We start from the raw sequence: 72,089 nt of genomic DNA on the forward strand, positions 1-72,089 counted from the left end.
CTGACCACCTGTTCAAATATCTCTGTATCTATCTGGTGTGGGTGCATTTCTCTCTTTGTGTCCCTGTGTGTATGACCAGCTGTTTGCCTCTCTCTGTGTGTTTGTGTGTTTATGTCTCTCTCTCAATCTTTGTGCCTGTGTGTCTGACCATCTGTTTACCTGTCTCTTTCTCTCTCTCTCTCTGTGCCTATGTGTCGGACAGTATATTTGCCAGTCTCAATGTCTGTTTCTGCGTGTTTGTGTGTGTGTTTCTGTTTCTCTCTCTCGATGCTAGTGTGTCTAACCGTCTGTTTGCTTGTCTCTCTGTATGTGTCTTCTCTCGATGTGCCTGTGTGTTTGATCATTTATTTCTATGTCTCCTTGTCTGTTTTTATCTCTTTATCCGTGTGTCTGACTGTATGTTTGCCTGTCTCTTTGTCTTTCTCTGTGTTTTTGCGTATAGCTCTCTCTCTCTCTCTCTCTCTCTCTCTCTCTCTCTCTCTCTCTCTCTCTCTCTCTCTCTCTCTCTCTCTCTCTGTAACTGTGTGTCTGATTGGCTGTTTACTTGTCTGTGTCTGTGTGTTTGTGTCTATGTTTCTGTCTCTCTCTGTCTGGGCCCATGTGTCTGACCATCTGTTTACATGTCTCTGTTAATTTGTACGTGCGTTTCCGTCTCTTTCTGTACCTATGTGTCTTACTATCTGGTATATCTCATGAAAGAATTTTCTACAGAAAAATGGATGACATATACTTCGATGAGACCATCAAGAGCTATCGACTGCAGTCGAAAAAAAATCTATCTGTCTTAGTTAAAAAGTTGACATTTTTTGCTGTAGGCCAAGTTACTAACCTCATCACTTAGAAAGGGTAAACTCTAATTTCTTTAGCAATGGGAGAACTTTTAAAGTATAAGAGGCATATTTGATACCATTTCTGTATCGGCCTATTTTTGGTTTTAGTGTGTACCTTACTATTGAAGTTGTACACCCATTTAAACTTTCAAACTGGTACATCTCATGAAGGAATTTTTCTACCAAAAAATGAATGACATATACTTTGATCAAGACCTATTGTCAAGAGCTATCGACTTCAAAAGTTCAAAAGTTGACTTTTTTGCCGTATGCCAAGTTTCTAACGTCGTCACTTAAAAAGAAGTAAAGGATGAACTCTAATTTCTTTAGCAATGAGAGAACTTTTTAAAGTTTAAGAGGTACATCTGATACCAATTCTCTACCGCAATCCCAAGTGTGAAAAACCGAGTGATAAACTCAGCTGAAATCACGAACAGAAATGGGTAGAAGCAATAGTTGGCAGCGCTTTCGGTCCCCACTTTTTTATTTTTGTAGTTTTTTTTTCTATGTATCACTCAAAGAAGATATTTTGGCTGTGGGGCCGGGTAACTGTCGCATATATTTAACACTTATAGATTTTAGTCCATCGCGGGTGCCTGCCTGCTTGCCTGCTAGAACGGAGCTTTCCACTTGAAAGCAGAAACATGGTTTGATGAAACAAAAGCTTGACTGCATAACTTCAGATACTTCTCTCTCACATAGGCTATATAACTCCAAGTCGCTTCACACACTATAGGCTCTGGCTCAAGGACAAGCAAAAACCATCCCCTTTGGCCCCAGGCAAGAGCTCTACGAAGCTTTCTAAAATGCAAAGCCATATTCATCCATCCGGTCTAAGGTCCGAACTTTCTGTAAAAACCGCAGAGGTTAGACCCTTACCACTTTCTAGAAATAGGCTGAAATCGGGGTGCTAGAAAAAAAAAGACAAAAAAAAAACGACAAAGCCAAAGAGTTGCTCTCGCAACACAATGAGGTGCAATGTGCCTAAATTTGCGAAAGGAAGGGGAAGGCTGCAATGGGCCCTTCTTCGTGCCTTGCAGTGAGCTATTTGGAATTGTACAAATTTGTAACACACTTTAATAATTTTCTATCCTTCTCTCTGGGGCTAGTGGGGCTACACCCATCACGCCGTTCCTAGAAGTATGTTTTTACGATATTTTTGGTTGACCAAATTTGGATTTCAGTGTATGATTTTATTGAAAATATTTAACCATTTAAGGGCATAGACTAAAGACATTATATTCATAAATGAATGCTATGAACCTAACCTCCATTATGTTAATATACGTTATTTTCGTGAATTATTAATACACCTTGGTGAAATTTATCTCTTGGTAATATAAATTTCACGAAGAGCAAAATAAATTAATGAAAAGAGAAACAACTGATGGCAGCTTAGGTTAAAAAATAAATATATATCCTCAAGAGGCATAACCTTTATTATATTCGACAAGCATTAAAAAAGAGGTATTCTATGAACGACTGAAAGAAGTTGTTAAAAGTTACGGTAACTTACCATCCCTCAAATTCTCCAGAAGCCAATTGCTCTTTACCAAAAACTTAACAATATAGTATAAGAAAAAAGATTTCTGAAAGCTTGAGCAATATTTAATTTGCTAATGATACAATGAAAAAGAATAATTATTGTATGCTTTCATTCAAGCGTAAATATCACTTAGACATTTTTGTGGGGGAGGCATGAACGGGGGCAGCCCCTACCTTATATGTAAAACTTTTGTTCGCTTTAAGTCTGGTTTCATTGTTCACTATAATTTCTGTTCGTTCAAGTTTTCATTTCAACAGAATTTCTAGTTGTTCCAGCTTTGGTATATAACAAGAGCTAATTTCTGCTCGTTTATAGTTTAAAATTCATTCTGTACTTTCCATAAAATGATTTTGTTTCTTTTTATTTACTAAATCTCTGTTTGTTTTCCATTAGCAACATTTTATAATCATGATGTAGTTATGATAAAGAGTAGTCACGCCGTGATTTCGGATTTCTAGACCTATATTGTAGAATATACATTGGCTCTGTCACTAACCTCAAACTTCTTAAATGCCATGAATCAAATACCGACTGTAATCCTAACTATGCTTAATGATAAATATTTCATCAGTTAGGACCATTCCCTAGAAAATCCCGGAGCGGTCATGAGCCGAAAAAGATACTATACGTCTATAAAATAAAAGTTAGGATTGGGAGAGGTGGTGTAAGAGGAAAGGGCACAAATCCCCTTGCAATCATGAGTCGAAAGAGATACAATACGTCTATAAAACATAAGTTAGGATTCGGACAGGTGGTGTAACAGGGGAAGGAAGTGGGACCACCACTGATCATTCAATAACTAAGATTTTAATCCTTGCAAGACTCAGATTTTCAACAAGGGTGCAACAATCCATTATTAGTGAAAACTGTTCGGAATTTTTAAATTCATTTTATAACATTAGTCTCACATTTGTAATCAACTAGATAATAAAACCCTTCAATGTCGTTACTGGTAAAAATAAAAAGGAGAGCAGAACTAGAGAAGGGGTGTTTGAAGCGGCAAAAGACCAAGAGCTTCATTGATCAAAAACCCAAGAACCTTTCAATCATATATTCGAAAATATTTTTATAGCTCTGAATTCAGCAAGGTGTAAGGTGTTCACCATTCTTTTAAATAGCCTGCATCTATTCTCATAAAATATTTGTATAAGTTTGGAGCCTTGGCCCAAGGGCTGAACTTATCATGCGGGCCCAGAGGCTTATTTTGTATTTTTCTACTGTTCTGATTAAAATAACTGTCTTGAAACTTCTTTTCCATGCCATTTGAAAGTGAGGGGACATTTAGTGTTGAAGCGAGGTACGACAGGCTACCCTTTCATCGTTCAACCTTTAAAAGGACACTAAACCTCAGAATTTTCAACAGAAAGTGCCCCTCTCCAACTTTGCACAATCATCCATTTTAAAGGACTTCCCGAGAGAACAAAAAAAAAAAACGCTAACAAAACAAATCTTGGACAGTTTCCAGGTTAATTTTTCCTAAGCCATACGTGTTACTAACAAAGAACTTGGTTAATCAGCCCTAAAGAGAACTGTTATAATGATTTAATAAATTGCACCAAGTGTACCCTATGCCTATAGGCAAGCTATTTTTTTTACTAACGAACCAAAAGCTAACTTATAAAATAAAGCCTACACGTAAGGGAGGAGGGACATGAAAACGCAACAGAATAAACAAAGTGTAACAACGACTTACCTAAGATTTCAGAATAAATCCTGGCACCTCTTTTTCTTGCATGTTCTGCTTCTTCTAGGACTATAATTCCTGCACCTTCTCCCATCACAAATCCATCTCTTTTTGAATCAAAGGGTCTAGAAGCCTTCCAGGGACAGTCATTGAATTTAGTTGCCAATGCCCGAGCTTTAGAAAACCCGGCTAAGGAAAGTGGATAAATGCAGGCTTCAGCACTGCCACAAATCATTGCATCTGCATCCCCATATTTTATAATCCTAAATGCATCCCCAACAGAATGTAACCCCGTTGCGCACGCGGTTGATACTGAATGGTTTGGTCCATTTGCACCATATTTTATACTTATAAGTCCAGCTGCCATATTGGTAAGGATTCTGGGTATAAAAAACGGACTAACTCTACTCGGCCCTTTAGTTTCAAGAATTTTTCCAGTCTCATAAATGTAATCCATTTCAGTCATCCCCATGCCAACAGTGACACCTACCCTCGATTTAATGTCACTATTTTCTAATTCAAGTTTAGAATCTTTGACAGCTTCATGTGCTGCATGCAAAGCATAGACAGTTCCTTTGTTGACATGTCTTAACTCATGTGGCTTGAATATATGTTCAGAAGATAATGTTTTAGGTACAAGACCAGCTACTTTGCAAGGCAACTTTTCAAACTGCTCACCCTCTAATTTCGATATGCCACAAACACTGTTAATCAAATTATTCCAAGTTTCAAGCTTCGAAGTGCCAAGAGGGGTGACTAGGCCGATTCCCGTTACAACAACAGATCTATTCATTTTGTTCAGGATTTACCTAGAAAAAGGAAAACAGATAAACTTTCATCTGTGCGATTTCATCCAAAAGGATACCAAGTAAGTATTAGTATTTAATTAAACTGGAGGAATGGCCACGATTCTATCTATTGCAAAGGGCAGATATACATTTGAAAACAGGCAATGTATGAGGAAATGTATGTAAGTGGTAAAGGGGACGAATAAAAAGGACACATTTTAAGAAAAATATAGGAGGTACAGAAACAAATTTTAAGATGTAAATTTTTAGGGGGGGGGCTTCATCTCTGACTACACACCTGGTACTGAATATGTTTATGTGTTATTTTACTTTTGAAAGTAAGAACCTTCATGACATTTCAAGATATCAGGCAGAGAGCAGAATAAGAAGCCTGTAAGGTGGTTGGACTGCTCCACTATTTCAGACATAAGGTAAAAAACATGATGAGAGAGATTACACTTAATGTGGGGAAACTGTTGAGGTACAATAAATTATGCTGCTACTTTAAATGTATGCTGCTATAAATGATGCTGCTACTTCAGAAAAGTTCATTTCCCTGAAGTAATGAAAGCGTTATGACGAATACTTCAGTTGAACTGAATTTCAACCAGTCCTGGTTGAACTTCCCTGAAGTAACGATGCTAGGATTGTTTTGAAGAGATTTTAGTTTTAAATATTTTATGCGAGTTTCTTTTATATTTTCTTTTTTTATTTGTTTTATTGAGGAAAGTCTGTGGTTATAGGGTCGAAACATTCATTTAAAGTTTTTGTACCACTGTCTTGTAAAAAACAAAAAAAAATGAAATGTCCATCTTGTAAAAAAAAAAAAAATGTTGTTTACGATGGAAAGGCAGTGTTTGTTGCTATCAGTTAGCAATGATACAGAGGATCATTGTGAGCATTGCCATCCCTAGCCATTTTCCAACAGCGGTACCTCTTATTTAAGTGAAATTTTTTCAAGTAAGTTCCTTGGCAAAAATAATAAAACTTTAGTTTATAATTCAACAGGAAATCCTAATCAAGTAAACAATGCCATAATATAATTGAATAAAAAAACTTTAATATCAAAGAAACCAGCACATATTAATCAATGAAGTCATTCAATGCCCATTTTATCCCCCCTTCCAACCTGTAAGTCCACCCAGCTATTCCATCCAATCAGACCATTTATTCCAGAAATTCGAACTCTCTTACGGGCTCGGTGGAAGTGCCAGGAATGTTGATGGGGTTTCTATTCCTTTTCCTGCCACTCTAATGTCTTTGACACAACTTCCTCCCGTATCACGATAGCATATCCTTCCTCGAGTCCCTCTGCATTCCCCTCTGTCTCACCCAAACCTTCATACTATTCAACAAGTTGTACGACAAATAGTCCTCCACTAATTACATCTACCCCTTTACCCATTTCCCTCATCAAGATCAAAGTAAAGATTCCATTTAAAATGATTTTTCCAAATACAAAAAAAAAATACAATGCTAAACTTAACTTTCTATTTTTTTGTATTCTAATACCCAGAGTTTCAACATTGATGAAGTTCTTGAACTAAAGAACCTAGCCAGGGTCTCCCATAATTCCATAATTGATCTGAGTGACGTTTGAGAGCAAAATGATGAACACTTGAAGATGATAGATAACATTTTTGTGAAGTTGCAGCTGTCCAATTATCCTCGGGAAAGAGAGAAGGATAAGACAGAAACTAAGATTACCAAATGGGATGACAATATGATTATATTCAACTTTTATTCGGCTCATGGCCAATTTTCTCAAGAACAGTAATTCCTTTAGACAAGTTCAAGTTGAGCATTGATTTTAAATCTGGACAAGACCTTAATTATAATTGCACTATAATGAGGGTCACAAATGAGTTAAGAATTATTGAACTTAAAAATTTTTTAATTCTAAACAAACTGTATAAAATCTGACAACCACACAGCTTGATGGTAATCTTTACAGATATTTCTGAATTTTATTAAGAGCCCACAAGACATGCCCCCTCCCCTTGGGGATTTACAACTTCACTTTAGATTTATCAACAAAAGAAAAAGTAATCAAGCAAACAACCACAGCAATTACGCCCAGACTAATTACAACCAATTAAATTTTAATTTTGAATAATTGCTAGCGTCAGAATTTTGGTCTGACTTGCTGCTAAAGAAGTGTCTTAGGAAACAAAATTACTTTAAGAAAAATTTTTAAATAAAAAAAAAAATAAAGGATATGGTTGCAAAAAGAGACTTCTTAAAGAAGGTAGATACAGGGAACACGAAGGATTAAAAAAAAAAAAAAATTGGGTTGGATACTTGATAAGTGACTATAAATTAGCATAACCCAAATTACCAAAAAGGTATCCATTACCAAAAAGAATATCTCTGATAAAATCTGATACAATAGATATCTTCACTTTAATTCAAATCACCCCCCACAAGTTAAAAGAGCAGTTGTAACTTCCCTCATTGATCGTGCCCTAACTATTTGCTCCCATTCATATATAAATGCAGAAATAAATTTTATCAGAGATATTCTTTTTGGTAATGGATACCCCATTCCTTTTGTAAATAAAATAATTAGCCGTAGAATAAAAAGACATTCTTGTAAAATCGAAGAAGATACTTCACAACGTGAGGCTACTGATAAGCCCTCAAATATTGTCTATCTTCCGTATATCCCAAAGATTACAACAAAATTAAAAAATATTTGCACAAAAAATAATCTGTACGTAGTTTTTACTAATAATTTTAAAATCATCAATTTCTTAAATTCGGGTAAAGATAAGACCCCAGTTACTCGCCAAAGAGGGGTCTATCAAATACCCTGTGATTGCGGAAAATACTATGTCGGCAGGACCCATCAGAATCTAGACAAAAGGTTACAACAGCATAAAAAAGACATAGACAAGGCCTTAATTTCAAATAATTCCAACAACTCCTTTGATTCTGCTCTAGGTTGGCATATATTTAATAATCCGTCCCACATGATACTTTTTGAAAACTCTTCACTCATTAGTAATGATTTGGGAATAAAACAGGTGGTTCGAGAATCAATTGAAATTAATCTCAAAATAAATAAAAATATTTCTTTGAACAGGGACTTGGGGGAATACTCACTAAATTCTTTATACTCAAATTTAATTAAAAATGATCTAACAAAATATTTTACTAAACCAATTTATAATAGTACTGAACCAACTACGAAAAGGCCTTTGAGACAGGCTGCTAAACAAGCAAGATTAGCTTTAAGAAATTGCATCTAATCATTTTGTTCTCTTTAGTTTGAATGAGTTTATACTTCTTCGTTTCATTCTTTTCGCCAGTCCTGGTTGAACTTCGCTGAAGTAAGGATGCTAGGGCTATATTTTTAAAAAAAATGTTTTAATAAGTGTTTTTAACTAATCAGTTTTAATTCTCACAATTTGATGTAAGTTCTTTTATATATATATATATATATATATATAGTTTCTCTCTTATTCTTGTATTGTACTGAAGACGGCCCTTGGACATAGGGCCGAAATATCTACATAAATAATTTCCATTTTCTTGAAAAATTTTTCCCTATTGTCTCTACATTGTATTTGTTTGTTATGGAAAGGCAGTGTGGTCTTCGTCGCTATTTTATATATATATATATATATATATATATATATATATATATATATATATATATATATATATATATATATATATATATATATATATATATATATATATATATATATATATATATATATATATATATATATATATATTCACAGGTGGGACATAGGGACACAACTACAATGGCGCGTAACTAATATGGCGCGTAACGACTTACGCGCGCGGGGGGCTTGGGGGTGCTGCGAAGCGCCACCCCAACACCTAGTTGGTGGGGGCGCTTGGCACCCCCCAAGCCCCCCCCCCCGCGCAATTCGTTACGCGCCATTGTAGTTGTGTCCCTGTGTCCCACCTGTGAAAATAGATATATATATATATACTAGCTGTTGGGGTGGCGCTTCGCGCCACCCCAACACCTAGTTGGTGGGGGCGCTTCGCGCCCCCCCAAGCCCCCCCGCGCGCGTAAGTCGTTACGCGCCATATTAGTTACGCGCCATTGTAGTTGTGTCCCTATGTCCCACCTGTAAATATAGATATATATATATATATATATATATATATATATATATATATATATATATATATATATATATATATATATATATATATATATATATATATATATATATATATATATATATATATATATATATATATATATATATATATATATATATATATATATATATATATATATATATATATATATATATATATATATATATATATATATATATATATATATATATATATATATATATATATATATATATATATATATATATATATATATATATATATATATATATATATATATATATATATATATGGTTTTAACTACGTAAAACTTGCGATATACAACATTCTTTGCTGTCCCATTGTCTTTGCATATAAATAGATTGTCAGGTTTACCGACTCTTGAACATGCAACATATAATGGTCCATGGGAAAACGATCTGTATTCAGATCTATACCTCATGATTCTAATGATTGCCCTTGAGCTTTGTTGATGGTGATTGCTAATCGACCATTCCCTGTCCCGGTGTCCCGGTCGTCATTTATATCCCCCTGTGCCCCCCGGTGTCCCCGTTGTAGTTGTGTCCCTGTGTCCCGGTCGTCATTTATATTCCCTGTGTAACGGTCGTCATTTGTATCCCGGTGTCCCGGTCTGTATATACATTCGTTTTTTAGTTTTGTTTTTCTCCTTTATTTTTTTCCTTTTTTTTTCTTTTTTAGTTTATTTAGATTTTTAGATTTTTTAGTTTTTTTTATTAGTTTTTAGTTTTTTTTTCTTTTTAGTTTTTTTGTAGTTTTTACCTTCTTTTTAGTTTTGTTAGTTTTTTCTTTACTTATGTCCTGGTCGTCATTTATACTCCCTGTGTCCCGGTGCTTTGTTGATTGCTAATCGAACATTCCTTTTGTCCTGGTCGCTTTCTCTTTGAGTGTCGTCATTTATTTTTTTCTTTTTTAGTTCTTTTAGTTTTTACCTTTTTTAGTTTTTTTTTAGTTTTTTAGATGAAAATGATTTTTAGATTTTTTGGTTTTTTTATTAGTTTTTAGTTTTTTTTTCTTTTTAGTTTTTTTGTAGTTTTTACCTTCTTTTTAGTTTTGTTAGTTTTTTTTTTACTTATGTCCTGGTCGTCATTTATACTCCCTGTGTCCCGGTGCTTTGTTGATTGCTAATCGAACATTCCTTTTGTCCTGGTCGCTTTCTCTTTGAGTGTCGTCATTTATTTTTTTCTTTTTTAGTTCTTTTAGTTTTTACCTTTTTTAGTTTTTTTTTAGTTGTTTAGATGAAAATTTTTTTAGTTTTTTTTAGTTTTTTAGATGAAAATTTTTTTTAGTTTTTTCCTTTTTTTCTTTTTAGTTTTTTATTGGTTTTTACCTTTATTTTAGCTTATTTTTCAGTTTTTTCCTTTTTTTTAGTTTTTTTTTTAGTTTTTAGTTTTTTTAGTTTTTTAGCTTTTTTTAGTTTTTTTAGTTTTTTTAGTTTTTTAGCTTTTTTATTTTTTTTTTAGTTTTTATTGGTTTTTACCTTTATTTTAGCTTATTTTTCAGTTTTTTCTTTTTTTAGTTTTTAGTTTTTTTAGTTTTTTACCTTTTTTTAGTTTTTTTAGTTTTTTTAGTTTTTTAGTTATTTTATTTTTTTTATTAGTTTTTAGTTTTTTTTGTAGTTTTTGCCTTATTTAGTTTTTTCAGTTTTTTTTTTAGTTTTTTATTGGTTTTTACCTTTATTTTAGCTTATTTTTCAGTTTTTTCCTTTTTTTTAGTTTTTTTTTAGTTTTTATTTTTTTTAGTTTTTTACCTTTTTTTAGTTTTTTTAGTTTTTTAGCTTTTTTATTTTTTTTATTAGTTTTTAGTTTTTTTTGTAGTTTTTGCCTTTTTTTAGTTTTTTCAGTTTTTTTTAGTTTTTTATTGGTTTTTACCTTTATTTTAGCTTATTTTTCAGTTTTTTCCTTTTTTTTAGTTTTTTTTTAGTTTTTAGTTTTTTTAGTTTTTTACCTTTTTTTAGTTTTTTTAGTTTTTTTTAGTTTTTTAGCTTTTTTATTTTTTTTATTAGTTTTTAGTTTTTTTGTAGTTTTTGCCTTTTTTTAGTTTTTTTAGTTTTTTAGCTTTTTTTATTTCACCTGATCCACAGATCCACAGATCCACAGAATACTTATTTTTATATATATTAGTTTTTTTAGTTTTTTAGCTTTTTTATTTTTTTTATTAGTTTTTAGTTTTTTTTGTAGTTTTTGCCTTTTTTTAGTTTTTTCAGTTTTTTTTTAGTTTTTTATTGGTTTTTACCTTTATTTTAGCTTATTTTTCAGTTTTTTCCTTTTTTTTAGTTTTTTTTTAGTTTTTAGTTTTTTTAGTTTTTTACCTTTTTTTAGTTTTTTTAGTTTTTTTAGTTTTTTAGCTTTTTTATTTTTTTTATTAGTTTTTAGTTTTTTTGTAGTTTTTGCCTTTTTTTAGTTTTTTTAGTTTTTTAGCTTTTTTATTTCACCTGACCCACAGATCCACAGATCCACAGACAACTTATTTTTATATATATATATATATATATATATATATATATATATATATATATATATATATATACTACGTAAAACTTGCGAATGTACAATATTCTTGGCTGCCCCATTGTCTGTGCATATAAATAGATTGTCAGGTTTACCGACTCTTGAACATGCAACATATAATTGTCCATGGAAAAAACAATCTGTATTCAGATCTATACCTCATTATTCTAATGATTGCCCTTGAGCTTTGTTGATGGTGATTGCTAATCGAACATTCCCTGTGTCCCTGTCGTCATTTATATATCCCCCTGTGCCCCTCGGCGTCCCCGTTGTTGTTGTTTCCCTGTGTCCCGGTCGTCATTTGTGTCCCGGTGTCCCAGTCTGTAATTTCTCTTTGAGTGTCGCGGTCGTCATTCATATTCCCTGTGTCGCGGTGTCCCGGTCGTCATTTATATTCCCTGTGTCCCGGCCGTGATTTATGTCCGGGTGTCCCAGTCTGTAATTTCTCTTTGAGGTTCCCGGTCGTCATTTATATTCCCTGTGTCCCCCGGTCGTCATTTGCGTCCCGGGATGTAATTTCATCAGTTGACAAACATGACGTCAGTCGACAAACAACTTCATGACACATACAGCTCAATCCTTATAATGACGTCAGTCGACAAACGTGACGTCAGTCGACACACAAACATGACGTCACTCGACACACACACACACAGACAACAGACAATATATATATATATATATATATATATATATATATATATATATATATCCATATATATATGTTTGTAACTACGTAAAACTTGCAAATATACAACATTCTTCGCTGTCCCATTGTCAGTGCATATAAAAAGATTGTCAGGTTTACCAACTCTTGAACATGTAACATATAATTGTCTATGGGAAAAACAATCCGTATTCAAATCTATACCGCATTTTTCTAATGATTGCCCTTCAGCTTTGTTGATGGTGATTGCTAATCGAATATTCCCTGTCCCCATCGTCATTTATATATCCCCCCTGTGCCCCCCCCCGGCGTCCCCGTTGTAATTGTGTCCCTGTGTCCCGGTCACCATTTATATTCCCTGTGTCCCGGTCGCCATTTATATTCCCTGTGTCCCGGTCGTCATTTGTGTTCCGGTGTCCCGGGCTGTAATTTACCTTTGAGCGTCCCGGTCGTCATTTACATTCCCTGTTTTCCGGTCGTCATTTTTGTCCCGGTCTGTAATTTCTCTTTGAGTGTCCCGGTCGTCATTTATATTCCCTGTGTCTCGGTCGTCATTTGTGTCCCGGTCTGTAACGTTATCTTATAATGACGTCATATACAAAGCCTGATATACTTATAATGACGTCAGTTGTCAAACATTCAAAAATACATATAACTTATTTATATATAATGAAAAGAGAAATCACCAATGCAACAGCACAAACACATTAAAAAAAAGGAAGACAGAAGGAGAAAAGGAAGACTGTTTTCCTACATTAGTGATTAATATAGATCAGCACTTGAATGAGGCCTTAAACCTACTCATCCATACAATCACATAGGTCAAACAGCATAGCCATACACAATCAACCATAAAGAATAATCCATGGACAGACAGTCGTGTCGTCAATAAGTATAAGTCGTCATTTACCAAATCATAAAAACAGTAAAGACAAATAATTCAGAGGCAACACCCCAACACAAGGGCTCATCAGGAGAATACACACTTGCCTATAGGGTTTCGGCACTTTAAATTCTCTACCCAGGCAAGTGGCGTGACTACCATAAATTACATATAGTATCCCCGCGTTAGGTATCACCCCCAAACTATATGCCTATGAAATAACAAGCAAATGTAGAACAACCAAGTAATACCAAAATAAGCTTATCCTACCTTAGTTCTGGCTCTCATGTATTTAAGTTACAAATTCAGAATCTATATTAAAATTAAACAATTATTCAAAGTTTTTCACTGTGTCAAAATTTCTCAATTAATGTAAATAAGACCAACTGAAACGACAATATATGCAACATCCTCCGGAAATCCACTCAAAAATTAGGGACACACCAAACTTAGTAACAAGGAAAATCAAAATTAACCAAAGATTTCTCTAAGTATTTCCAGATAATTCTTTTGGTATTTATTTAAAAGTTCGTTATAATGAAAACTAAATTTTTTAAATTGTCAAGTTAATTTATTTGCAGAAAAACGTCTTAAAATCAATTTTTGGCTTAAGATTTTACATCTATTTTTAAAATCAATATAATTACTACTAATCCTTGCATATCTAAGTAACTGTGAGAAAAATACCGAATATGTGATATTTGAGTGTATATTACTTTCAGGGAATGGGAAATTAATCACTTCAAAATCGAAATCATCCCTTTTATTATCCATTTTAAAACTTAATTTATTATTATCAGAAATATTAATATTTAAATCTAAGAAATGATCTTCTAGACCAACGCCGTGACTAGGTTCAAGAGTAAGCTCTGATGGATATATATTTTTAGAAGTAACAATGAATTCGTTACAATTTAAAACCAAAATATCATCTAAATATCTTTTATTATTTGACAAAACATGTTTTAAATTATTTGGATTATTCTTATCCATCATATAATTATATTCGAGTTGACTTATAAACAAGTCAGCTATAAACGGGCTGGCATTCCCCCCCCCGCCCATGGGAATTCCCACGATTTGCTTGCACTAATTACCATTAAATCTTATATAAGTATTATACAAAACAAATTCTAATAAATCAAAAATCATATCTAAGCTGTAACATCTCAAGTTAACTGTAGTCTTAAAGCAGTTTGTCCATATAGCTTTTTTATTATAAGTGTCTATTTTTAAGAGCCTCTTACTAGATAAGAGGAAAGATTTCTTGATAACCGTTTTTAAATTATCTAACACTACATTAAGTGATAAATTAGTATACATTGTCGCAAAATCGAAAGACTCAATTCTTTTAGCTGAAATCATTGTTAAAGAATCTATCACCTGCAGTGAATTATTAACACTCCAATATGGATTAAAATCCGAAAATTTTTAATACCAGAACAATAGGTTTTAAGTTTATTTATAATTTCCTTTAAAATTAAAGAGAGGTCAATAGCAGCAATGCGGGTTGGACATTTAGCTCCTCCAGCAATAAACCGTGGTCTAGGGGGATTCTTATGAAATTTTACAGTCCAATATAGGAAAGGGAACTTTTTATCATTGTCATTAATTTTAATATTAAATTTTTTAAAGAGTATTTCTTCAGTTTTTTTTCAATTAAATTCTCATCCTCTAAATTTACCTTTTCGTAAACATTAGTTGTGCATAACTCCCTTTTTAAGACATCACAATACAGCTTCTGACAAATTATGGCAAAATTGTTATTAGCTTTATCTACCAGCACAATTACAAATTCATTCTGCAGATTAGCAATTACTTGTTTTATCTTAGCAGTATAAAATAATGATTTACTGTTACTATTTTTTAAGTTAGAATATATTTTATTTCGTATTCTACTAATAATTAAATTCTTCCAACTGTGAAAACTCTCTTTATTTTTATTGTCTTTCTTACACCACTTATCAATAAATAAATCAAAATCATTTTCCAAGCTATCAAAAATACTCGATGGTTTCAAATGATGAGAAAGACGGAAATTAGCTTATTGACAAGTCCCCTGTTATAACATATTTGTAAATGGGATTTACAAATGGGCCAAGTTACTTACAATTACAAACAGGTTTCCAATTTATATCACTATCCAATCTTTTAAGTATTAAATTATAATTAAAAATCATTTGTATACATTACTATACATGTATACATTAGTATAAAAATCAAATGAATCATCTCCCAAAAGCCAATCCCAAGACGTGACTAAGAACTTACCACGACTTGGTGCAAATGACATATTATACTAATGTAAGTGATATTAGTCTTACACCATCTAATCTTGTCTCTCCACTACCTAGTAGTGTTCGTAATAAGGTTTCTTTGTCTGATGCTGACCTTTCTATTGCTTCTATTTCTAGTGTTTCTCCTGCGACAACTTGCTAAACTACTGTTTCTTCCTTGTCATTTCACAATATGGTATCCAATAATATTCCTAGTTCTTTGGTTCCTGCTTATACTAGTCCTGCATCCTCTCAGATTCATACCTTCCAAGAAATGATAAAACTGATGATTCCCAAGCAATAACAAATTTCTTTAGTTAACAATCAGCCGCTGTCTTCACACATGTTGACAGTGTTCCATTCGAAGATCCCTCAAAGTATAAAATCATAAGTTTAATGTCACCAATTACTATCAGTAGAGTTGACCTTGAAATCTGTCTTTAAAATCTGAACCCAAACAAATAAGTTCATCCAGACAGCATTTGCCCTCAACTTCTATTAAGAAGCATATGCTGAACTGTCTCTCCCTTATACCAAGCTTTTCCAGAAGTCTCTAGATTTAAAGTGTATGCCTTCAGAATAGAAGTTAGAATATATTACCACAGTGCACAAAGATGGGAATAAGAATGAAGTAGTTAACTACAGACCAATCAGTATCATCTCTGCTGTGGGAAAAATACCTGAAACCACAGTCAACTCTGCAGTCATTCAACATCTGACTCGAAATAAGCTGCTGTCCCTGTGCCAGAATGGTTTCTGTTCTGCTAGATCAGTTAAGATAAACCTTATTGATGAATATGAATATGCCAACAATCTCATAGACAAGGGTTTCCCAGTTTACATGATTTTGCTGGACTTTGCAAAAGTATTAGATAAGGTGTGTCAGAGGAGACTCTGTATTAAGCTAAAAGCTATTGATATTAATACAGAACCTATTGACTGAGGGATGCCTTTCCTTAGCAATAGAAAACAAGCAGTTCAAGTGTTTGGGGAAAATGGGCAATCATTTCTCTCTGATATTGGAAACAAGAAGTTGGGTCCCTCAAGGCACAGTCCAGGGTCCAACCTTATTTAATATTTTTGGCAATAATTTATCTTCAAACATCAAAAATAAAATAAGCCTTTATGCAGATGATTCAAAAGTAATTGGTTCAGTTGAAAGTCCAGAAAAAATAGAAACCATTCAAGCAGACTTGGAATCATTTACACACTGGGGAGGGACTTGGAAGCTGAAGTTCAATGTCAATGAAGTTCAAGTTATCCACTTTGGTAATAAAAACCAATACTCAGATGAAACCGGTAATAGTGTGGACGGTAATAGCAGTAATAATGTATGAGTATTAGCAGTATCAGTAGTAGCAACAGCAGTAGTAACAGGTACATTTCACCTTTTGTTCAACTGAACATTTCACTGACGATGCCCTGGAAGTTTCCTCTTGATACAATAATCTGCTCCAAAAACATTGCTCATACACCCATATGAGTCATCTGTATGTACATAGTATGTTTTTGATTTAGTTCAGTTTTCCCCTAACCGTTTCCGAATATATTTTTCTAAATATCCTTAGCCTTAGTAGTACTCGCAAAAGAAGTAGAAGTTTTAGTTATAGTACTGGTAGCAGTAGAAGCAGCAGTAGTTGTAGTAGTAATAGCGTGCAAATATTGCCTTTTTGGTCAATTGAATATATCTCTTGTCATTTCCTTATTATTCCCTGAGAGACTCATCTTAATGCCCTTTTTATTTTGGGAAAGTAGAAGTCAAACATGCATACCTTTTCTCAATAACATATGATATATATAAACAATGAACAAATTGCATAACTTGCAGCCCTTGCCCCTTGACCTCGGGGGGGAATGACATCCCCAAAAGCAAAATTACTGAACTGGGTAGGGGGCGTAGGGGGGGGGGTTTCTCAAATTACTTTTTCTTAAAAATGGCAGTAGAACTTCTAATTTAAAATCAGATGAGACACATCTGAATTTAATACGACAAAAAATTCCGTAAAAAACTTATATGCCTCAAAGGCATAACTTAAAGCCCTTGCCTCAGGACTCTGGGGAATATACCAACCCTGGAGGCATTGTTATATGTTCTTTCGACTATTTTAAACAAAGATACCGTCGCACAATTTCAATCAGATAAATTTGGTGAAAATAGGGGTAATTAGGGCGAGGGCTAGATGACCTCCATCACTATTGACTCTTAAAAGGGAACTAGAACTTACAGTTTCAACCAAATGATTCACCTCTAAAGTTTATAAAACCATCACTCCGATAAGAACCTTAAATGCTTTGAGGTCATAACTTAAAATCCTCCCCCTCAGGCTCTGGTGGCTTGTATGAACTTCAAAAGCCTTGTTATAGGACCTTTGAACTATTTTGGGTAAAAAGAATGTCTCAAATATCTATTGGATGCATCTTGTGAAAACACAACGTGTTTTTGTATGGGGCAAGGGTTACCTGAACTCTAATTCCTTTTAATCTTAAAAAGGGCACTATAACTTCTGATTACTGATTCAATGAGTCCTCTCCAAAGTATATACGGCCACCATTTCTATAAGAACCTCAAAAGCCCCCAGTACATAATTTACAACCATTGCCCTGAGATTAGTAGGGGGGTGTACTCCTCACTGACATGATTTCAGGACCCTTCAACTACGATAAACAAAATGGTGTCTCAAAATTTTGATTGAAAAAGTTAATGGAAATGATGAGCTCGGAGGGGGAGGGGGAGACTAGTTACACTCAAATCACTTTGACTCTTAAAAAGGGCACTATAACTCCCAAGTTCAAATTAAGTAAGCCCGACTTGAACGTTATACGACCGATCGTCCCATAAGAACCTTACATATCCTCATGGTATAACTTATAACTCTATCTCCAGGGCGGTGAGGGGTTGTGTCAACCCTAGACGCGTTATTTTATGTTCTTAGACTTTTTTTAAACAAAATTGCTATCTAATAATTTCAAACAGATACATTTAATAAAACGGGTTGTCGGAAATTAGGGTGGTGCTAAATGCCTCCCGTCACTTTTGACGATCAAAAAGAAACTAGAACTTCCAATTATCAGCCAAATGAGCATCTTCTAAAGTTAGACAGCCTTGCCTTCCATAAAAAACCTTTAACACCCTGCAGCATAACTTACAACCCAAGTTCTGGTGGTTTGTATCAACCCAAAAGCCTTGACATATGAACTTAGGACTATTTTGAATATAATCACTGTCTGGAAAAATTTTATTCGATGAATTTCGGGAAAGCAGGAAGTGATAGGGGGTGGGGGTAGCAGCTCTCTGATCTCTTTTACTCTTAAAAAGAACGATAAAAATTCACATTACCAATCCAATGATTCCCCTCTGAAGCACGTGCTACCACCCTTTTCTATAAGAACTTTAAATGCCCCCGGGGCAAAACTTAAAATCCCTACCCTAAAAGCTGTGGGGCGGGAGTGTCTTCCTCAAAGATATAATTTTCAGGCTCTTCAACTATAATAAATAAAATTGCTATCTCTAAATTTTGATTGAATGTCTTTAGCGAAATGACGAGCATCGGGGGGGGGGACTGGTTGCTCCCGAATCATTTTTAACTTTCAAAAAGGGGCACTATACCTCCCAATTCCAAATCCAATAAGCCCTATCTAAAGTTTATACGACCACACATTCCATAAAAACCTTATATTCCCCCCAGACCATGACTTACAATCCTATCCCCAGGGCACTGGCGGGTTGTGTAAACCCTAAGGGCATTGTTATATGTTCTTTGGACTATTTTTTAGCAAAATCGCTATCTCACGATTCTCATCGCATCGTTTGTTAAAAGTTGTAGTCGGGAGGGGAAACTAGCTGCATCCAATCATTTTTGACTTTTAAAAGGCAGCTAAAATTTCCAATTTTCAAGCAAATGAGCCTCTTTAAAGTGTATACAACCATCCCTTCCATAAAAGCCTTAAATGCCCTCCGGGCATAATTTACAACCCTTGCCCCCAGGCTTTGGGGGTTTGTTTCAACCCCAAAAGTCTTGTTATATGTTAGTTAGACCATTCTGAATAAAATTACAATCTCAAAAATTCTATTAGACGCATTTCGGGACAATACGGCGTGTGTGGGGTGGGGGTGGGGGGAGGAGCTGCCCTCTGATCCTTTTGACTCTTAAAAAGGGCACAAGAGCTTCAATCTAATGAGCTCCTTCCGAAGTTTATATGACCAGGCTTTCCGTAAAACCTTACATGGTCCCACGGGATAACATACAACCCTTGCCCTGAGGGCTGGGAGGAATTGTCATCCTCAAAGATATAATTTACGGACCATTCAACAACGTCGACCGAAATGGCTATCTCAAAATTTGAAGTCTCAAAATGGCTGTCTTAATATCAAAATCTAAAAAATGGCTATCTTAAAATATTGATTGGAAGTGTTTTGAAAAAAGGATGGGCCGGGTAGGAGGGGGGAGCATTTGCCCTTCGATAACTTTGAACTAATAAAAAGGGCAATAGTCCTCTTAATTTCCAACTGATTAATCCCTTTTTGAAGTTTTTACGGCAAAACTTTGTGTAAAAACCTTATATGCCCCAAGGGCAAAACTTACAACCCTTCTCCTTAGGACTATGGGGGGGGGGTGTTATTTTCAAAGGCCCAATATCGTGACCTTTCAAAAACATTGAACAAGTGACTATATTAAAATTTTGATCGTGAATTTTTGGGGAATGATGGGCGTGGGGGGGGGATTCGCCCTCCGATTTCTGTTGCCTATAAAAAAATACACTAGCCCTCTCAATTTCTAACTGAATGAGCCATTTTTGAAGTTATTATGACAGCACTTTCTATAAAAAAAACCTCATATGCCCCCAGGGCTTAATTAACAGCCTTTGTCCTGAGGGCTGAGGGGGTTTGTCATCCTCAACGACATAATTTCCAGACCTTTCAACTACGTTGAACAAAGGGCTATTTCCAAATTTTGATTGGATGTGCTTAGGGATGGAGTGCGTGTGCTTACGGATTTGATTGGATGTGTGTGGGATGGAGGTCAGTTGCCCTCCAATCACCTTCGACTATTAAAAAGGGCACTAGTCGTTTTAATTTCCAATCGAATGAACCCTTTTTGAAGTTTCCACGACAACTCCTTCGATGCGAAGCGCCCTGATCAAAGACAAACAAACAAACAAACAAAAAAAATATTGTGCCAACATCGTTTTACTTCGCGCTATCGCGCTGCTTATAATTAAGTAAAAAAATATATTTTTTTTTAAATTGAAAGTAAGGAGCAGCATCAAAACTCAGAATGAACAGAAATTACTAATTATCTGAGGGGGCTACCGCCTTCTAAATACCTTGCTCTGTACGCTAAAGTTTGTCTGATCTATTACTAAAAGCTAATTATTCTATTTAACGAAAATCTTGGAGAATCGGGACAAAAAGTTCAAATTTTCAAATTCCCTTTAAGTTACTTCCATGTAAAATCCCGACCCCTTACCAGGAAAATTCCTCCTGGAAAATTCCATTCTAGCTGAAAATCCCCCGCAAAAAATTTCTTTTAGGTGGTTGCTGGTGAAGAATTTCAATTAGCAAACTTTCAGTTGGAAAATACTTTCATTTGAAAAGATTTTTTAATCTTTCCAAAAATCCTCTCCTCCGTGGACAAGTTTTCCTGCAACCGTGGAATACCCTCATATGGCAAATTTGTATTAAGGCGAAATCCTCCTCCTACGGAAATATACTCTAGAAAACTCCGACCTGGTAAAAATCCCCCTCCCCCGAAAATTCCCTATAACACCTCCATATGTAAAATTGAGGCGGCAAAAATAAAGTAAGACTAATGAAAAGAAATTTGTATAGAAATTCTGGCGAATTCCCTCAGTGCAAAAAAAAACCGGAAACATCCTTAACCCATGAAATACTCTCTCCGTGGAAAACCCCCCAATAAAAAATTCACCTTCCTCTCTCCACTCGAAAAATGTACATGCTCTCCAATAACAAATACAACACGTTAACAATGGGCAAATCTTATAACTTAAAGACCTTTCTCCAGGGGCGGCGGGGGTCATGTTATTTCTAAAGACATTGTTACTTGACGTTTCAACTAAGCTTTACAAAATAATCTCTTAAAATATTGATCGGAAGACTCTGATATAAAAATAAAAGTGGGAGGGGGTCTATTTGCCATTCATTTATTTTTATCATTTAAAAAGGGCAATATAACTTTTAATCTCCGTTCTATTGAGCCGTTCCCACGTGTTAAGTTCATTTAAGATCTCTTATGAACTTTAAGATCTCTTACAGATCTTAAGATCTTCATTTAAGATCTCTTATGAACTTGTAAGATCTCTTAAAGATCTTAAGATCTTCATTTAAGATCTCTTATGAATTTCTGTGACATAAGTCACATAAATTAAGGAGAAAAAAAAAAAAAAACATAATATAAAAACAGCTTTCAAATCAGGACAAAATATACACTCTTGGCTAAATAATGGAAAAGATAAAGTTCCAAGAAATATACAACAGGGGATATAGAAAATTCCATGCTCTTGTGGTAAATTTTATGTAGGTAGAACACAGCAGAATTTACAAAATAGGCTACAGCAACACAAAAATGCGATAGATTGCTCGCTAAGACAGAATAAAAAACCTGAAACTTTTGAATCAGCTATAGCGGAACACGTGTTTAATTTTCCTCACCACAGTATTTTATTTGATCAGACAAAAATTGTTGATGAGTCAGAAGGACTTTTACAAAGTTTCAGAGAAATTATAGAAATAAAAAAGATTATCTATGGGGGGTATTAGTATCAATAGAGATAAAGGGGATTTTACAATATATTCAATTTATAATAGTTTAATTAAAGACCAGTCAAAAACTTCAACGAGCATTGATTTGCATAATTGTCACGAAACAAGTAATAACCTTGTGAACGAAAGTCAAAGCAGGGTCAATACTGTAAGAAGTCAACGGACGGCAGCTAAAATAGCAAATGAATAAATCCATTCAATTTATAATTCATAACTTTGTTTCGTTAACCTGTAAGATTTTGATTGGATTTGGGGTTGGGTGACCTGTTTTCGTATTGTTGCAAGCATTTATAATTTTCATTTTTAATAGATTTCCGTTTATACACCGAATGTGGCGGAGGAAAGTTTTATTATATACAATTGCTTTAGTTTTATTCTAAAGTTACTACCGTCAGTGCAGGAATTTTGTTTTATAATGTGAGTTTGTTTCTAATTTATTTTATTGTTTATATTTATTAGTTGTGTTTTATTTGTCGTGGCATTTTATTTATAATGTCTTAAAAAAAAGTCTTGAATTGTTGGTTTTTTAATTTTCTTCTTTTTTTCCGCTGAGAAAGGCTCCTGGACGTGGGGCCGAAATATTCGGAGAATTTTTATTTTTGTTAGCTAAAGTGTAGTTTATATATTTTATTTTTGTTCACTGCTTTATGGAAATTAAACCCGTTTTTTCTTCAATCAATTTTTCGTAAATGGAAAAGCAGTGTGGTCTAAGAAATTACTTAAGGAAAAATAAAAACCGAAAGTTATCAGCAGAAACCAGTCTTCTAAATAATTGATGTTTAGATTCGCTAGTGTACATCCTTCAAAGAATATAATTTTAATTTTCCAAATACATAGAAAGCTTTGACAAAAAAATCGTCACATCTAGTAATTCTAATATCCAAGCCTTTATAATTCCCAATTAATCCAAAAATAAATGGGGTTTTACCTAAAAATCATTCATTATAAAGTCTCTTCCTCACAGGTTCCAGAAATAAATGGGTATGATTTCAACTTAGCTATCTCATTGAAAAGCGGCTATATCAAACAGTTCATGGTAACAAACTGTAGCGACCCTGCTCAATAGTAACCAAAACTCTAAAAAATGTTAATCTTAATACCAATAGTTACACCAAAAGAATCACATTTTAATGCTGATTTTAAATATATAAGTTTTATCAAGTTTAGTCTTACCCATCAAAAGTTACGAGCATCAGAAAATTTGCATTATTTTAGAAAATAGGGGGAAACACCCCTTAAAAGTCATAGAATCTTAACGAAAATCTCACCATCAGATTCAGCATATCAGAGAACCCTACAGTAGAAGTTACAAGCTCATATGTGCAAAACGTGGAATTTTGAATTTTTTACCGGAAGGCAGATTATGGATGCGTGTTTATTTATGAATTTGTTTTTTCCCCCAGGGGTGATCGTATCGACCCAGCACTCCTAGAATATTGTAAGAGGGTTCATTCTACCAGAAATGAATTTACTGTTTTAAAAAGTAGAATTGAGGGAAAGTGTCAAACTTTACCATAAAGAGTGGGGTGTTGAGGAGGAAGCAGCCCCTTTCATATACAAAGTAATTTCTGTTTGTTTCAAGTTTTAATGTCACTCTTTACTTTCAGTTAAAAATTTTTTATTTAATTCAAGGTAAAAGGCTATACCATTGATGCTTTCAAGATAATAATCTAAAAAATTCTGAAATCTTTTTGTTTTGAAAGAATCTGGATTTATGGCAATTCCTCCCTATAACTGGAAACCATGGATGTAAAAGGTTTTGAACGTTTTACATTTTTATTACTCTTAAGAATGAGCTAATTAATAAATATTTGAAGTCTTTTGAGCTAAAAAAGTGGATATTTTGTATATTTGTACTAATTGCAATCCTATTGGAGTGGTTAGGATGCTAGACTCAGAATCCTTAGTCCATGAGGACAGGGGATTGAGTCCCGGTGTTGCTGGTGTTTAGTTTGGAAAGGAGGTAAGTTGGCATGACTTTATAAGCTCAGCCAGGGTCAACTCAAATGGGTACCTGGAGGAATGTGGGGAAGGTAAATACAAATGGTGAGGAAAACCACAGGATGGCTGGTCCTCAGCCCCCATTGCACTTCCTGATTGAAGGTCCGTGAAATGGAGGTCAGAATTGTTGGTAGGGAATGTGAAGTCCAATACCATACTTTTTACTTTTTTTAGTTTGGTACCTTTGGGCCTTCAGAACCCGAGTTTGTGCTCTTTTGTATCCAAGTTTGGGTTAGTAGCTAGCTCATTTCTGGACCAAAAGACACCTAGAATTGGGGCAAGAAGATAACTTTGCCTTGATCTATACTCTCATTCTGAGTTTCTTAACCTGCCTCTTTTTTTTATTTTAATACTGAAACTCCTCAACAAAGGGATTTGATGGATGTATATTTTGCTGAATATCACCCTCTTTTAATTTTAAGTTATTCTGGAATATAGTCAGCTAATGAACAGCTGTATTGGCCTCAGACAACTTGGTGTTGCAATAAACTATTAGTAGTAGATAAATTATTTGTAAATTATTAGCAGTAGTAGAACAATAAATTATTAGCAGTAGTGGTAGTACTAGTAGTGCTTATACATTATCCATTAAACTGATGGTTAATGAGGAGATTATTCCTTTTTTTTTAAAAGGGACTTTCTTATATCTTTGAGTTATAAACATTTCAGGAATAAATTTTAATCCAAGTAAAATCACTAAATAAATAAAAGTAAAAATACTGAGCAACACTAATGATGTGAGGACTTCAAGAGTTAATTATGAGCTAAAACCTATATTGGTATATAGTATAAAATATAGTGGATTGGTGTGCTGGATTCAGGATCCTTTGTCTGAGAGGACATGGGTTCGAATCTCAGTGTATCCAATTGTTCAGTTTGGGATGGGGTCAGTGCTGTGACTCTGTAAGCTTAGCCAGAGTCGACCCAGCTGTAAACAGGTACCTGGTGAAATCTAGGGAAGGTAAAAAGGAAGGGTGTGCAAAAGCACAGGATGGTTGGCCCCCAACCCCCCATTGTACTTCCTGGCTGAAGGGCCGAGAAATGGAGATCAGCACTGCCGGTAGGGACTGTAAAGTCTAATGCTGTATCCTTTACCTTTATTTTATTAAATATAGTATATTTCATACTATAATAGCATAAAACCTATATATAGTATAATCAAAGTTAAACACTCTTGTGAGTTAGATACCAAAATCTGTAATACTTATGAATTATTTGTTATCCTTTAGGCTGATGACAGAGAGGTGTTGTATTTTGTAGTGGAGATTCATCTTTTATTTTTTAGCTTTAAATATTCCAATAGTTTTTTTTTCCTAGAGTTTGTATTTTTCTAAAGGTTGCTCCAAATAGCCCTTGAATCCTCCAGAACTATATGATTAACTCTTTTGTTTAAAAGTTAAAAGCTCTTTTAAGTTAGATTAAATAAAAAAACTAGTCTTTTAAATGAAAGTAAGGAGCAACATTAAAACTAAAAATGACAAGAAATTACTCTGTATATAAAGGAGCTTTTCCACCTCAACACCTTGCTCTTTACCCTAAAGTTTGACACTTTCTCTTAGCTCTATTTTTAAAACAGTAAGTAACTCAACTTGCTAAGATATGATGATAATAATGTTGTAATGCATAAAATAGGGGATTAGTCTGTTATGGTCTACACCATAGAATAAGTGCATTCTATAGTGTAACAGTTTTAATGATAGATGGTAATAAGCTTACCTAAGCTATGGATGTCAGGTGATTGATTTTTCTAATGTTAAATTTGACAGGACCTGTGCCTGTCATCATCAGGTAAAATTCAAATTTCTTGCCAGAAAGTAAAATCACTAAATAAATAAAAGTAAAAACACTGAACAACACTAATGATGAGCCAAACCTGGAATTATTGTGGTGTCATGGCATGAATTTTGGTAGAGGCATTGATGGCTGCTGTCCTAGTAGATCTTAAAAAGGTAGGGCCTTTAGGAAACGGGTGGAGTTTTTTGTGAGTTTTCAATTTATGGGTGATGGGTGTATGCCCCAAATCTGTTAATAAGTTTGATGTCTGAAAGTAAAGTAAGCATTGCTGAGACATAAAGACAAAAGAATAATGATTTCTGTAGAGTCCAAGCTAGTCAGTTCTCTCCAGGAACCCATCCTTTTCTAAAGCTGGTATAAGACAGGGCAAGGGTATGCTGGTAAACAAAGATACAACATCAAAACTGCACATTGTGGCATTCTCCCCAATGTTGATGCTATTTAGCCTATCAACTACTTCTTTGGTATTTCTTATTGTGTGTTTTCTGCTGAGGGTTATGGATTTTAGGATAACAGCCAAATACCTTTGCAACTTCTGTGTGGCTGAACCTACTGTTGAAATAATAGGTCTAAGGGGTATATCTGGTTTGTGAATTTTAGGTACACCATAAAATCTAGGAATGACTGGTCTGACAAGAAAGAGTGTCTAGTAAAGTTTATCATTAATCCTATTGGTAAGACTGAGGTTATCCAAAGCTTTTTTGACAGTATCATAGGCAACCTTTACAGCATAAATATCAACTTTTTCATACACCTTATTGTCACTCAAGAGGTTTAATGATTTGCTAACTTACTCAGTCTCATTGAGGATAACTATTGTATTGCCTTTATCAGCTTTAGTAATTAGAATATTGGTATCATTCTTAAAATCTGTGAAGACTTTCATTCCATATTTTGTTAGATTCTCCTCATTAAGTTTCTTTTTGGAAAAATCTTGGTAAAATTCTTGTTAATTGGCTTCTTGCTATCTCAGAAAGAGTTTAGGTTAGGGAAATGAAACTTTCAGGGATGGGTCTACAAGCTAAAGTATGTCCTGGGAAGGTATTTTGAAGTACCCACCTCCACTGCTTCTCCCTCTAGAGGGCCCTGCAATTTGCCTACATGACAGGTCTATACCTATTGAAATTTTGACAAAACAACATTTGCCTTAATTTTCAGTTACTAGTTGCATTTTCAGTGCCTTTGGTTCTGAAAATGCAATTCCTGTTATTTGAATAGAATTTTGAGCCATATCAATGTTTTTTTCAAAATTAAGGAATTGTATTTGCATACCTTTAAAACCATACAAAATGGAATTGAGCGAAGTTTTGAAGCTGAAAACAATTTTGTTGTACTTCAATTAAGCAGAAGATCTATTTTGCAAGGTTTTACTTTTACAACACACATATTTTTAAAGGTCAGGGCCTCTAGAGCAGTGGTTCCCAACCGGTGGTACGCGTACCCCAGGGGGTACGCGAAACCCTTGCAGGGGGTACGTGAAGGTCCCAAAATTAATTTAGTCTACATCTTTAAAACTTGTTTCTGACTCAGTTCCAACATTTCCCTCAACAGTTCCATGAAACCTGCGCATATGAACCGGCATCTCAGTACTGTGCACCCTTCTCATGTCGGTAAGCCCATAGAGTTTTTCAAGCGTAAACAAGAAGCATTCGCTAGTAACTGTTTGGAAATTGCAAAAGTGGCATCAGTTTCTTCAAAGGCTCTCCGGGCTTCGTATGCTGTTTCATATTTAGTTGCAAAACAGAAAAAACCGCACACCATCGCCGAATGTCTGATATTACCAGCACTAGTGAAAGTCAGTGAAATAATGTTTGACACAAAAACTGCTACTGCCCTTCAGTAGCAGAAATGGAACAATACCATTTCAAGAAGGATAGAAGACATTGCAAGCGATATTGTCATGCAGGTTATTGAGCAAATAAAGTTGACAAAGATGTTTGCGTTACAGCTTGACGAAAGCACGGATGTGTCAGGTGAAGCCCAGGTGATCGTCTTTGTTCGATATCAAGATTGTTCTGACATAAGAAAAAATATTCTGTTTTGTCAAAACCTACAGTCAAGAACAACAGGAGAAGAACTATTCAAGGTGATTGACAAATTCTTCGCAGAAGGGGGCATCTTGTGGGACTAGTGTCTATCAGTTTGCAGTGATGGAGCTGCCGCCCTAACAGGGAAGAATAATGGGCTCATGGCCTGGATAAGGAAGAAAAATCCAAAGGTGAAGTGGTTGCACTGCATCATTCACAGGCAAGCTCTTGCATCGAAAAGGATGAACGCACATCTGCACGAGACCCTCAACGAGGCTGTAAAAGTGATCAACTTCATCAAAGCCCGACCACTGAACTCAAGAATGTTCAAGTTGCTGTGCCAAGAGATGGGTTCAGAACATCAACATTTACTTCTGCACACAGAAGTTCGCTGGTTGTCTCGTGGGAAGATTTTAAACAGACTTTTCGAGCTTCGACAAGAAGTTCATATGTTTCTTCTGGAGCAAAAATCTGCATTCAGTTCACTTTTTGAAAACCAAGACTGGGTCTGCAGGCTGGCCTATCTTGTGGATATTTTCGACAAACTGAATGACTTGAATCTGTCAATGCAAGGTTTCCGGACGGACGAACTCTCCCTGAATTCGAAGATGTGTGCTTTCATCAAGAAATTGGAGTTCTGGATTAAAAAGGTTCAAAGAAACAGCGTTAGTGTCTTCCCGACCCTTGACAAGTTTGCGGACGATAGTGAAATTGATAACCTCAACACAATCTGTGATTGTATTCGGGAGCATCTGACAAAGTTGCGAGATGAACTTGTGTCATATTTCCCATCGATTATGAACCAAGATAGAACGCAGGATTGGATCCAAAATCCATTTGTTGAAGACGTGACCTCAAGCTCCTGTCTTAGTGACAAGCTTACAGAGAATCTGATCGAACTTGCCAGTGATCGCGCCTTAAAACTGAAATTCCAAAATGTAACTGTTTCCCAGTTTTGGCTGGAGGTGAAAGGAGAATACAAGGAACTAAGTGAAATCGCCATGTCTGCTTTGTTACCATTCGGATCCACTTACCTTTGTGAAGTGTCATTTTCGGCAATGTCATTGATCAAAACCAAACACAGAAACAGACTGAGTGTACAAAATGACCTTATAATTGCCGTTAGTGACATCGAGCCAAGATTTGATAATATTTTAGCAAAAAAGCAGCCTCAAGTTTCTCATTGATTTTGTACGTACATTTAAGCACCGGCATATTGGACAATAAATCTCGTGTTTTTGAAAATCTGATTTTAGTTAAGAAAAAAGTAAAACAACGATTCTCAAGAAAGGGGTAAGCAAACTTTTTGGGCCTTGACTAGGGGTACGCGGACCGAAAAAGGTTGGGAACCACTGCTCTAGAGGGAGAAGGAGTGAGGGTAGTTGCTTCAAAATACCTTCCTGGGACATACTTTAGTCTGTAAATTCATCCCTGAAAGTTTCATTTTCCTAACCTAAACCCTTTCTGAGATAGCAAGAAGTCAATTAACTAGAATTTTACCAAGGCTTAAAATATTGGTCTCAAACTTACTGTTTTATTATAAATCTGTTTTTTTTAATGTTATATTGTGGTAAAATTGTTACCAGAAACTTCTCCCGGCTGTGACAACATACACCCAGTTTTCTTTAAAAGGTTGACTGATAAATGGAAGGTTATTTTACTACAACTTATCAACAAGTTGTGGCAGGTGGGCAATTTCCCTACAATTTGGAAGAATGGCACAGCTATCATGATCCCAAAACCAAATAAACCAAACAAAGTAGAAAACCATCGTTTTATAACTCTCGAGTTGGAGGTAAGATATATGAAAGACTTGTAAAGGAAAGGCTGAGATTTGCCACAGAGGAAGCTAACCTGCTGCAGGATATACAGACAGGTTTTCGCAGGGAAAGAAATACAGTGGATAACCTGATCAGAATGCAGAGAGACATCATTCATGCACTCAATAATGGTAAAGTGATGATTGCAGTGTTCTTGGATGTTAAAGGAGCTTTTGATAATCTGGTTCACAGACGGATACTAGAAGGTCTGTCTAAAGCAAAAATTAATGGAAATCTGATGAAATTTACACTGAGTTACCTGTCAGATAGGAAAATTGTTGTGACCGTAGGACAAGAAAGATCAGAAGAAATAGGGGTGGAAAGAGGTGTTCCACAAGGTAGTGTTCTTGGGCCAGACTATTATAATGTTGGAGAATTTGATATCCCCCTAGAAGACAATAACTTCAAAGGAGGAATCTTTGCAGATGATAATAATACTTGGACAGTCCAAAACACAGTAGAAGAAGCAGAAAAAGCAGTCCAAGAAACATTGGCTCAAATAGAGTTATGGTCCCTAGGAATAGATCTTGATTTTGAACCATCCAAAGCTAAAGTTATGTTGTTCACACCCAAGAGGAATATTAGACCTCCCCAACTTACTCTATTTGGAGAGGAACTGCTAGTAACCAATTGTCATAAAGTCCTTGGAATATACATTGATGATAAACTTCAATTCAGCCAACATATCAAATATCTAAAAGAATCCTGTGCAAAGCGACTGAACTTGATGAAGATGCTTTCGTGTGGGAAGCATGGTGTCAACATAGTTACAGCAAGACAATTCTATATCAAATACATTAGACCTAAAATTGACTATGGGAGTTTGATATACAGCATTGCCCCAGAATCCACTCTCAGAAAACTTGATTCAATACAGAATACTGCTCTAAGATTAGCATTTGGAGCTCACCAAAGTACCCCAATTCCTATTCTCCTGAGTGAGTCTGGTGTGGAGAAACTCAACACAAGAAGGGAAAAATGCTTATAATGTACATGAACCATCTATGGAAAACAGATCTCAATCACCCAGTTAAGAAACTGATAATTAAACCTGGACTGACCCACACTAGAAATCACCTTAGGAAAAGGAAGCGTCTGAATCCTTTTGAAAAATTTGAAGAACTACTTACTCAGGAAGGTATAGAAGTACCTATTAGCCAAATGCTACGTTATGAAAAACCACCAAAAATTCCCCCTTGAGATTGGGTTGAGATTGAGTGTGAGATTGACTACATGGAAAAAACAGGAAACAACCCCCTATTAATGAAACAAAAATTCCTCTCAGTATTGAATAGCAAGTATGAAGAATATGTGAAAATATATACAGATGGTTCAAAAACAAATGGATTAGGAGTGGGCTGCTCAATAGTGGTTCCCGAATTCAATACAGAGATAACAAAGCCACTTAGCAAAGAATCAACTGTTTTTGAGGCAGAAATAAAAGCAATTGAAAGTGCACTAGAATGGGTAATTGAAAAAATTAGTGAAAGTGATCAAAACCAAAATAAGTTCCTCATATGCAGTGACTCAAAATCAGCCCTCCAATCCCTTAAGAATTTTCCAAATAAACCAAAGGATGAGGTCCATAAGTGTTATAGCTCTATTCTGAAGATTTGTGAGAAAGGAGTAACAATACAATTTTTGTGGTGTCCAGCCCATGTGGGGGTGGTGGGTAATGAAAGAGCAGATAAATATGCCAAAAAGGCAGCACAAAAGTTGCTTCATACACCCCCTACAGAACCATATAAACAGGTTAGAGAGATGGTTAAAAGTATTTACCAAAAACATTTTGAGGAAATGAGGGATGATAGTAGTAATATAGCTCTTACCCAGAAAAAGAAACCTGGTTTTGATTTGAAAAATTACAGTAGATTGAAAAGAAAATATGGTTGCTTAATGTTCCGTTTATGGTCAACCCATGTAGGCATTAAGCATAGGCTGTTTATCATAGGCAAAGCTGATAGTCCTCAGTGTGATAATTGTAGCGAGATAGAGAGTATTTTCCATTATGTTGTTGATTGTAAAGAATATGAAAATTTAAGAAAAGAAATGAGAATGTTGTGTAAAGAGGAAAATCTTGGAGAGCTTTCAGTGGGGCTTGCATTAGGAATTGTGATTGATGACGAATCTTTGAAGTATAGGATGATAGACTTGTTTATTAAGTTTATTTGTGAAAGTGGTAGAGAAAAGGATTTTATCTGATTCTGATACTATTGTAAATGCTATATTGACAGTGATGTAATAGGGATTGATTTGTATATGGACTCTATTTGACTGAGTGTTTTGATATTGATCTAGGCACTTGATGAGTGATTTATAAAAAAAAAAAAAACCTGCTATAGAGGAAGATTATTTGTTCTTTTTAGTTTGAAGCTGAGATGAAATAATAATTGCTGTATTGAAAGTAGCTGTAGCTAATGGTGAAGTGCCAAAAAAAAGGAAATTAGTCATATTGAAAGAAGTCTCAACTGGCATTGCTGTCAAGAGGAGACTCCAATCTCTCAGATCAGGTCCGAAATCTTGGGTGCGTTTCTTTACTTGTCCGATTATTAATCTGATTAATCCAAGCGTTTCTTTAGACACATATGACGTCAGAGGTTAGTCGGATTATCCCCACAAACGCTCAAGATTACTTGTCCGTGGGCTGGCACTTTATAACCCCCAAATAAAAAGATTATTTGAGGATTGTGACGTCAGACGACCATGTGCATGTGACTCACCTGTTGATAAGCTATGGGTTTTGTAGATAAGCTATGTTTATAGTGGAGTAGTATGATTAATAATTCTAAGGAAGCCTATCAAGTCCCTTGGGAAGAGGGTGGGATTCAAGTTCTATTTGCAATTGAACTGTCTATTGAGTTTGTGAGTTCAGTTCAGAAATTTCAGATGGAATATAGGCATACTGACAAGACTTATAAAATTATATGCAGAGAGCATAGTAATACAGTTATATTGGAGATTACTTCAGATTTAGGATGTAAGTAGCATAATCTTGTCTGTGCTTATAAAATATTAAGGTTTTCTAGAGAGCTAGGCCTAGCTTTCAAAGGCTAGTAGGCTAGGCTCTGAGGCACAGAACAAAGGTTTTTTATCAGTTAGAAAGGTGTGTTATTAGGAATAGAGCTTGGGAAAGCACATTTCCTACTACCATTGTTTCTTACCAATTGAACTGTCTATTTTGTAGGTCAGTACAAATTTCTGAATGCCGAAAAACACGGGCATCATGCATGGACCCTGGCTGCCCTACATAACAGTCAGTAAATTTCAGGTTATGTTGGCACACAACCTGCAATTGGAGAGAGTGAAACCCCTTTCTGTTGATATATGTTCCCGAAGAATGTTGAGGGGTTCTGATTGGGATGTGGGTTCCATCTATAGCACCAAGAACCCCTGGAAAGCCAGCAGTAGAACTATTGGCAGAAATTATGTTTTGTGCTTCTGTAGCCCCTGGCCACTTTATTGTTGTTGATGCCATTTCGTAAATGGCGTCAATTGTTCTTCTTATGACTTTGAACACTGTTTTCTTACACACACCGAAGCGACATCCAACGGACCTGTAGGACTCTGGGGTTGCCAGAATCCATAGAGTTATGAGGAGTATCTTGTTGGGTGAGCATCTTGATGTTGGTCTTGTCTGATTCTGTAGCTTTATGTTAATTTTTCCTAAGAGAAGATCGAAAGTACTTCTATGAAGTCTAAAATGAGTTTTAAAATCATAATCCTGCATTCTCTCTGTGACTATTTCTTCATATCCTGCTACCTTTGGTACATTTCGTCTCGATACGGTTGAAACTCTTGTCTAAAAAGGGGAAAAAAAATTATTAGGAAGTATTTTGAAGCAATGGATAAACACTGATTATGAAACCGAGAAGACATTATTTCTGAATTGTTTGATTTCGCCATTGTTATGAAGAAGAGCCTATTGTTCTGAAACCGAGCTGGAAAAATTCCAACTGGTATTAGATTCAAATTAAATTACAAAATGATTTTCATATTTAATTACTTTTAGAAATTTGACTTAACAAGGCATTCATAAAATACCCTATGGTACGCAAAAAGTACAGTTTGTGGTTGTTTTCCCATTCTTTAAAATTAAGATGTCAAAAAAGGGTTATATTAACCCCCCCCCCTCCTGTAATGTTTGTCCGACTCGTAAAAACGTAGCAAAATTGAATATAAACTAATTTTTGATGAGTTATCTGAAAAAGTTCCCCCTCCCCACCAAAAAAAATTGTATTTTCTATGGGTAGAGGGAAGTATTTCCCGTTGGGCCGGGGGGGGTATATATATAACCCCCCGTTGGGTGGGGGGAGGGAAGCATATATATATATATATATATATATATATATATATATATATATATATATATATATATATATATATATATATATATATATATATAAGTTGTCTGTGTGTGTGTGTCTGTCGAGTGACGTCATGTTTGTGTGTCGACTGACGTCATGTTTTCGACTGACGAAATTACAGATCGGGACACAAATGACGACCGGGACACCGGCACATAGGGAATATAAATGACGACCGGGACACTCAAAGAGAAAGCGACCGGGACACAAGGAATGTTCGATTAGCAATCACCATCAACAAAGCACCGGGACACAAATTTTCGACCGGGACACAGGGAGTATAAATGACGACCAGGACATAAGTAAAAAAAAACTAAAAAAACTAAAAAAAAAAGGTAAAAACTACAAAAAAACTAAAAATAAAAAACAAACTAAAAACTAATAAAAAAACTAAAAAAGCTAAAAAACTAAAAAAACTAAAAAAGAAAAAAAAAGAAAAAAGGAAAAAAATGAAAAATAAAGGAGAAAAACAAAATTAAAAAAAATAAAAAGAAAAAAAAATAAAAAGAAAAAAGAAAAAAAACTAAAAAATCTAAAAAAAAGTAAAAACCAAAAAACAAAACTAAAAAGAAAAAAAGGGGAAAAATACAAAAATTTATTTCATCATATACCATTTCAAAAACGAATGTGTATACAGACCGGGACACCGGGATACAAATGACGACCGGGACACAGGGAATATAAATGACACAGGGACACAACTACAACGGGGACGCCGGGGGGCACAGGGGGATATATAAATGACGACGGGGACACAGGGAATGTTCTATTAGCAATCACCATCAACAAAGCTCAAGGGCAATCATTAGAATCATGAGGTATAGATCTGAATACGGTTTGTTTTCCCATGGACCATTATATGTTGCATGTTCAAGAGTCGGTAAACCTGACAATCTATTTATATGCACAGACAATGGGACAGCAAAGAATGTTGTATATTCGCAAGTTTTACGTAGTTAAAAACATATATATATATATATATATATATATATATATATATATATATATATATATATATATATATATATATATATATGTATATATATATATATATATATATATATATATATATATATATATATATATATATATATATATATATATATATATATATATATATATATCTATATATAAATCTATATATATATATATATATATATATATATATATATATATATATATATATATATATACATATATATACATATATATACATATATATACATATATATATATATATATATATATATATATATATATATATATATATATATATATATATATATATATATATATATATATATATATATATATATATATATATATATATATATATATATATATATATATATATATATATATATATATATATATATATATATATCACAGGTGGGACATAGGGACACAACTACAATGGCGCGTAACTAATATGGCGCGTAACGACTTACGCGGACGGGGGTGCGAAGCGCCCCCACCAACTAGGTATATATAAATACTAATATATATATATATATATATATATTATGTCTCCTGTCTATGATGTCGTGGCATCAGCTGAAGCCAGTGAAATCAATTTAATGCATTTGTAAATTAAGTCGTAATAGCACGCACATAGTCAACAGTTTTGAGTAAGGGAAGGAAATCCTCCGACTAAGAAAAAGGAATTCTCAAATAATTAACATATGCAGTTTCCGCATTGATTGTATTGGTTAGTCCCAGAGATTGATTGCATGCAAAAACGTCAAACAAAACAATTTGCTTCCTCATGACAGTTGCTTAATTATGTAATATGCACACAAAAACTGATAAATCATAACATTGAAATACCGTTAAAATACTTGGCTCATTCAGCTCTTCCTCATCTTGATATAATTCATTTTCTGAGTCAGTAGACTCGTCATCCGAGTCAGTAGACTCGTCATCCGAGTCAAAAATTTCATTAACCAAAATCAGTGCTGAAATAAGATTTCTCGGCGCCGTCTGGGACATTTTGGGAGAGGTTCTACCTAAAATAAAGTAGAAAACTGAGCAATCAGAATAGTGAAACAAAACAGGGGAAAATCACATCTAAACGAATAAATTTTAAAAAGCACGTTTGTTTTCAATAAAAATAAGGAGGCAAGTTTTTCAGCACTTCTACAAAAGCTTCTAATTCTAATTAAATGGCCTTTAAGTTTTCTTAAAGAAAATTTGGAAAGAATTGGGACCAAAGGTCAAAATTTAATGTAAAGAATGAGGCATCGAGAAGGGGCTAACCATTCATATACGAAATTTAGGTTTGTTGTAAGTTTTAGCGTTGCTCCTTATTTTCAGTTCAAAAAGCGTGGTTTGTAGTTGTTTTTTTTTTTTTTATCTGAGCTTGAAACCTCTGCATTAGTGTTCTCTGATACAGTGAATCTGTGATGATTTTATGGTGTGATATGGTGTGATTTTAAATACGAGTGTAAGATTTATTAAGTCTTACGGAACGTTTTTCCCTTATTTGATAATCAGGCTAATTTCCTCAGGCCTGTGCCGTTTGAAGGTTAATATTAAACATAATAAGTATTATTTATTTTAAATTTGTATAAAAAATTAAGTCTTTTGTTGTAACTACTGTTAATTTTTTGTTTTGTGCAATTGGGCCGAGTCGCTCCGTACTTACAGTTAGTTAAATTAAAACAAAATTATTTTTTTGAAAGTAAGGAGCAACATTAAACATCAAAATGAACGAAAATTATTATCGATATGAAGGTTTGCCCCCTCCTCAATACCTTACTCTTTATGCTAAAGTTTGTCCCAATTTTTGAAGTACGGCAACTGAAACACGGGGGCAGTTTAATTAGAATAGGAATTTTTTTTTACTATTAATAACTTTAGCGTTAAGATCAAGGTATTGACAGGGGGCAATCCTTCATATGCGAATAAATATGCCAAAATTAATATACATTTTTCATTACTTTTTCATGTACAGTACCCAAAATTCAAAGCTGCATTAGTTGAAAAATATTTATAAATTAAATAAAAGAACAAGTTTTTCAAACTGAAAGTAAGGAGCGACATTGTTACTTAAAACGAATAGAAATTATTCCGTATATAAAAAAAAGTTTTCCCTCTAAAGCCTCATTCTTTATGCTAAAGTTTGACTCTGTGACCCAACTCTACTTTTTAAAACAATGAAAACAGACTTTAGCATAAGGAGTGACGTGTTGAGGAAGGGGCAACCTCTTTTATGTACGGAATTGCTTCTGTTCTTTTCAAGTTTTAATATCGCTCCTTACTTTCAGTTAAAAAAAAACTTGTTTTTTATTTAGTGACAGAAAGGAAATGTGGCGTTTATCCTTATTTAAAGATCAACTAGCACGCAACTAGCCTCCTTCCAGTGTCCCCTTTTTCTTCTGAAGACATCCGAATGAAATTCTGAGATGGGCGTTTGATTCACGCTAAAAAAAAACTTTAGAAAAACATCAAATGTAAAATTAATATTTAATCGTCTCGATTTCCGGGCAATACTGTTATTATGGAAGTAAAGAGAAATATTAGGCGCTAAAATGAGCAGAGTTTATTCTTTATAGGAGGGAGACTCCCCTTTCCATCCCCAACTCCACCTCGCAATCGCAGAAACTTCGGAGGGTGCTCACTACATCAGAATTTCAGAGCTCTAATCCTTTTCAAAGAAGTCGAAAGTGATTGAAGACCAACCACCTGCGATGGGGGAAGGGTCTGTTGAGGGGGATACTCAGTTTATTACCACGAACTATGAAAACAAATTTTGAACTAGCTAAAAAGCAACTAATAATAATCGGTAACATAATATAACAGTTTCGTAACAACAACAGCAGAAAAGTAACTAAAACATAAACAGCTGTGCTGAAGTAGAATCTCCCCCCCCCCCCCAAAAAAAAGGCTATATTACCTGGTATTTGTAACTTAGGATGTACACAATAAAAATTTTACTTACTGCTGCCTCTAAAGATCTGTTAATCAATTCACGCTTTGTTTACACTGAACGGGGTCAATGACATACACGTGACCAATGTTGCTATTCTCGCAATTAATCTTGCCGTTTTCAGTGACACGTGGCCAGACAAGTATTTGTTGCTATCTTTTAGGGGTTAAACCTCGATTAGTAAAAATCCCATTGGACAAGTAAAGAAACGCACCCCTTATTTAACAAAGAATGCTGCATCCAGATGCAGGGTTAATTCTGAATACTCGGTCCGAAATCTGCTTTTGTCATTTGTTCTTTGAAGCTCAAATCCCTACTCAACAGCAACTCAGTAGTAGGGGAAGAAACAGAAATCAACCATCAGATTGAAAAGAGCTTTCATGTAGCTCCTAATCACCTTGCTACTACTGCAAATTAAAGTACTGGACATTCTTTTGCTCTGTCTGATGGAGGAGCAATTTTTTCTCTTAATATAATGCATGCACAATTGTTAAGACTTTGATTTTGGATAGCTTAGGTCAGACACTGGGTATATCTAGCATTTACTATAGTCTTTGTTAGGCCTATGCCTAACAATAAGTAAGGCCCAGGACTTTTTTATGATGGCAATCAAGATCAAAGGTCGTCACTAGATTCAAGGATCAAATTTTCTCTGGCCTTTGAAATCTAGTAGTCAAGCAAATTGGGTGATCATTAGATTTGTAACATAGTGCATATCCGCTTATGCACTAAATATATCTCTTGAGAAAATAAAATGTAAATGTCTCCATAACCATCTAGACCATATCTAGTAGGGTAATAGAACTGAGATTTTCCATTACAAAGCTGCTGCTAAGAATCAGAAACACAACGAATTGAGATTTGAAAGCAGTTGTGTTTATAGGCATTGATTATTTAGACCTATTATATTTGTCCTATATTTTACCACCTTTTAGCTGAATTCTTTTGTTTTGCATTTGCTTTGCCAAAAAGTTCCAAGTTTAGAGAATTAAGTTAATATTTTTCTTGCTGATCAGAACAATTGTCTTTACAATTCCTTCTGTTTAAAGCATTTTAGAGGGATTATAAATGCACCATGGGCATATTGCACTCTCAAATGAGCTTGCAGAAAACAAATATAACATATAATTTTTCTTGTTTTGTATTATTTCAAGACCAGAATATCACAAAACTAAGCTTTCATATTGCTTATTGTATCTTAAGTAAATACAATTCCTGATAGAGTTTTGTTGATACCTATCTTAAATTTAATTTGTCTAAATAAAATGCATATTGTTTATGGGCAGCAACTATGACTTGAGTTTTTTTTTAAATATTTTCTTTTTTCAAACAATTGTTGTTCTGTGGTCACATTTGTGTTCTTTCCTAAGTGGCTGGCTCTCTAGCTTGAGAATCCTTTGTCCAAAAGGCACAGGTTTAATTCCTGGCATTACCAGTTTATTTGGTTTGGGACAGGGATCAGTGATGTGACTCTGTTAGCTCAGCTAGAATTGGCCCAACTTTAAAAGGTTACCTAAAGAAATGTGGGGACAGTAAGCAGGAAGGGCATGCAAAAGCACAGGATGGCTGGCCCCTAGCTTCCTATTGCACATCCTGGCTAAAGGACCACCTGGTCCTTTACTGGGCTTCTGACTTAGCCATATAAGCTTTCTTTTAAACTTATTAAACATAAGTACAAATGAAGAAATGTCAGTAGGGTAGTTGTTTTTTTTTTTCAATGAATTGTTTATGTATAGACAAGAGTGTGGGTCATGAGAGATGGCTGGTGAATGTTTTGCAAGGTTTAAAAATTTTGGCAATTGGTCAGGTTGGCAACTGAGCACAAAAGTAAAATTTTGTGAATGTTTTTTCTTTGTGACTGTTATGTAATGTCAAGTATTTTATAGTTAATCTTTATTGTTTTGTTTTAATTGCAATGGCTCTAGGACTTTAGTGTAATTAAACCAACTTACATCCATCCATTTTCTTCAAACAGACAGGAGTTCTATGTTCCCTAGCTTCAATAAATTTATATGCAATTTTGAGACCAAGGGTTACAAAGTAGGTCAAAACTTGCAAATGGAACTGTGGTGCAACTAATTATTTTGTAAGGAATGTATATCAATTTAAAGAATTAAAAAAAAATTATTTAGAATTCAAACAATACAAATAAATAAATAAAACTATCCCTTTACAATCATTTAATGAATTGTCACAAATGTAGGTCACTCTTAAGATTGAAATGAACAAAGCTTCAATTATGAATCTGTTTTCTTTCAACAGACTGAAGGGGCAAACCTCCAAGCTTTGATAAATTCAATCTCACTTTTGGGCTCTTTTCAATGGGAACTTCCTTTGGATTTTTTTTTACCAACTAAAAACAGTAGGGAAAGCATCAGGTATAAGTGACTTAAGAGACTTGACAACATTTAGAAAAAGCTACATGCAACCTGATCTAAATAAGGATGCTACAGTAGAGTATCAAAGAGAAGCCTACAGATATATCCCAAATACAGTAAAGGCATATTACAAAGAACAAGAACAGGTTCATAGAATACCATTGAAGTGGTAAAGAAACAAGAAAATTGCAAAAATTGAGATTATAAGATCAAGAAGAAACTATGAAAATTGCAAGTACAGTACTAGCCTCCTTCCAACAGGACAAATAAGGGGATTAACACCCCAAAGCTCTGACTATTTTCAACTACACCTTTAGGAGCCAAAAAAAAATTAAATACATTTTTTCACATATGTCAAATATGACAGTTGACTCTAGAGTTTAGGGTCAGGGATTCAATACTCTGTGGTGCCACAAATGGAAGGACCTTTGCTCTCATAAGCATTGTTAATCCTAGCACACACCCACACTCAAATATAACATTCTGTAAAATCATAAACATCTTAAAAAGTAAAAATAAAAGACTTTTTTTATTTTTGATAAATATTATTTGAAGAAGGACACTACAAGGCAAATATCAGGTTCATCAGCATGCTAAATTTGATGTGACAATGATAAAATTTGTTAAATCTTTTCTGGAATCAAATGTGTTAACTATAGATAACACAGACATTGCAATATCTATTTGTCCATCCATCTGTTTAATTGAGATTCTGAGACTATGACCCTAGGTTAAAAAGGCTAAGGCTTTTAAAGTTTTTTTCATTGACCTTAGGTCAAACAGGGAAAGAGGAGTGGTTTCTATACATAAAAAGTAGATTTTTTTGTTGATTTGCTGAAGTTAGTGAAAGGAGTATCAAATTTAAATGAAAGATGGAATAAATGTACATAGCAAAATATCACCAAATTGGATCCTACTAGAATTTATCAGATTTGTTTAGTATAATTTCGAGAATGGGTAAGGTGCTGTCTCTGATAGTTGACCAAGTTTAAAAAAAAATCCTGTAGATCAAAAAGCTTAAAAATAAATTTGTGTCTGATGCACAATATAGTTAAATATCTGTAGTTAAAGGAAAAGCTACCATATTTTTCATCCCTGGGAAATTAGTTTAAAGCCCCGTCCTGATTAGAAGAGGTAGATCACATCAGGTTACTCGAGCATAATTCTAAAGGAGCTAGACCATGGTAAAAATACTTATACTGCACTGATACTTAGTCAATTATACTGCTATTTCAGCTTATTTGCATTGTGATGTTAACAATGGGCTTGCAGCTTTAATGTGATGATTGCTTGAAGACAGGATTATCACCCTATTTAGGGTAGATCAATTTTATTTGAAAGAAAATCATTTGGTAAAATTCTAGTTGATTGACTTCTTGCTATCGCAGAAAGGGGTTTTTTAGGAAAATGAAACTTTCAGGAATGCATCTACAGGCTAAAGTATGTCCTTGGAAGGTACTTTGAAGTACCTACCTCTACTCCTTCTCCCTCTAGAGGGCCCTGACCTTCAAAATATGTGTTATAAAAGTGAAATTTTGCAAAATAGATCTTCTGTTGAATGAAGTACAACAAAATTATTTTTAGCTCCACAACTTTGCTCAACCCAAATTTATAAGGCTTCAAAGATATGCCAATACATTTCCTAAATTTTGAAAAAAAACATTAATATGGCTCAGAATTCTACTCATAACAGGAATTGCATTTTCAGAACTAAAGGGAGAGAAAAAGCAACTGGTAACTAAAAGGGCTCTCTAGAGGGAGAAGGAGTGGAGGTGGGTACTCTAGAATTCCTTCCCAGGATATACTTTAGCCTGTAGACTCACCCCTGAAAGTTTCATTTTCCTAACCTTACCCCTTTCTGAGATAACAAGAAGTCACTCAACTAGAATATTAACAAGCACTTTATTAAACAACTATCAAAAAACTGCTGATCAGCTATTACTCTGCTTAGAGACAATCCTTTAGCAGGGCATGAGAAATTTTGTGTTTTCTCTTTGTTTAAAACAGCTTAATTTTTTTGCTTCAAGAATAACAGAACAAGAAGTCAATGATCATTTTATTTAGCAGTTATCATACAATTAAAGCTCTATGATCACTGAGCAAGGTGAAGATCTACATCCTTAATAATAATCATCTAAAAGCTGCTGATCACAAATAATTTTTTTTTTAAACTGAGATATTCTTAGCCACTTACACTGGAAGTTTTTTTTCACACATTTTTGGAATTTGAAATCTATCTCTCTGGAAACATATTTTTCTTCCTTATGCTCTGGTCTTCTTTATGCTTTGGATATGGATCGCCACTATCTTTCTTTAGTTTCTTCTAAAAAACCTCAGATAAATGCTGCAATTTCGTAGAATTTTTTCGTGGGGTTTTTGACGTCATAAGCCTGCGATAATTACAGATGAAACTCTAGCCCGGACTGAGAATTCTTTGAAGAATTCCAGACGGATGCGAAATTAATTCTGCATGCTTGAAATTTCTGACACGCTCGATGACAGGCACAGGTCCTGTCAGGAAGAAAAGATTAACCGGTTGGATATAAAATCTTTAGCTTCAAGTTGTAATTTTCTTGTGAGTATTGGTGATTCTTTGGATTTCTGTGATTATTTTACCATATTATACTTTAGACAATCGTTATTGCAGCTGAATGCTTCAGTTACCTGACCAGGGTTTACCTGGTCCCAACCAAAATTTCCATCCCCCCTACTCTCGACCTCTAATTGGAATTCTCCCTAATGGACAAAGTGTAACAATATATACGCCAGGTGATCTCCAGAGAAGCTCAACTCAACCAATTGTTACTGCAAGCCATAACTCAATCCCACCACCCCAAAGTTATATTATACGTTCCACCTACCCAAGCTACTCCATCCCGACCTCAAACAAATTTTCTGCACTCAATGAAGAGAGTTACCCAGCATTACCCTCTTATGACAGTGATGAAGAGCTCAGAACATCTGTAAATCCAATGGAAATAGAAGGTATCATAACACATGAAAATGGATCAGTATTACCAAGACTAGGACAGAATCCAAACATTGGTATAAAAAGTAGAGATTTGCCCCCAGATAGTGAAAATGGTGTAAATACAAAGTATAAACAAAGGAAAGCTGCAGCACCTCAAGCAGAATACACTAACAAGGATACACCAAGCTTGCCAGAGCAAGAACAGTATAAAGTGTTAATAGAAATTGTAATTGCAGAAAATGGGAAAACATTTCCCCCTGATCATGAAATAGCAAAGTCAATCCAGACAACATTGAAAAATTCCAAATTTTAGCTTGAAGTTAAGAAAGAAAGAAAGAATATGTTCTTATATCTACAAGGGGAGAATGATAGTAAAAATATTCTTTCCATTAGCACACTCTGCAACATATCTGTAATAACCAAACGAATCCAACCTACAGTAAGAGGAATAATTAAAGGTATTCCTCTTAACCTAACCATAGAGGAAATCAATTAGAGCATAGAATCTCCTACAGCTGTACAAGACGCTATAAGACAGAAGAGATAAAATAAAGAATCCAAAAAACTCGAAGACAGTTTTGCTATATTAGTTGTATTTGTGGGTAGGACCCTACCACCAAATGTTTTGTGCATTGGAAGAAAAAGGGAGGTATACCAGTACTATTGCAGTGTACATCAGTGTCACAAGTACCAGAAATATGGACACACTCAAAAAGAATGCAGAGCTAAAGAGTCAGTCTGTTTGAGGTGCTCAGAGAAACACCAATCAGGACAGTGCCCACTGAAAACAGTAGACCAAGCAATTAGACAAAAATCATATTCATGTGCCAATTGTGGTGGAAGCCACTCATCAACATCCAACTTATGCCCAGTAAGACGACAAAACCAAGGAATCCTCCAAGTGGCCGAAAAAATATCAAATAGGATTCCGTATAGCACAGGTTGCCTATAAAAGCTATATTGTTGCCTATAGACGTTCTAAATAAGAAGAGAATGCATAATAATCAGTTTAATCAGATCGCACCAAACCAAACTACTGAAAGACTCATTGCATCATCAAAAACAGAAGTAGCGAAAAGGTTAGTAATTGGTCTACTTTGCACCCCAGATCTTATAAATTTATCAAGCCTAAGTTTACCAGCTCGAATTGAAAAACTCTGCAAATTGGTAAAAGAATTAAATTTAGGGGACCTTAATGAACAAAACATTTCAAGTATTTGTTTACTTAATAGAGCCTCATTAGGTAACCATCATGGCCCTTGAAATACTGTCTTGGAATGCTCAATCTATAGGAAAGGAAAAAAAGGATATTATTCTTGACCATTGCCAGGAAAATTCTATAGATATAATATTTATCCAAGAAACTTGGCTACAACCCCATATGAGAATGAACTTTAGAAACTATAATGTTATCAGGAAAGACAGAACTAATGGCACCAAAGAAGGAGTAATTATTTGTTTAAAATATAACATTCATTTTACTAGAATTGAGCCAAAAATCGAAGAAAACCCTCAATGGAATATGGAAATTACTGGATGTAAAATGATTCAAGATAATGGCAGTTTTTTAAATATATTCAGTGTTTACAATGCAAATGGAAGCAATCCCATTGTTGGAGACATAATGAAAAACTACACCAATCGATCCCAAATAATGAGGACCTAATTATAGGGTTTGATTTCAATGCCCACAGTAAAGTATGGTGTAAGTGCGATTTGATTAACCCATCTGGAAGAAGCTTGGAAAAGTTGCTGCTTGATACCAACATATGCCTGATAACACCTAAAGGACTACCCACCATATGTAATCCCCTTTCTCAAATTGATACTACAATTGACCTGATTATGACCAGCCCTAACATAGCAGGTATAACATCCATTTTTATCCCATCTGATACTTTACTATTTAGTGACCATTCTCCTATCCATTTGGCAATAGAGCCTAATAGACAAACCAATAATAGATCATTTTCAGCAAGTCATGGTAACAGATTCAGGTTCCAGGAAAAAAGGGCTGACTGGTCCCATTTTAAATACAATTTAAATCTAATTCCCATAAAAAATATCTTGACTACAGATACCTTTATTGATGACAGAAACCTCCTATTTCAGAATAAACTATTAGAAATTGCAAAGACGTCTATGCCATTTGCTGCAAGCACCAGCAAGAGGGTAAAAAGTAGCATTTGGTAGAACAGAGAGTATGAAGAGTCAAAAAAGGAATATAAGAAACAAAGCAGAATATATTCGGCTGCAACTACTTTACCTAATCTGATCCAAATGAAAAAATCATATGCAAAATTTAAAAAATCAGTTTCAGCTGCAAAAGATAAAAGCATCAGAGATTTTATGGAGCACCTTGATTTCAAAACTCCAGCAAACAAAGTCTATTCCTTTGTAAGGTACATGATGAACAAGCCCTCTCCAAAAAGTAATAATCCACCTATGATTTACAACAACATTCCTCTTCTCACTGAAGCACAAAGAGCTGAAGCTAGCTTAGAGTTCATCAGCCAAACTATGGGTAAAATGGATCATGATACAACTGCAATCATTTGCCAAAACTCAAAGATCAACAGACTCTCCAGAAGAGAACTACATGAGCCATACAATAGGCCATTTACATTAGCAGAAATACAACATGTTATATCTTATCTTCCAAAAACTGCTCCTGGATCTGACATGATATTTCCTCAGTTTATTTCCAATCTCAATGATGAGTGGATATCATGCCTGCTTGACTTAATTAACCAAACATGGAATATTGGCTATTCCCCAAAAATATGGAAAACAGCAACTTCAATAATGATTCCTAAAGCCAATAAAGATAGCTCAAAGATTGAAAATCACCGCTTTATAACACTTTTCCCTGTTTTGGGCAAAGTGTATGAAAGACTTATTAAAAGGAGATTGAATTGGGAAATAGAAAAAAGAAAGTTCCTCAAAGACGTCCAGTGTGGCTTTAGGAAGAATAGGAGTACCATTGACAATCTGGTGTGTTTTCAACGAGATGCCACTTATGCTATTCAGAACCAGCTAATAATGATTGTAGTATTTTTAGATGTTGAAAGTGCCTTTGATTCTCTAACCCATAGACAAATTTTGAATGGCATTATTGAAAGTGGTATACGTGGAAGACTATTAAAATTTGTCAAGAGTTACCTGGAAGACCGGGAAATTCGCATTAGAGTAGAAAATACCATATCTACCAGCACATTGAATGTCAAAAGGGGTGTGCCACAGGGCTCAGCACTAGGACCTGATCTATATAACATTGGCGTGTATGATATACCACTGGATTATGGAACATCCAGAGCTAGCATATTTGCAGATGATAAAGTTTTTTGGGTCACAGGAAGAACCATCAGTGAAGTCACTAAAAGAAAAAAAGCTGTATTGGAACAACTAGAGAATTGGGCAGCCAGTATTGACATCAATTTTTCCTTACATAAGACCAAAGGTATGCTTATAACTAGAAAAACTGCAATAAGTGCTCCGACATTGACTTTGGGGGGCAGGAAAATTGGCTATGTTAATCAAATGAAGTTTTTAGACTGTATTATTGATAGAAATCTAAATTGGAATCCTCACATAGAATACACAAAAGCAGCATGCATCAGAAGACTAAATGTTATGAAATCATTAACAAGGTCCTCTTGGGGTAGTAGAGCTAAATTCCAGATTGAATTTTATCAAAAGTATATTCGATCAAAGCTTGAATATGCTGCAGCAATTTATCAGTCAGCTCCACAATCAATCCTCAAAAGACTAGACACAATCCAGAATGCAGCTCTGAGGATTTCTTTTGGACCAAGGAACAAAACACCAATTCTATTCCTGCTATCAGAGAGTGGCCTAGAAGACCTTGAAACAAGAAGAAGTACAACAGTGTTAAAATATATCAGGAAACTATGGGCAGCTGACAGAACACATCCAGTAAATCAAGAATAGTAAAACCAGGTATCTTTATCACAGATAACAGCCAAAAGAAACGCAATCAGAAAAATATTTTTGAGAAAGCTATTGAACTCTGCTCTCAATTTGATTACTGTTTAAAAATAACAGATATGCTAAAGGTCCCAGAAAACATGCCATTACCTCCTTGGGAACAGTGTCATCTTGAGTGTGTAAATAATATTGGTGAAATATCTTGGTTCAATCTTGCAATCAGCTTTAGATTACACATGGCCAACTTATATAGCGACTTTGTACATATATATATATATGGCCACAAAAATGACAGGCCCCTTTACTGAATGTGATTCTCCTATGGAAGTTAAGATGATTGATAAAGTAATAAAGAATCTAGATAAATTTTCTTTTGAGGAAAACCGGAATTTGTCAGGCAACTACTTTGTCACCTGTAAAACCACAAGGAGGCATGAATTAAAAATATATGACAAATTAACAAGAAAAGAGGGAGTTATTTTGTTTCGGCTAAGATCTCAACATGCAGGGGTTCAATCCTATCGTGCAAGATTTTTTGGAGAGGATGAAAATTGCACATGTTGTAACAACGAAGAGACAATTGCATATGTTCTTCTAGATTGTGATAATTATCATCATCAAAGACAAAGTTTTGTAAAGTTCCTTACTCAGAATTCTATGCAATGTAATATAAACCTTCTTTTGGGTAGAGTGGCTGACGAAAAACTTAGTATACAAATCTTTCGGCTAGTAGTTCAGTTTCTACAAAACATAGGAGTAGACAAGAAGATATAGACTAGTGTGTTATTTAAACTTGTCAGATGATGTGTATCAAGGCGAGACAATATTAGTGAAATGTTTAATTACTGATGACCAATTTTAGCTTTGGGAGGCAAATCCGCCTTTTCTTGTATTTTCAACCTTCCAGGATGATTTATTTAGAACCATTGAATGAGGACTTAAGTGATATCTGCAGTCAAGAAAGGTCCGAAATCTGCTGCTGGTGCTGCTGCACAGGTACTGTCGAAATTATCGTTAGAAAAATCAATCACCTGACATCCATAGCTTAGGTAAGCTTATTACCATCTATCATTATTATGTATAAAAGTCAGGTTGGCCTCAGAGAATATATTAGTGTAACAGTTACAGTGTAACCGCACCCTCTTCTCCCCTGACAAGTTTTCTTCCTTCCTGACAAATTCCTCAATGGAAAGTTCCCAGAACAATAATCAAAGCAAACTTGAGAGCATCCGGAAAACACCACATTTAAATGAAAGATTAACAAGGTTTGTTAGAGGTAAAACTATGAGAAGATGGGAGTATTGGGGGCATATCACCCACATGAGCAAAGGGTGCCTCCAACACAATTTATGGTGTTGGACCCCACCTGGCATTCAACTGATGTTCTATATAAGTATGATACTGATTGCATAAACAGAAAGGCAGATGAAATTACACAATAGTTTATAAGGCTCTCCCAACAGTCATTCACTAAAAGAGATATGAGGAAATTTCATAGTATATAGCATATAGTTTTCATAGTGTATAGTTTTCATAGCATAAAGTCTTATAGTAAATTTTTCAGAGTATATGAAAACTAATTTTCATTTGTTTTAGACTAGTGTAGACCAAACTAAAACCCAATCCTACTTTCTCATATGCGTTAAAACAACAAAATAATTTCATCTTTTTTTGGTTGGAGATAAAGGTATTCAATTGAAAGAAACTCGTTACATTGTTAGAAAGTGAATTAAAACATTGTTAGAATTAGAAACATCATTAGAAAATACAAACTTACAAATCATTAGTCAGCTTTTTTGTTAAATTTATACATAGTCACAATATTAGCAGTTGAAGATGTTTCACCTTGTACTAGTTGTCAATCAGAATCCAATGATGATTTTCAGCTAGTTAAAAGCAGAAAGAGAAAGATAATCTCCAACACCCCTCCTGAAATTATCACTTAGCCAGAAGGACTGAGAATAAATCTGAAACAAGCTAGAATATCCCCCTACTAAATCATCTTGTGTATTTTATCCCAACTAACAAATCAGAGATGTTCACAACTAACAAAATTTTAAAGATCAGGATTCACCTTCAAAATATTTTGAAATGCAACTTTATTGAAAATATTGCAAGAGGAGTCCTAGATGTTTTTTTACTGGATGCTAAAGATGCCAAAAAAGTCTTAGAAATTAGCTACATCAATAGCATATACATCACAGCTAGTTTAAAATCAACATTACAAAAAGGATAACAACAAAAAATTGTGATTTACAATGTCCTCCCTGAAATCTCACTATTAGATCTTAAAGAAAGTCTAATGAACTCCAAAGGTGAAGAAATACCAATGCTAGAGGCCTTCTGACTGGGTAAGCCAAATAAGCTGGACTTGTACTGAGCAAGTGTATTATTTATTTAACCTCTCTCAACAATGGTAGAAAAAATTTTCCTCTTTGGCCAGCCAAAGCCATTTGGATTTTGCCAAGAAAAGCCTATACACTACACCAAATGAATGAAATTAGGTCATGTCTCTAAAAACTGCAAGTCCACCAAGACCCAATGCAGTGTTTGTCTTGAAGAACACTCACATCAATCCTGTAGGTCTAAGGTCTATCTGTCAATCCTGCAGGTCTAAAACACTATAAATAGTAATATTCCTATAATCACAAACATTTAGTTGGGGTACTGACATATGTACAAGCATAAAACACATTTAAATCTATTTTTCAGTATAAGTCCAACTTTCCAATATGTAATGAATTGATATCCCCTGGGTATGTGAGAGCTATGGATGTCCTAATGAGATAAGAAACCGCAGAAAGAGAGTTGTCAAAATGGGTTCCGGAGATCTGGAAAAAAAGGCAGATCTTGAAGAGACTTAAACCAGAGCAGATCTCGTTGAGACTAGAATGATATCAGATATTGGTTTGGAAAGTGGACTATAGTAAAGTGAATAATATAGTAAGTTTTTTATATCTTGAGTGTTATTTGTAGGACTTGTATTGGGTAGGATATTGCAAGGTTTCACTAGCCCCAAAGTGGACCCCTATGCCTTCAATAGTAAAGACCCTTTAGGTCAGGCTGGCCACCACGCTACCGAATTACCACGCTACCAGACTAATACATACTCCAGTATGATCTAAATATAACTTTATGAACTGTTAAGGCATTAAAATACAAGCATAACATTTGGTGGTGCGTTGGTCTTTGGGGAGAGTGAATATCTTGCAAGTGCTATGTTTTATTGCTAGTGTTTAAATTGAGTATGACAGGCTTTGCTACTTTTGCCGAGTTTTGGTGTCGCGGTCATCATGCCATCCTTAGTATAATTATCATGCCATCCTTAATATAATTTGAAAAAAAAAACTTTTACCAGTAATAATAGTCATCAAATTAAAATTAGCCTCAGGAATATTTTGAAAATTTAAAAACTAATTTGAGTAAATATAAAAATGGCTGTTGCAACCCCTTTATCTTTATCTGAAATTTTAAAAATCGCCGAACAGGTTCCTATTTTTGATGGATCTTCAGACGTTGTATTGGTTTTGGAAGGAATTGCTAGGTTGGGACAATGGGATGAAAGAATAAACGATGGGGTTCAGGTTAAAATTGCTTTCATGAGAACATTGGGTGCAGTGTCTAGCGTTTTAAGTACAATAAAACCTACAACAATGGTAATGGTTTGTAAATTGCTAAAAGAAAAATTCGGTCATAATAGTAGTCAGTCAAAATTGATTCATCAGGATCTTATTTTGTGTGAAGGAGAGGATCCATACCCTTTCATTGAAGCAATTAAGCAAAAGGTGCTTCAATTACTATCATTGTCAGAGGTACCAGATTCAACTGACGCCAGTGGTTCCATTATCTATGACAGTTTACTGAACAATATACTTTTGAGTAGTTTAACATCCGATTTGGGTATGAAAGTTATGTCGAGAATGCCAAAATCAGCTAATGAAATTGAAACTATTTTAGTAAATGAATTCACAATTCGCGAGTGTGGTAGGCTCAGGTTGCAAAAGCTAAATGTAACAGAAAACTCTCAGGCTACAGAAGTTCAGACGCAGGTTCCATCAGGTGATGAATCACGAAATGTCAGGATTAACGTTTTTAGGTCTAATAATGGGAGCTTTACGCCAAGGTCTTCTCGTTCACAATTTGTTAGTAGATCTAGGCCACAGGCACAATTTTCAAGGGGGTCCTCTGCATCATTTTCGGATCGCAGGTCTCAGTAAACAAATTCTCGCAGGGCAAATAATGGTCCCCAAAGAAATTTCAGGAAAAGGTTTGATTGAAATTAAACAATAGGCAAAATTGTCGCAACCCACACTCTCAATCGACCCCAGTTAGAAATTCCAATTGGCTTCCGTGTCCAACCAGTCCGAATGATCAAGTTGAAAGCAGAGGTCCAAAAAGATGCCTTCGATGTGGACAATCAGGTCATTTGGCTCGCGTGTGTCGACTTGGTAGGGCTTTTGATCGTTTAAACTTGCGAGGGGGCAAAGGCCAAAACTAGACTTTCGCCCCAAAATTCGTCAACATCGCGTTGTATCATACCAAGATTATTTCAGGCATAGAGATGCACCTTATATTCCAGTTGTTGTATGTGAAGTTAGAAGTCGCTGTTTGGCTGACTCCGGGGCTACTTGTTCATTGATGAGTTACGAATTCTTTTGTAGACTCCCGAAACCAATTCAAAATCAATTAAAATCAGAATATGTAGAGGTTACTACCACAACTGGCCACAATTTAAAAGTTATTAGTTCTCTTGAAGAAGAAATTTACATTGATGGTATCCCCTACAAAGAGTAATTTTTTGTAAATCAGTCTATATAAATGTCAATTATTTTAAGCTATTCTTTCATGCGTCGTTATAACCTGATGATTGATCCCGAAAATGACAAATTCATTCCCAAAAGAAATACATCCAATTGTATGTTGAAATCACCTCAACACAAACAAGAATATTTGCTTCAAATTAAAACGCATAGTATCCAATTATTGAACAAATGTACGATCCCATCAAATAGTGTTGAAAGAATTATGGCTACGATTTCATTAGGACCGGTAAATTCAAATCTAGATTTAATTGTTTCACAGTCAGCAAAATTCTCAAATCTTGATTCTGAATGATTCATTGATTCATGAAATATTCATGAACAAATTGTGTCGCCAATGGAGGATCTAATTCCAATTATTATTGAAAATAGGTCATCCAGGGATATCAAAATACCGTAAATGGTGATTGGTTCTGCTGAAATGGTAAACCCTAATAATCCGTCACTAAAATCATTTATTAATATTGTTTTTACTACTGAATCAGATTTTAAGGATAGAACAAAACCTTTGCGCAAAGAAGAAGTAAAAGAATTTCTAGATAGGTTTCAATTGGATCATTTACATGGCAAAAGACGCATACAATTGGAGAAATTGTTGATTGAAAATCATGACGTTTTCGCAAAATCTGCTTTTGATTTAGGTTCATATTCAGAGGATCCATTTCACATCGAGGTTGAAAATAGCGATCCCGTTCGAATTCGCCCTTATCCTATTCCATTTCATCTTCATAAGGTGGCAAAGGACGAAATCGATGGAATGTTGGCTTGTGACGTAATTGAACCATGTAATTCACCCATCTTGCTCCTTTATTGCTGGTCAAAAAGAAGGATGGAAAACATCGACTGGTGACAGATTATCGTGAGGTGAACAAGGTCATCAAGAAGGACTCTTTTCCATTGCCGCTAATTTCCGAAATTCTTGACAGTTTGGGAGGTTGTTCTGTATTCTCTAATTTGGACTCCATTTGTGGATATTGGCAAGTATTGGTAGACGAAGATTCACTAGATGTTACTGCTTTTTCGGCTCCAGGATTCGAAACATATCGATACAAGAAAATTCCACAAGGGATATGTTCAGCTCCAGCTCATTTGTCTCGTGTCGCGAATAGGCTAATGGCTCCGCTTGCTTCCGAAAATGTCAAAATTTATTTGGATGACACCCTAGTTGCTTCTAAAACGGATCGTGACCATCTAGCTACTTTGAAAAAGGTCCTCAATGTTTTCAGAAAAGCTAATATTAGGCTTAAACCTCAAAAATGTGACTTTTTACAATCCAATATTATTTTCTTGGGTCACAAAATCTTTCAAAATGGAATTCAGCCTGATCCTGGTAAAATAAAATCGATTGAAAATCTTCCATATCCTCGAAATGTTAAGAAATAAAATCTTGATTAGGTTTCTTTAGCTATTTTAGGAAATTTATTCCAAATTTCTCTGGCATTGCAAGTCCGCTCAATGCACTTACAAAGAAAGATACACCTTTTATTTTTGGCCAACAACAAATAGAAGCTTTCGAACAACTACGGGCTAAACTCATTAAGGAACCAATTCTTGGATTACCTGATTTAAGTCCGGATTCCGAACCTTTTCAAGTTTATACCGATGCTAGCGATTTTGCATGTGGCGCATTTCTAACAAAAATTCAAAATGGGTCAGAAAAAGTTCTTCAGTATATTTCTCGTAGTTTCAATGATGCTGAAAAGAAGCATTCTGTCACACACAAGGAATGTCTAGCTGTTATGTTTGCTGCAAGATCTTTACGCCAGTATTTATTGGGGAAATCATTTGTTATAGTATCGGATCACAAACCTCTTCAGTATTTATTACAAAAGACGGATCATACAGGCAAATGGTCTCGATTTCAGTTTGAATTATTGGCTATGACTTTTCTTTAAAATACATCAAAGCTGAGAAAAATCGTGTCGCGGAGGCATTATCTCGGTTGCCAGTCAATCCTTATCCAGAAAATTTAGCCACGGAATTTGCTTTTGCGGTTGGGACAGATGGGAATAATCATGATATGCAGGCAGGATACCAAGCCCCAAATTCCTCACATGTTATCACTAGAAGCGGAAAATCAACCGACCATCCTGTCCAAATTTATGAGTCTGATAATAAAGGAAAATTGTCTGGGAAATCTGTGGGTCCAAAAGGAGAAATTATCACGTCATCTAAACCTTCTAATTTTATTGGGAATCAAATTTCAAGGGATAATGAGGACATTTTCCATGGTGAAATCAGAGAGCATCAACAGAAAGATCCCTTTTGCAGGGCCATTAGCAATTATCAAAAATTTGCCAAAGATATGCCTCCAGACGATAATAAAAGAATCATAATACAAAAAATTGACAATTTTGTAATTGACGAAGACTTAGATTTTTTGTGTCATGTCACTATCCCCTCACAAAGATATAAAAGCTCCGATGTTCGCATACTACCTGTAGTTCCTCAGTTTTTAATCAAATCTGTTCTTGAAATATACCATGATTCTTCTATAGGTGGTCATTTTGGGTTCTGGAAAACTTATATTCACATTCACGAGAGATTCTATTTCAGAAATATGTATGCAATTATCAAAAAGTACGTTCAAAGTTGTCTAGTTTGCTGTCAACGCAAAGGGCTTATTTATACTCCAAAAAGCCCATTGGGTAGTTTACCTGAAGTTAGTCGACCATTAGAAATGGTTGGAATTGATTTATTAGGTCCACTTCCAGAATCGGTTAATGCAAGAAATAAATGGATTTTGGTAATATCTGATGCTTTTTCCAAGCATGTGACACTGGTTGCTCTTCTAAATAAAACAGCTAATTGTGTAGCAAAAGCTTTTGTAGAGAAATTTATGCTGATCTATGGCCCATGTGAAAATTTGGTCAGCGACCAAGGAAAAGAATTTTGTTCAGATATTTTAAATATTATTGCTGAAATTTTAAAGATGAAAAAGATGAGAACTGCAAGCTTCCACCCTCAATGTAATGGAATGACGGGAAGACGTAACCGTGAAATTACGAATTTGCTCTCCATTTTTGTTCGCCAAAAAGATTACTCTGACTGGGATAGTCAATTGCCGTATATTCAATGGTGCATTAATACTGCTTATCATGAGAGTTTGAAAGATAATCCACATTTTATAATGTTTCTCCGAGAGCCAAGGTTTCCTTTCGAAGATATTACTAGTTGTCGCACATTCTATAATGTTGAGTCTAACTACAAGTCCAAAATGCTAGTACGTTAGAAATTATCTTATGATTTCGTAAAAACAAATTTAGAAAGTGCCAAACTAAAACAAAAGGAAAATTATGATCGGGATGCAAAAGATATTCGGTTAAATGTTGGAGATTTAGTTTTGTTGCATGTGCCTCGAGTAGCCAGGCACAATAAGCTCGATAGAATCAGATGGCTTGGGCCATATCTTGTCATTCGTTTAATGGGAAATGGGATAAATTTTGAAATTCGTAGAGTTGCTGATGGAAAAACAGAAATCATTCATCCTAATAGGCTTAAACAATATGTAGCTTCTCAGCCATGGGACCACCTAACTACTAAACAATTTGACGGGATTAAAACTGACAAACCTAGGAAAGAAGTAACTTGGGCAGATGATCAAGGTTATAACCTTACTTCTTCAATCACAAATATTTCGACTACCCCTATCCTGACTAATTCTATAACCGCACCTTTATTGGATTCCCCTAATCCTAGTATACAGATTCCTGTTTTACCTGTTATCGACTTTTTACCGCCTAGCGATCGAATAATTACTTTTACAGAGACAATGGACAATGGCAATTCTATTGGTACCCCTGACACCAGTTCGCAACCTCTTACGCCTTTACCTAGAACTCCTAGATTTCTGATACCCGACAATCTTCATGACGGTAACTATTCTGAGCAACCCGTTCCTTTTGTGTGGACACCCCCACAACAACGTCCAATTTCGCTTCCCCCTAGACTCGAAAGCCAAGACTCAAGCCTCACGCCAGGTATATTGAAACAAAGTATTTCCATTGGCTCCGAAGAAAGGTTAATGTGGGATGATTATTTAGGACCTGAATATCCAGATTCTTCGCCTCTAACAGATAGTCATGCTTTGGAACCAAAGCAACTATTCGTTCCAGTAAAATTTTCATCTCCAATGGTAAAAGCCGAGGTAGATAGAAGCCCCCATAGAGCTTTTATCGGTGGTCAAATTAGCGATGAAAATTACACGCGTCCAGCCTAATTGCTTGATTCTGAATTGCCGTATCAATTGAGTTTTTCTGAAGGGAATGAAACTGATGACTTAAATCTTAGCTTGCGTAGTAATGTTTCAAATCGAACAGTTGTCGAGACACCTGTTTCTGGTCCGCCAGTTGTCGATATTTTTCAAGGGCAAGGTGAAGGTTCTTCGAGTTCGGTCGCTCCACAAATTTTGACAGACAAGGTATCTGAATCACCCCCTGTCGATTTGTTTGCTCCAATTGAGCCTTTAGTTAGGGATCGAGCTGGATATTTTCCCCAATCTTCGCAGGAACGGGCGAAAAAAACTGTGGGATGAGTCAAAAGCAATTTGTGTGGAAAATTTGCAACTTTTTGACGAGGCAACGCAATTTCGCAAACGTAGTGCAACAGAAACCGAAGGTGAACTTACACCATCGACGCCAAATAAGGTTTTGAGGCGACCAGTTAGGGATACAAGGCCAGTTACATGACTTAATTACGGTCAACTAGGAGGTCATTAAATTGAAAGAAAATTCTTTACAATATGACAGGGCATAATTTTATCTTTTGTTCCATTAGTTTTGCATGCTGCATGATACAAATTTATTATTTAACGTTTGTTTTGCATTATACATAATCTTAAGATCGGAAAGGATTAAAATCAAGAAATTTCGTTTTAGCATGCTTGCCATAAGCAGGAAAAATGCAGAGGAGAATAAAAAACTTAAGGAAGAGATTGAGAAATTAATAAGGGAAAGAGAAGTATTAAAAGAAAAGCTATAGGCAGAGCAAATAAGAAGTCGCTTCTTGGAGGAAGGTTTGGAAAACACGCAATATGAGTTAAGTGATACAAGAAGAACACTATCACAACTGTTTGAAGCAGAAGAGGAGATCAGAAAAATTGAAGAGACACAAAAGAAATTAAAAGAAGAAGAAGAAGAACAAAGAAAAAAGAAAGCGAGAAGACTAGAGCATTTAGGTTTTAGATATAGACATTATTAACCGTGTGTCTAAAATTCTACTAGCCATTTATTAGTTAATTTTTTCTACACATGAAAATGAAGATCCTTAATCAGGATACAATATGCTATTTATTGAATTCTTTGAATAGGTCACATATGGTAATAGTTTGGTTACCATTCTTTGGTTAACCAAATAAGAAAATTTAATGAGAAGAATCTGTTTTGAAGTTTGCATTTGAAGGCGCCTTAATGTGAACTTTACAAAAGTTTCGTGATTTTATTTTATTTATTTATAGTTTCCTTTAAACAGTTTTTTTTTTGAAAACTAGAATGAAATACCATGTAGTCATTTTTTCAGGATGACTTCTTACACTGCATATCTAACGGATCGTATATGGTGACAAGCAAGCCCAATTCTCAGGTTTTAGAAAGCTTTGTAAAATCACCGCTTAGAATGTTGCAGATTGTAAATGTGTCTAAAATATTGTTAAACTCGATTTCGCGGGACGCACTAATTGGATGAAAGGTTGATGACCCGTATCAAACTCAAAATTTAGAAGTTATGATCAAAGACATGGAAAAATTTTCAAAAAATATTTTTATCGGTTCAGGATAGAATAGAGTATGTTGTAGAAACTCGCCAAGACGTACACTTTGAAATCAATCTTGCTCTCTCACTAATTGCATTTTTCATTGGTATAACTTTTACAATTTTTATTTGGATTTTCATACGGAGTTATAGAAGGTTAGACGCATTAACGGAAATGTCTCCGAATTGCAAGATTTGAGTCTAACCACCGAGGAAAGGCGAGAGGTTAGAGAATGGTGTTCTTACGTAGGAGTATTAGACGGGAATCTGATATAAAATCCAAATAGTATGATAAATAAAAGCTCCACATTTTTCTTTTGTTTTCTTTTCAGGAAAATTAATTAGTAGAATTCAATCTAAACAGTGAGAAAGTAGTGCTAGAAATGATTCTTGGAATTTCAGCTTTAATTACAGCGTTTCAGATAGTGAATGCAATAAATGAAGTCAAGCTAGGTCTAGAACATTTAATTGTCCCATATGAAGATCTTCTGGAAGTCACTTCTTCAACTTGGATCATAGCAGGAAAATTTTCGTTTGACTTCTTCAAAGAAATTTTGGTTACAACCAGGAAGTATATAGGCCATCTCCAGAGATATGAAGCCTAACGTTGGCAACCCAAGATTCCGAAAAATGTTTCAAATACCCAGTAGTTGGCCAGCTATAAATTGAAAGAGAATTTTGCAATTCGTTATAGCTATGAAAATCAAGAAATACTTTCGCTAGCACTTAATGTAGTGTTAGATAATTAAAAAACTGTTATCAAGAAATCTTTCCTCTTATCTAGTAAGAGGTTCTTAAAAATAGACACTCATAATAAAAAAGCTATATGGACAAATTGCTTTAATACTACAGTTAACTTGAGATGTTACAGCTTGGATATGACTTTTGAGTTATTAGAATTTGTTTTATACAATACTTATATAAGATTTGGTGGTGATTTGTACAAGCAAATCGTGGCAATTCCCATGGGGGGGGGGATGCCAGCCCTTTATAGCTGACTTGTTTTTAAGTCAACTAGAATATAAATATATGATGAATAAGAATAATCCCAATAATTTAAAACATTTTTTGTCGAATAATAAAAGATATTTAGATGATATTTTGGTCTTAAATTGTAAGGATTTCATTGATATTTCTAAAAATATATATCCATCAGAGCTTACTCTTGAACCTAGTCATGGCGCTGGTCATGAAGATCATTTCTTAGATTTAAATATTAATATTTGTGATAATAATAAATTAAGTTTTAAAATGTATAATAAAACGGATGATTTTGATTTTGAAGTGATTAGCTTCCCATTCCCTGAAAGTAATATACACTAAAATATCACATATTCGGCGTTTTTCTCACAGTTACTTCGTTATGCAAGAATTTGTTGTAATTATATTGATTTTAAAAATAGATGTAAAATCTTAAGCCAAAAATTGATATCAAGAGGTTTTTCTGCAAATAAATATCGAAAGAATTATCTGGAAATACTTAAAGAAATTTTCAACTAATTTCGGAGGTTCGAGAAATGATGACGCACCGCCATTTATTTTGAATTGTGTTTCTAATAGAGCAGATTTTTTTAAAAATAGCCACATGGTAAAGATGAATTCTATAATTGTTTAGTTCATTCAGATTTTTTGCAATGTGTTAATATTTGTGATTTGGTAAAATTTATCATATTTAGTTAACCTATCGTTGCTAAAAAGAGGGATATATTAACAGGATAAGCTTGTTTTGGTGTTACTTGGTTGTTTTAAATTTCCCTTCTTTTTTTCATAGGTATGTATTTTGGGGGTGATACCTGACACGGGGATGCCATGGATATTCTGTGGTAGCCACAGCACTTGGCTGGGTAGAGAATTTAATGTGGCGAAACCCTATAGGCAAGTGTATTCTCCTGATGAGCCCTTGTGTTGGGTTGTTGCCTCTGAATTATTTGTCTTTATTGTTTCTATTATTTGGTAAATGACGACTTATACTTATTGACGACATGACTGCCTGTCCATGGATTATTCTTTATGGTTGATTGTGTATGGCTATGCTGTTTGACCTATGTGATTGTATGGATGAGTAGGGTTAAGGCCTCATTCAAGTGCTGGTCTATATTAGTCACAATTTAGGAAAACAGTTTTCCTTTTGACCTTCTGTCTCTTTCATGTGTTTTATGGTTTTTTTTTATGTGTCTGTTTTGTTGCATTGGTGATTTCTCTTTTCATGATATTATTCCGGGTTGGATCCAGTGCTGGTGGAGAAAATTTTTTGTTTTCTCCCCGACAGACCTTTACTCTGGTCCAGGTTTTTAACCTGATATTGTTAATTATTGGTGAGGTGGCACTTATGCAAATTTCATGTTCTTTCATGTTTTTGTTTATTTATTTATTGACCTATTGACCTATTGACCTTGGCATGCTTTTTGGACTTTGATTGTTGGATTTTGATTTGGATGTTGGTTTTTTTTTTGGATTTATTTTCAATAACTTTTAATGCAACAAAACACAAATATTAGCCTTGGAACTCGGAACGATTTTTTGAAAGTTAGTAAGTGTAAGAGTCGTTGTTTTCTTTGCCAAGATCATTTTATCCCACGGACTTCTGTTAAGAGTACATTGTATAATAAAAATTTTGCATGCAAGTTACGTGGTAATGTTAATTGTAGAACAACCAATGTAATTTACCTATTAGAATGTAATAAATGCTGCCTACAATATGTGGGGGAAACAACTAATAATATATATAAAAGATTTTCTGGACACAAGACAACAGTTAATAATGAAAAAACTAATAACTATCTAGTTCAACATTGTAGTAATGGTAATTGTTCCATATCAGATATAGCTGTCACAATTTTAGAAAATTTAGAGTTAGAAAATTTAAATAAAGAAGAGAAGAATAATAGACTATGTAAACAGGAGGATTTCTGGATCCATACTCTTGGTACAGCTTATCCTTTTGGGCTAAATGATCGTGTAGCAAAATATGGTGACATGTCTCAGGTTTTTGTTAAATGTATTGATGGTTTTATGGACCACCCTTCTTTTTCTTGTCCTACGAAACGTAAAAAACGATCGAGAGGACATAGGAAAAATAATAGAAAAAATGAACTAGGTTTACCTATGCTTTCTATTGATCTATGCCAGCTACTTGAACCTAGGGGTATGATTTCTGTAATAAAATGTCTAAATAATTTATCCAAGAGGAATTTAATCAAACTTTTCTGGATTGTTAAGAATAATACAGCTCTTGAAAATAATTTTAAAGTAATATGTGATACAATTTGCATTCTAACTAAAACGAAATTTATTTCAAATAAGAAAAAGTTTAATAAGATTGGTAATAAGGATAACAGATTATATTTACCTATTAATTTTACTTGTAAGCAGATTGAAGATATTAATTTACCAGAAATCTTAAATCAGCGGCATGTGAAACAGGCCCTTCCTAGTAATATGAATTATAATGATAGTCCAGTTTTAACTTATAAATTTTCAAAAACTATTGGGCAAATTATTTTTAATTATAATTTAATACTTAAAAGATTAGATAGTGATATAAATTGGAAACCGGTTTGCAATTGTAAGCAACTTGGTCCATTTGTAAATCCTACTTGCAAACATGTTATAACAGGGGACTTGTCAATAATAAAGCAAGATGATCTTCAAATTATAATGAATAAAGGGGCTAATTTCCGTCTTTCTCATCATCTGAAACCATCGAGTGTTCTTGATGGCTTGGAAAATGATTTTGATTTATTTATTGATAAGTGGTGTAAGAAAGAGAATAAAAATAAAGAGAGTTTTCAAAGTTGGAAGAATTTAATTGTTAGTAGAATAAGAAATAAAATATATTCTAACTTAAAAAATAGTAACACTAAATCATTATTTTATAATGCAAAGATTAAACAAGCAATTGCTAATCTACAGAATGAATTTGTAATTGTGCCAGTGGATAAAGCTAATAATAATTTTGCCATAATTTGTCAGAAGCTGTATTGTGATATCTTAAAAAGGGAGTTATGCACAACTAATGTTTACGAAAAGGTAAATTTAGAGGATGAGCATTTAATTGAAAAGACTGAAGAAATACTTTTAAAAAATTTTAATATGAAAATAAATGATAATGATAAAAAGTTCCCTTTTCTATATTGGTCTGTAAAATTTCATAAGAATCCCCCTAAACCACGGTTTATTGCTGGAGCAGCTAAATTTCCAACCCGCATTGCTGCTACTGACCTCTCTTTAATTTTAAAGGAAATTGTAAATAAACTTAAGACCTATTGTTCTGGTATTAAAAAATTTTCAAATTTTAATCCATATTGGAGTGTTAATAATTCACTGCAGGTGATAGATTCTTTAACAATGGTTTCAGCTAAAAGAATTGAGTCTTTCGATTTTGCGACAATGTATACTAATTTATCACTAAATGTAGTGTTAGATAATTTAAAAACTGTTATCAAGAAATCTTTCCTCTTATCTAGTAAGAGGTTCTTAAAAATAGACACTTATAATAAAAAAGCTATATGGACAAATTGCTTTAATAGTACAGTTAACTTGAGATGTTACAGCTTGGATATGACTTTTGAGTTATTAGAATTTGTTTTATACAATACTTATATAAGATTTGGTGGTGATTTGTACAAGCAAATCGTGGGAATTCTCATGGGGGGGGGGGGGAATGCCAGCCCATTTATAGCTGACTTGTTTTTAAGTCAACTAGAATATAAATATATGATGGATAAGAATAATCCAAATAATTTAAAACATGTTTTGTCAAATAATAAAAGATATTTAGATGGTATTTTGGTCTTAAATTGTAAGGATTTCATTGATATTTCTAAAAATATATATCCATCAGAGCTTACTCTTGAGCCTAGTCATGGCGCTGGTCATGAAGATCATTTCTTAGATTTAAATATTAATATTTGTAATAATAATAAATTAAGTTTTAAAATGTATAATAAACGGATGATTTTGATTTTGAAGTGATTAGTTTCCCATTCCCTGAAAGTAATATACACTCAAATATCACATATTCGGCGTTTTTCTCACAGTTACTTCGTTATGCAAGAATTTGTAGTAATTATATTGATTCTAAAAATAGATGTAAAATCTTGAGCCAAAAATTGATATCAAGAGGTTTTTCTGCAAATAATTTAACTTGGCAATTTAAAAAATTTAGTTTTCATTATAACGAACTTTTGAATAAATATCAAAAGAATTATCTGGAAATACTTAAAGAAATTGTCAACTAATTTCGGAGGTTCGAGAAATGATGACGCAGCGCCATTTATTTTGAATTGTGTTTCTAATAGAGCGGATTTTTTTTTTTAAATAGCCACATGGTAAAGATGAATTCTATAATTGTTTAGTTCACTCAGGTTTTTTGCAATGTGTTAATATTTGTGATTTGGTAAAATTTGTCATATTTAGTTTACCTATTGTTGCTAAAAAGAGGGATATATCAACAGGATAAGCTTGTTTTGGTGTTACTTGGTTGTTTTACATTTCCCTTTTTTTTCATAGGCATGTATTTTGGGGGTGATACCTGACACGGAGATGCCACGGATATTCTGTGGTAGCCACAACACTTGGCTGGGTAGAGAATTTAATGTGGCGAAACCCTATAGGCAAGTGTATTCTCCTGATGAGCCCTTGTGTTGGGTTGTTGCCTCTGAATTATTTGTCTTTATTGTTTCTATTGTTTGGTAAATGACGACTTATACTTATTGACGACATGACTGCCTGTCCATGGATTATTCTTTATGGTTGATTGTGTATGGCTATGCTGTTTGACCTATGTGATTGTATGGATGAGTAGGGTTAAGGCCTCATTCAAGTGCTGGTCTATATTAGTCACTAATTTAGAAAAACAGTTTTCCTTTTCTCCTTCTGTCTCTTTAATGTGTTTTTTTTTATGTGTTTGTGCTGTTGCATTTGTGATTTCTCTTTTCATGATATTACGTTTCTGATTAGATTTGGATACCCATTTTCTTACAGTTATCTTTAAATTTGTTTGAATCCTTTTCTCTTCCAACTTCCTTTTTCCTTAGAGTTTTTATCCAAATGAATTCACTTTATTAAACAGGTGACTAAATATTTTGGCTTGGATTAATTTTTTTCTAACATTTTATTTGATATATTCTCTTGATTTTATCACGTTTGATAGTTCAGTTGGTTCCAAAGAATCATCATTTTTGAATTCTCATCGCTATCATTTTCAATTTTGACACGTTTTGATTCTCGCTGTTCCTTATGTTCTAATCCTATTTTTCTTTCATTTTCATTTCTTTCATTTTTGGATTTTCTTTACTTAAAACAATTTACGAATGACCTTTGCTTTAGCTGCCCTAGCTAAATTAGTTATTTAGTTATTTAGTGATTGTAGATTAGTTATTTGTTCAGACGGTGTAACAAATACTTTTTTTTCCAACAAATTATCATTTTTAATACTTGTAAGTTTTTTTTTGTCTTGTCTCATTTGATGATCCAGGTTCTTGATATTTACCCATTGTGAATTTAATTTCAAAGTCCTTTGCTTTATCTTCCCTAACTATTCGGCCCTTCAACTATGCTGAATAAAATGGCTATCTCAAAATTTTGACTGAGTGACTTTGAAGGAACAGTGAGAGTGGAAGGGGGGTTAGTCGCCCTCCAATCGTTTTGGTCGCTTGAAAAGGGCACTAGAACTTTAATTGTGTTCAAATGAGACCTTTTCCGATATTCTCGAATAAATGAACACACATCTGTGCTTATAGCTTATAATGGGCGACACTAAACTTAATGAATCTTACATATTTGGAATCATCAAACAAGCCGGTTCTTTTGATATGTCTACTGATATCTTCCGATAATTTGTATTTTAGGGTTTCGGTTACTGTTGTGCCACGTCGGTCCTTACACACAGTTGGTTACCACGAACTGTTTGACAGTAGAAAGATAGATTTTCTTTTATATATGCTCTAGCATATAAGCCTAGCCCTAGTCAACATAAGTCTATACAAATACGCCACATATGTAAATAAAAATACTCGCCTTGGAAATTCTTGGCTGTAGAAACATTTTTCGTGAATCCTGTTTAGTCACTCAAAGCAGATGTTTGTTTGCTCAAAGCAGACTTATAAAAACAATACACTAAACTTACTCTTCTGGGGCTTTCTTCATTTAGTCACATTCATAGTTTATTAGCTGGTAAGTGCTATAAAATTATCACGAATGTTCTATCAATTATTATAAATTATCACAATTTGTAGTTCCAAGGGCAAAAGATGGAAAATTTTCTCCTATTAACTCCAAAATATCATATTTACTACCAAGACTTTAGAAAAATGATGATTTCTATAGATTTTTTGAAAACCCAGACCACTGTATATTACCCTAATTAGCGAAAATTCGTTTATTCTGTGACTGTTCCATTGATGAGCACTTGTTGGTGTCTATTATCATATAATTATAACACACAGCACACACAAATGGCAATAGATATCAAAGGCCTCATATCTGCATTGGAAAAATGTCGAGGCGTCTAAAAAACTAGTTATAATAAACAAGAAGAATAAACAAGTTTCAAGCTGAATGCAAACATACAAGATATATGAAGGAATAAATTTATTATAGATCGCGTCACAATTCAATAATTGACTGATAAGAATGGGAAACAGAGCCAATATAATAGGAACTACACAGAATTACCTTATAATGGTCGTCGAGGAAGGGTTACTGGTCTTTATTCTTTAGTGGTATTTTTATAAATGCGCTACATGGTATTTAAGAGCAAAAAAACTTTGGATTTATGATGCCAGTTTTTGTTTACGAACCAATACATTGAGAGGTTGTTTTTTTTTAAGAAAAATTATAAATTCAAGGTTTTCATAATCCACTGGCAGTATAGTAGTTACAATTTAGCTTTGTTTTGTTACTTATGATGACATTTTTATTCAGTGTTGAGTGTTGAAGAGTCTTGTTCCCCTCTTTGATCGTGTTTTGGTCGAAAAAGCAGAAGCAATTACGGCACAGACAAAGGTTCTACAAGCCACAGTAGTAGCAGTTGGTCCATGAGTAAGGAACAGCGTAAGTTTGCATTTGGTTAGTCGTTTGAACCTCAAGTAACTTGAACCTCTCTGTTTAAATGAAGAATCATCATAAATTTACTTATGACTTAAAAACAGTTAAGTTTTTTTTCAATGTAGAACACTGAAGAAATTGTTGTAATCTGCCTTTATTTTTGTTAGTTAGATCATTAAAAGAAAAGAAAAAATGTAAACTTTTCTTGTTTTCAGGAATAATGTTCAATCATTATTAATAAAAATTGTTTTTTAGCAATCCAGTTAAAAATGTGCCATTCTTTTGAGTTTTTGTGGATGAAAAAGATGAATTTTGATGAAGAAAACTAATAAAATGGAGAATAACAATGGTATGATTTATTGCTGAGAACATTGGAAGTGATTAAAGCTGTGAAACTTTACAGAAATGGAATATTAATGAAAATTGTATAATGAATTTACCATAGAAATAGGCTAATTTTCTTGGAAGATTTTCTGGTGAAATCTTTCATGGAAAGTCTTACACTTAGTCAATGCTAATCTACCTTAGTTCTGCCTTTGGATGGACAATAGGCTATGGTGTGTGTGAAACTAAACCACAAGCCATTAAACCCCTGTAGCTAAACCAACATTTATCTGAGCCATCGTGCAACTGAACCCTTGTATAATCGAACCCGCGTGCAACTGAACCCTTGTGTAACTAAACCCTCTTGCAACTCAACCCCATTAAACCGAACCCCCATGTAAATGAAGTCAGAACCACTGAACTCAGTTTTTCAGTATTGTAAAAGTATGAGGCAATGTTATTGGGTAAAAAACTATATTAGAATTTTTACAGGTTCAAACTTTTTGGAATTATTTTTTTCTTAAAGTCATGATTTAAACGCCTGTCAAGACCATTCTTATTAATACGAAAATGTCAATGGTTCTTAAAAATGAACTAAATTTTCATTCCCCCCGCCACACATAGTGCAAAAGTAGGAGCCTGCCTCCTGCCTAAACTTTCCCAAATATTTCCTTCTGATACCTAAATCTAAACTATCTCCTCTTAGCAACAACAAATTCTTCAAGTCCTCCCTAATCAACCCAAATTTAAAATATACTTCCTCTCCCCAACACTCTTTAGCTTGGGAGTAAAACCTCAAAGACACCGATTGCTCCTTATGAGTTTGCCACTCTTGGATTTCTTGGTCGTTTAGGATTCGCTGAACTTCCTTCCATACTGAAACGCTTCCATCCACTGGTCCTTTACCTTCATTCCACATCTCTGAAAGGCCCGAAATGTCCAGTATTTTCTTGACCTGATTTGCCCACGAACCCGTCTACCGTCCTTCAAACTCTCCAAATACGCTGACTTAAGAAGCCGAACTCTAGGTAGTCTAAATATTTTCTCCCAATATTTCACCATTTTAACCAATCTACCACTCCTTAAAGCGAAAAGCCCCAAATCTCCTTCAATACCACTGAACTAAATGAATCCTTCAAGCCCAACATTCTCTTAAAATATCTTAGTTGAACTACTTCTAACTGAGCGAACCCCAAACCTCCGACCCCCCATGTAGACTAGTAACTACTTTTGTCTGGAACACCCTTTTCTGAATCCTCATGTCAGCTAGCTGACCTAAATTACTTCTCAACAGCATATTTCTTAACCTTTTAACCCTTAAATTACAATCTTCCACATGCCTAGACATCCCCTTTAGTGCACTAAACTTAACACCCAGATAAACAACCTCTTTAACCTCCAGCCTCACTCTTCCAAAATTAAAAACAACCTCAGAATCAACCTCTCCTTTGCTCCTAAATAGTAGTACTACTGACTTCTTAGCATTTAACTCCAAATCCTTCTTTTTTAAGTAATCTTTTATTAAATCTAATTGCTTCTGAAGATTCTCCCTACTATCCGCCACTACTACTATATCATCCGCAAATAACAAACATGATAGCCTGAACCAATCCAAAGATACAAATGGGGCTCCATTATTTTCATAAAACTATCTAAATCATTAACAAACAAGGAGAAAAGCTTTGGGGATAAAGTACATCCTTGTTTCACACCCAAATGAGACGTAACCAGTCTAGAAAATTTCCCCATCACCTTTACAACAAACTTCACCCTCCGATACATAGCTGCTATTATCGCTACAAAACAAAACGGCAGGCCTATTTCTAACAGGCTTTCAATTAACAACCTCCTGTTTACCTAATCAAAAGCGCTTCTCAGGTCTAAAAAGGCTACGAATAGCCGACCATTTTTCCCTCTAGCATATTTCCTTCTCAACATTTCCAAAGTAAAAATACGGTCAACAGTGCTGAACTTCGATCTGAATCCCGCTTGTATGTACCGGACTCAGTATTTCCTCTTTTTCTAACCAATCTCTTAGCCTAAATTCCAAAACCTTACAAAATAGTCTACTTACCACATTCCCCATAAAAACAGACCTAAAATTTTCATGTAACATTTTATTGCCTTTCTTAAAAAGAGGCACTGCTACCGAAATGTCCCACAAGTGAGGCCAATAAGCTTTCTCCACTACAAACGAGAAAATCAAGGCCAACATAGGCATTATAGTTGTCCTTCCCAACCTCAGGACCTTAGTAAATATATCATCTATTCCTGGACACGACTTACCCTTCATCTTTTTCAACTGATCCCAAATTTCTTAAATCGTAATCATTCTGCCTTAAGAAATCATTCTTCCTTAACTAAATCGTAATCATTCTGCCTTTTAGGGTAATTCACCCTCCCAAACTCACTATCATTTGACCCATTCAAATTATTCGTCCTGACATGTTCAGACTCTCTCTTTTCAAAATAATCTGCCCGCGTCTCAACTGGCGGGACATCTCCTCTTATTCCCAGGCCCTGGATTGAACATTTAACTACCGACCAAAACTCTCTAGGGTTTTTCACACTGTAAGCTCGCTTAATTTCTTCATTAATCTCGTTCTGCCTCTCTCTCTTTTTAAGTCTTTTAACCCTATTATAATTTGACCTTACTTTCCTATATTCAGATTGCCTGCAGAAGTTTAATTCCTGATCAAATGGGTCCGTTGCCTCAAGTAGCCTAAAATTCCTAATTACCTCTTCCCTTTTCTGCCTACATTCCTTATCGAAAAAACCCTCATCTTTTTTGACCGTCCGTCTTCTATCGTGCACTAAAGGCCTGATGCTCTCATAGATTCTATCTATAATTACCGAAACCGCTTGATCCATTTCAGCTAGTTCTGAAAATTTCAAAATCGAGTGACAATCATTTTGAAATTCCTCACTTTCTAGTTTCTTTTTAACCAATTCTTCTTTCTCCTTGACTATCCAAACTGGTTTTCGTATTCTTACCTCACGGGTAGACCATTCGTTTACCCTTTCAGACCGTCGAATACACCCTCTCAGCTGAAGGCTCACTGGTCTTCATAAAATATAATCAATTAAGCTCGGGCAAGACCCACTATAGCATGTAAAATCACCCTTACAAAAGTCTCCTCCCAATCTCCCGTTCATAATTAGTAAGCCTTCCTTTTTACAAAAATCTATTAGATTCCTTCCCCATCTATTGATTTTCCGAAACCTATCCCTACTTTTCCTAATAGGAAAAACATATTCAAAATCATTTTCCAAACAAACATTCCACCCTGGTACATTTACAAGAGGTTCACCAACCTGCAGCTCAACCTCTTCACTAGTGTATGCATTGAAATCCCCTAAAAAAAACAAAATTACGGCAAGGGAACAATCTTTTATACTTCTGCGTTTCATTTTCCATCAATTCCCATGTATCTTCACGACTGTAGGAACTACTACTCGGAGGCAAATATACAACACACACAACAAGGTGAACATTTTTAACTGACAATAACAACCATAATAGATTTTCCGACTTAGTTTCTAGCCTACGACATAAATTAAATATTCCATTCCTTATAAGCGCGGAAACTCCTCCATAATATCTACCGTTAGCAGAGGCCTTTCTCCTACACTCAAAAACAACAAAATTTTCACATGACAAAAATCATCTAGAGAATTCCATGTCTCCACAAGACAAACAACATCCCAACTCTCACATCCTGCTGATTTACTCGACTCCAATAGATTTTCTAACTTCTCCCTACTATAACCTTGCAAATTCCAAACTATAAAACTTATTAAGGAATCACTATGGTGATTCATACGTACTACCCTTTCACTAGCGATCTAGATCAGTAGCGATCTAGGATTCAGTAGCGATCTAGGATTCATTAAGGCAAGACCTAGCTTGTGACTGTGAGAGTTTAATAACCGCATCTGGATTTTTCACAATTTTTGCGCTGTTTGTTACGGGGCCCCTTGTATTTTTATATGAAGAAAGGGGCCCATGCCTGTAAGTCCCTTTGAAATGTTATTTTGCTAATTTGATTTACGGAGGCGAATTTTTACTGCATATTTAATGATGTCGGACACAAAAAAAGCATTTCGACGAGCGTATGGATGACTTAAAGCAAATGGTCGAAAATCTTCGTAAAGAGAATTCAGCTCTGAAACAAGAAAATTCTGATTTGAAAAATGCAATTGTAGCAGTTAAAGAACAGTGTTTGAGTACGGAATTGTACGTAAAACGCAAAAATCTGCTGATCCATGGAATTCCTAATAAGGATAATGAGAATATTGAAGAGACAGTCCACGACTTTTTATCAGGAATGCCAGTAAACATCTCGAAGGATATAGAATTCACGGCAATGTACAGAATTAAAAACAAGACCAAGCGCCCCGTTTCGGACCCTATTTTTGTCTCTGTTCTGAATCTTAAGCATAAAGATAGTATCATGGCTTGTGTTGGTAGCCTAAAAGGCACAGGAAAAAGCATCAGTAATGACCTACCATCTGAACTTGCAAAGCGTCGGAAAGAACTTTTGAGTACGGCTTACAAGCTTCGAAATTCCAAAGTAACCACTGAGAAAGTATCTCAAACTAAAGTCATGCAACAGGGTACTAAACTGTGGCTAGAAACAAAAAAAACTTCTAGCTCAAACTGGGTTAAGTTCAGTGGTGCATGTCATGACCCCCTCGCCTTGGTTTTATCCGCAGTTATTAGTAATGGTGCTTCCGACGCGTGACATAAACTATCGAGTATTTTCGCCTCAGTAGAGTGAGGGGATGCAATTTTGCTGCTCTTTTTTGCAACGTCCGTATCTGTGTGTTTTTTTTTTAGTTATTGTTTTATTTTTCCTTTTCTCTATTTACTATATTATTTACTCCTTTCTTGCTTTCTTTTGCAATGTGCGTATCTATGTTTTTTTATATTTATTTTCTTATATTTCTCTCTCTCCATGTTATTTACTCTTTTCTTTACTTTTTTACTTGTAAGTATTTTTCCGTTCCAGAGCGAAAATTCAAGTTCGTGCCTTCGCCTTATGAATTTGCTGTCATTAGGATGTCTACGTCACCCGTGTTCACTCGACTACAGCGTGGTCTCTATTCATCACCTATATTGGTAAGTAGTGATGTATGAAATTGAGTTTTCATCGAGGACTGACGCTAGTCTCACGAAATGGAAATTAGATGAATATGAAAGTCGTAGAGTAAATTTTAATGAAATTTTGAATAACCCGGTTGGAAGAACACCGAATATGAATTTTGATGAAAATTTAGATAATATTATTGATAGTAATTTTGTGGAGGAGTTTGGATTATGGGATGTTGAAGCTCGGTGGGAGGATGTCCTTCGGGTTGTGCATTTGAATGCTCAAGGGCTGAATTCTTCCCTGGATGATATACAGCTTATATGTAGGAATTCTCGCCCTGGAATTATTGGCTTATGTGAAACTTTTTTAAATGAAAAGAACCAGCTACTTATGGATATACCTGGATATAATTCAATATTTCTAAATAGAAAGATAACAAAAAGGGGGGGGGGCTAGGATTTTATGTATTGAGTAATCTGGCAGTTGTAAGAAGAGATGATCTGTCTAAAAACGTTGAACGGGTATTTGAATCTCTGTTCATAGAATTGGCTACTAGCTCCAATGAAAAGATAATAATTGGCGAAATATACAGATCTCCAAGCGGATCAATGAAACAATTTATGGAAATATTAGAGATTGTTCTTGGGAATGTATTGTCTGAAAAGGCAGAAATAATTTTAATGGGTGATTTTAACGTTGACGTGATGGATATATCA

General features: G+C 34.6%; 2 protein-coding genes across 10 annotated transcripts; both read right to left on the reverse strand.

Moving 5' to 3' along the window:
* Window positions 1–3,971: 3,971 nt before the first annotated feature.
* On the reverse strand, window positions 3,972–42,692 carry LOC136028194 (3-oxoacyl-[acyl-carrier-protein] synthase, mitochondrial-like). 9 transcript variants are annotated; one of them, XM_065705904.1, is made up of 2 exons: window positions 42,615–42,692; window positions 3,972–4,869 (listed from the first exon to the last, which is right to left on the reverse strand). In XM_065705904.1, the coding sequence occupies exon 2, from the start codon at window positions 4,851–4,853 to the stop codon at window positions 3,987–3,989; it is 867 nt and encodes a 288-aa protein (XP_065561976.1). In that variant the 5' UTR covers window positions 4,854–4,869; window positions 42,615–42,692; the 3' UTR covers window positions 3,972–3,986. The 9 variants fall into 9 exon arrangements, with proteins under 9 accessions (XP_065561976.1, XP_065561974.1, XP_065561977.1 ...); XM_065705902.1 differs by lacking the exon at window positions 42,615–42,692 and adding an exon at window positions 27,408–27,520; XM_065705905.1 differs by lacking the exon at window positions 42,615–42,692 and adding an exon at window positions 27,430–27,513.
* Window positions 32,908–38,258, reverse strand: LOC136028443 (uncharacterized). The gene is made up of 3 exons (XM_065706286.1): window positions 38,055–38,258; window positions 35,942–36,120; window positions 32,908–33,549 (listed from the first exon to the last, which is right to left on the reverse strand). Exons 2-3 carry the CDS (start codon window positions 36,101–36,103, stop codon window positions 32,908–32,910), a joined length of 804 nt encoding a protein of 267 aa, XP_065562358.1. The 5' UTR covers window positions 36,104–36,120; window positions 38,055–38,258.
* Window positions 42,693–72,089: the final 29,397 nt, after the last annotated feature.

The sequence above is a fragment of the Artemia franciscana genome, chromosome 6 (assembly GCF_032884065.1).
Source record: "Artemia franciscana chromosome 6, ASM3288406v1, whole genome shotgun sequence".
Lineage (NCBI taxonomy): Eukaryota > Metazoa > Arthropoda > Branchiopoda > Anostraca > Artemiidae > Artemia > Artemia franciscana.

Excerpts from the sequence above, each read along its gene's own strand:
- LOC136028194 (XM_065705904.1), bottom strand. The coding sequence starts at position 4,853 with ATGAATAGATCTGTTGTTGTAACGGGAATCGGCCTAGTCACCCCTCTT.
- LOC136028443 (XM_065706286.1), bottom strand. The coding sequence starts at position 36,103 with ATGTCCCAGACGGCGCCGAGAAATCTTATTTCAGCACTGATTTTGGTT. Across the intron at positions 33,550-35,941 it reads ATGAGCCAAGTATTTTAACG|ACAAGAGTTTCAACCGTATC; the intron begins GTATTTCAATGT and ends TCCCCTTTTTAG.